This window comes from Maylandia zebra, linkage group LG1 (assembly GCF_041146795.1).
Source record: "Maylandia zebra isolate NMK-2024a linkage group LG1, Mzebra_GT3a, whole genome shotgun sequence".
NCBI lineage: Eukaryota > Metazoa > Chordata > Actinopteri > Cichliformes > Cichlidae > Maylandia > Maylandia zebra.
The window spans coordinates 22,490,317-22,562,405 of NC_135167.1; the positions used below are offsets into that span (position 1 = coordinate 22,490,317).

The window sequence follows — 72,089 nt, forward strand, 5'->3', positions numbered from 1 at the left end:
GATGCCAGTGTCCAAGATGCCTTCCGTTTGACCTGTCAACCTCAATCGATACGCAGTGCTCCACCCTCTGCTGTGCTTGATGTGTCTCTGTCAACTGATGACGTGTCTTCTCTCATGTCTTCGCTCTGTGAGTGGGAGTCTGCTTCTCGCCAGCGTGCAACATCCCTCGCTGGTCACCTAACCTCCATCAGTCCACCTGACTGTGATGTTACTCATGCGCTGTCCCATGCTGATCTCCTGTCTCATCAAACAGGGGATCCTGTGATCTCCAGAGTAGCCCGCTATGTTGAGCGTAAGCGCAGACCCTCCAGACGTGAGCGCTGTCATGAGAACCAACATACGTTGCGGCTCCTGAAACAATGGGATAAGCTCACATTCCTCAATGGTGTCCTCTACAGAGTCGTGAGGGACCCACTGACCAAACACAAGAGATTCCAGTTTGTGGTACCTGACTCCCTAAAACAAGTGGTGCTGTCTGGCATACACGACAATGCTGGTCATCAAGGTCAACCTCGCACACTCTCCTTGGCTCGTCAGCGTTTTTTCTGGTATGATATGGAGAAGGATGTGCGCGGTCATGTGAGAAATTGCCGCAGGTGTGTTCTCAGCAAGACCCCAGAGCCAGCAGCTAGGGCCCCGTTGGAAAGCATTAAGACCTGTGCTCCACTGGAACTTGTGTGCATTGACTTCTGGTCAGCTGAGGACAGCAACAACAAGTCTGTGGATGTCCTTGTGATTACTGACCACTTCACAAAATTAGCACATGCATTCCAATGCCAGGATCAGACAGCTAAGAGAGTCGCTAAAAAGCTCTGGGATGGATTCTTCTGTGTGTATGGCTTCCCTCAGCGCATTCACTCTGACCAGGGAGCTAGTTTTGAGAGTGAGCTGCTTGCAGAGCTTCTGGTTTTGGGTGGCGTTGCCAAATCCCACACTTCACCATACCACCCCATGGGTAATGGTACCACAGAGAGATTTAATCGCACCCTTGGAAACATGTTACGGTCCCTCCCCCCCAGATGTAAGCAGAAATGGCCGCAGATGATACAGTCCATGACGTTTGTGTATAACTGTACGGCACACGAGACCACCGGCTTTGCGCCATTCTACCTGATGTTTGGGAGGGTGCCAAGGTTGCCAGTTGACCTCATGTTTCGGGATGTCCTTCATGATGACACCATTTGTGACTATGATACCTATGTCAAGTCACTGATGGATGACCTGCGCTCTGCCATGCTCCGAGCCCAGGAACACAGCACAATGGAGCAGAGACACCAGTCTGACCAGTACAACAGAAAAGTGAAGGGTCTGCCTCTTTCACTAGGGGACCAGGTGTTGTTGGCAAACAAGGGAGTCAGAGGAAAAAGGAAGCTCTCTGACAAATGGGAACCTGTTGTGTACACGGTAGTTGACTTGGATCCTGCTCTTCACATCTGCCGTATCAGAGACAAAGAAGGTCATGAGCGTGTGGTGCATCGCAACCTGCTCCTTCAAGTTAACTTTTTGCCCTTGGACACAACACTGAATGACGATGCTGCACATCCTGCTGTGAGCGTTGTCAGTGGCCCCGCTGAGTCTGACCTGGATGGGTCTGTGACATCTTTTGGGGGCACAGGAGCTGTACCTCCTGCCACCTGGACTGTGGATTCCGTCTCCAGCATTGGCGAGTGTGATGACCGCACACTATCATGGATCCATCAGCAATCTGCCGCTGACCCGGTCGAAGATGGCGTTCATGGGACCCCTCCCATAATGGGTGTTTCTGATCTTGGTGGGCTGGCTGGTGATGGAGCCTCCCCAGGCTCCCCTGCTGCTTTCCCGTCCCACACTTTTCATTCTCTTGAACCCAAAAATGTGGACGTGGATCAAGGACTTACCACACGTTTTGGTAGAATCATTAAACCAGTTCGTCGCTTGATTGAATCAATGGCTCAACTTGAAACACTCCTTGGTGTTGAACCTGTTCAAGCAGCGGTTATTGATGTGTGAATTTGCTTATTTCTGTATGTTTTTCATTGCTATTGTTTTTGGAAAAGAATAATACAGGCACAGAGTTCATTGTATTTTGTCAGTCTGTGCAGTCTGATAGTGACGCCCATAGATATTATGGCCTGTTTTGTGTGGTGTAAATGGCACCTCATTTTGTCTATAGAAAGTCCTGGGATCTTGCTAGGCGCCGAGCAGGTCTCAGGTCTCTTATCCTCCTTGGAGGAAGCTATGTTGCTGATCTAATTCATTGTATATGCGATGTGAATTTGTTTGAGGCCACTGTATCTGTTATTGTGGGTTTATATTTTTTTTTTGGTGTACCCTTTAGGATTTTGTGTAATTCTTGGGGGGTGAATGTAACAGAGTCATAAATAACATTGTTATAATTACACAAAATGTGTTCTAAACCCCCAAACTTCTCCTTTTATACCTGACTTTTAGGACCTCCAAGCCTGTAGTTGTGTTCATTATCAGTTAGAGCCCCTCCTCATTCTTTTCTTCTTCTTTGGTGCAATACTATAAATACAGTGTACCCCTTTTGCCTCTCCCCTTTTTCTACAATTCCCCTGTGGGAGAGACACAACGCAGAATCACACCGGTTACACCAGCATTATGGACCATTCTGGGCATCCTCTGCATCCTCTGCACACGGCCATAAACAACCAGAGGAGCCTGTTCAGTGAGAGATTGCTTCTCCCAAAGTCAAGGACCACCAGACTTAAAAAGTCCTTTGTCCCACACGCCATTAAACTGTTTAACTCCAGCCAGGAGTTAAACAGGGAGAGGGAGAGGGAGGGGAAACGGGGACAAAGGAGGGGGGAACAAGTAAGCTGTAGTGCCTTTTCACTGTGGAATAGTTTTTGTTAATATCCAACGGTGTAATAGACTCACAATACTAGAAATGTGCGGTTCCCTTGTATTCTTATTCCTATTTATCCCTTTTGTATACTCTGTATTTATATATGTGTATATATGGTACACTTCTGTCGGTGCTGTGCTACTGGAAACCCACCCGAGGGATAAATAAAGTTTCATCTAATATAATGTAATCTATAGGGCAGTACAGGGCTTTGTATCTACCACTCCACTGTGATATAACGAGCGGTCACAGTCACGTGGCTTTCCGTTGCCCTGGAGGTCCACCCATTTGTAGTTAGGGCAACAGAAGATGCCTGGGACAGTTCACCCATAACTTTAAACTTTTCCTGCTCATACATGCTTGGAACGATCTTGTCACACTGAAGTGGACACGCAACGAGATATCATAGCGTGGCTCATGCACGTTTATCACAGTTTAAACCCCTTGTTTTGCACAACGGAGTACGGCCTCCCGTCTGCAGCTAAACACCCCAGTAGCTTTTGTAATAGCTTTAGCCCGGTCGGATTGGGCAGCAAAGGGCTGCTTAAATGCCGCAAATTCCTCTGCTCCGCCACTTGGATCGCAAGCGCTGACCATAACTATCGCTTGACAGACCCACCACGCGCACCACACACATACTTTTTTTTTCTCTTTCAAATCTTCGGATCACGTGCGTGCTGAACCGTGGAGTGGGATCGGTTCGGATTTCGGATCAACCGTGATCCGTTGCACCACTAGTGACCACAGTGCACACGTCTAATGTTGCTCACAGTGGTTCAAGGGACCGCTCAGGGAGTTTGTGTGTTTGCTCAGACACATGAAAAATTAGAGGGAACATTGACCGTATGTATTTATATATAAACATATATAAATAAAACCACCGTTTTTTTACATTAGTAATTCCTTTTGTGCATAATTTTATATTGTTGTTGATAATAAATTAATTAAAGCAAGAAAACAACCTGAAGAGCCGGTTGAGGGCCGGTTAGGAGCTGAAAGAGCCGGCTCTTTTTAGTGAGCCGAGCCGAAAGAGCCGGTTCTCTAAAAAGAGCCCGAATTCCCATCACTACTCACCATGCTGATGGTATTTTATGGCTGTCAAATGCTATTGTATGGTTTTTGGTAAATTCAGCTAAAGAAATGGAAGGAAAGTATTTGTTTTTGCAACTGGCTTCTAGTAACAAAGTAAAATTGCTTCTTTGGTAATATTCTTGTTATGTGCACATATCACGAGAAAGTCTGGCTCCTTGGAAGAAAAATATAAAAAAAATGAAAGGTGGCTCAGACTTGTGCTGTACACATCTTTATTCATCTATTTCTGGGTTTTAATTTTTTTAAAAAACCTAAGTCCTGTTGATATACAAACCATTCAAAAGTACAAAAGGTGGACATTGTGATACCATGATATCTGAATGAAAGCATGAATTTATCAGCTAATGTTAGCTAACTTAGTTAGCAAGCTGCTTTCCTAACTAGGTGTAAGATGCAATGCAAAAACACACATATAAGCTAAGTAGTGCTATTTAATGACTAATAAAACACTACAATTTCACTTACCAAATCCAAAGCGTAAAGTTCTTGAATTGTGAAATTTTCTTAGTGCAAAAGAAGATGCAAATATGTCTACAGTGTTGGGAAGGTTACTTTTAAAGTGTATTCCACTACAGATTACAGAATACAAAATGGCCCAAAATGTAGTTTGTAACGTATTCCATCACGTTACTCAATGTGACTAACGTATTCTGATTACTTTGGATTACTTGATATATTGTCATGCTTTTTACAACTACATGAATGTACTATTGCTGTGTGATTTATTACTATTAATGAAGGCTAGTCGCTACCAATCTAACATTGTTAGCTGGCGTTAGTTGAGGTTAGTTCATAGACTGCAGACTGTTAGACTTGATAGATAGCATTAACAACCTGCTAGCTGCAAATAATCATGTGCAGTTCTGAAAGCAATACCAACTAGATTTTTAAATCTTAATATAAAATGAGTAAGATTAGGGTGGACATTAGATAAGGCTGCACTTTTTGCAGCAATCTCTTATATAAAACTATTTCTGTATCAGTAATGTTTTTTTTCTGTCTGCTTTCAGAAACTGCACATGATTATTTGTAGCTAGTAGGTTGTAATGTAGCCTTCATTAATAGTAATAAAACAAACAGCAATAGTTCATCGAAGATACTGTAGTGGCACACAACCCAGATAGCTACCACAACTAAAACAAGGTAGTTGCAGTAGGCGAACTTTAGTTTTTAAAAAAGAACTTACTTCCAGATGTTTCTTTAGGTTGGAGGTGGAGTCTTTTGATGCTGAGAGCAGCTTGGTTGCTGGCAAACAGAGTTTACATTGCACATCAGATTTCACCCATCCCATTCTTCTTTAAATGTGAAGTGGTGTCAGAATTTCCAAGTAAGAAATGCATTCCTGCCCGTGCACTGCTGGCTCTGTTGTGCTGGCTCCGGGTCCATTGTGTAACTGACACCACCAATATTAACAGGATGCTTACATTAGCGCTTCTTATTCCGTGTTTTGTTTGGGTTTCCGGCAATGTGTGGAATTACCAAAATAGAGAAGGGATAGCCTAACATATGAAACAGGAAGAGACCACCCTGGAATCCATTTATTTCAACAAAGTAACTGTATTCTAATTATCACCTACTTAAGCGGTTACAATTACTCATATTTTGTATTTTAAATACGTAATGCCATTACTCCCCAACACTGTATGTCTTTAACATACAGTTTTGTTTTGTTTTTTTTGGTTTTTTTTTCTGCTCATTCTGTTGGTTTTTGTCTTTTGCCCTTCTCCCCCGTCCCTCTTCTCAGCTGTTTCTCTTTCCCTCTTTCTTTCTCCCCTTCTTTCCCCCAGTCAAGTCTGTCCCGTATTCAGTAAGTGAAAATAAAATAAACAACAAAAGGTGAATCAAATGGACCATTACGGCAAGGCTGGGACGGTCAATTTGGTAAAGTAAATCCATTGGGCATCTTTCTTTGCCTTTAGACAACAATTCTGATGGCAAAAGAGCCAAACGGGACAGGCAAAGAAAAAACAACAAAAAAAACCAAACAAACAAAAAAAAACAAAAAAACAAAGTAACTGTATTCTAATTATCACCTACTTAAGTGGTTACAGTTACTCATATTTTGTATTTTAAATACGTAATGCCGGTACATGTATTCCATTACTCCCCAACACTGTATGTCTTTAACAACAAACAGTTGATTGCTTGCAGAGTGATTGCATAGGCAAAAACTTTACCCTCATATGCCAGTCAGAGGTATTCTTTACGCCCCTTGGTATCACCTCCATGAAACTACTAAGATATTTTTATCTTATTAGTATCTAAGTATCATTGAGATTTTATGTTCCCTGGTTGCTCCATTGCTGCTAGTTGTGTTTGGATGCCTAATAAGAATAAATAATTTAATTAATTAATCTTTAATTAGTTAGCCAATGAACATACATGATCCTTTTCTGAAACACAGCATGACCAAAATTTACAAAATTACACATTTTTGTTGTGAATATGACCAAAAATGAGTGACTGAGTCCATAAAGTCAACAGGAAAGTATTTTCTGAGATGAGAAGACTTATCCATGGACTTATGGAAGCCTTTTTGCAAACACAGGGGACATTAAAAACACTACAGATTCAAGTCACTTCCTCACATGGCTCCACATTTAACATACCTGGAAGATACATCCATATTTTATACTGTAGGGGTGCCTAAAACTAGGACAGCTAACCATTTAGCTAACTTGCATCAGACCAGTCATAAGCAAACGTAAGACTGTCCTCAAACTACAGAGCAGTCTGTAATCTCCACTCAAGACATTTTTTAAAATTCCTTAATTTCACTGATTGTTTTAAGCATCCATATCTGCAAGCACACATAATTAAAACTAATAGAGAAAACAAAACTCCAAACTCTGAGGCATTGAAAGAACCATCTAAATGTAGATGGCAACTTCATGATTCCTTACCCATAGTGTCATTTTTTAAAAAGTTTTTGTTATATTAAAACACTGCAAACAGTCATGCAAACTAGATTTTTTTTAAAGGATCTTTGTTTTAAACATTTTTAATATTCAGTAGCTATTCGACTGTAATTGTAAATGTGTTGCTATGGGAACCAAGTTTACTTTCTATTAACAGCAGGAGAAGGAGAAAAATGTAATTTAATTAAGATATCCTGTTTAAATATATTTATTTAAATATGGAGGGGGGAAAAAATCCCCGACAAAAACGAGGGAACAACAGATATGTATTTCCTTCTTTTCTCCCACGGTCTAACCTGTCTTCAGCGGTTGTAAGCTGACACCACAAACTTGCAGGCATTTAAAAGTGACGGCCCCCTTTACATACTTTAGTGTACTCACATGTGGTGGACCTGAGGGCGCTGAACATCTGGTCGTGAGTGATGTGTGTACCAGACGAAAAACACGTAAGAAGAAGACTGTGAATAAGAGACATCTGTGGAAGAATCCTACAGTTACTGTGAGCGTTTTGTAAGTATATTTTATATTTATGTGGAATTATTATTATTATTATTATTATTGTTATTATTATTATTATCATTATTATTATTATCATAGCTGTGGTCATAACAATTTATTTCAAGAAATAGAAAATGGATCAAAATTTACTATTTCAGAGTTGCTTGTGTATTTTACAACAACTACCACTACATGTAGTTAACCATAACTAACCATAACTTACCTTTTTTCTGTCAGAAGAAAACGTGTCTTTAAATGTCAGCTTTGGAAACTTATTTTCACATAAGCACTCACAGAAGTTACTAAATGAAGAAACTGTTCTGAGGAGCTCATTGTTTGAACCAGTGGAAGATTGAAAAATGTATATCTTGGTACCAGAATTTGATTTGATAGGGTTTTACTGGAGCAAGAGCGTGTTTTATCGAAGGAGCATAAAGAGGTGCAGCAGGCGATAGACCTTCTCATCCTGTGTTGATATGGAGTTTATTTAGTCTAGAAGCATCGTAGGGTAGGTCGTGGAGTGAGAGCTGAAGCCTCTTCTTCATTCAGTAGTTTTACATTACCTCTTCTACTTTCCAACAAGTCAAATGAGACGGACTCAAAACTGATGGAGTAAGATGCTGCCAGCAGCGCTACTGCCGTCCAATATTTTATTGATAGTAATTTCAAATAGTTGCCACACAGAAAGCATCAGATTTTGTTGGAAGCTGAAGAAATGATTTCTACTTGTTTTAACCCCAAAGTAAACACCAAAGCTGTGCCTGCCATGTAGGAAAGGAATGTAGTTGTTTACCAGATGCTGCCAGGCTTTGATTTCATTTACTAGCAGAGCTGAGCCGAGGGTTGCAAGAATCCCATTCATAAATAACATCTTGTCTTACTTAGACACATTTAAATGAATGCTTTGGCTCAGGTCCGTAATAATTCAGGTAGTCAGGTGTGTAACTTTGCTAGTTTTCCTCTAATAGCTCATTTAGAAGTGAAGATTTAGGCTTTTATTTTGAAAACACATTAAAGGGTGTGAGATAACAGTGAAGCACATCTCTCTTTGGAAGCATTAAAGTTTGGGCAAAGTAAACAAGGTGTGAATCAGAGCTGCATGCACGGACCTGTGTGTTTGTTTATTCGGCATTGATGTGTGTGTCTTACAGCCTTTACACGCAGCTCTGCAGGAAGATAAAGGCTGCTAGTGTCTGAGAGCTGGGCCAGTGGTTGACCTCTGCCTTCCCTTCCCAGCAGAGCTCTCCTGTAGCAGAGGTGTGAATATTGCACCTGGATGTTTTCTTAGAGACAGAGGCTCCCGTCTGTCAATCTGTAATCCAGCATCAGACTAGGCAGCCTGTGCCCTCCACATATAGCTTGCCTCCGTCCCACATCTGCATGAAATGTTTAAAAATGATATTTTACACTGTGTCTAGTCAGAGTGGTATTTTTACAAGTTTCCCACATTCATCTCACACAACCCAAGGCCAGAATTCAGTGCAGCTTTGCCCGACATCTTTTGTGAACATGCTACAAAGAGGTTTGCTGCCAAGAGAAGTCAGCTTTACAGCAAACTACACCTGAACTTGTAGTGCTTATCTGCAACGAGGAGCTACATGTACTTTGATAGATAAAACACAGGTGGTATCAAAAAGCCAGCTGCGATCCTGCTGATCTGGGTCCCTAACATCTATCTTCAGGTGTGCATTTACTTCACTATTCTACTAAAGGTAATAAATATTGGGAGTGGGATTTCCCAGAAACAGGATTTTTATCAGTTATGTTAGAAGCACAGCTCAAAGGACGCCAATATCATTTTGTTTTTGTCTGGTGTGAAACAAGAGTAAAATATTATTATTATTATTAAAAATCTGACACGTTGTCTAAGCAACACACCAATTTCCCTTGTTGGATGGCTACCACAGCATTTATGAGGGTCTCAGGATCACATACTGTATATAATAGATTGACATGGCCAATGTGACGTTACCTACCTACTAGTTGACTGGTTTTGAACTCTGCATTTTGAAGCTTCAATAGTACTGAAGCATAAATGTGTGAACAAGCGGATGGTTTGGTAAATTCTTAAAATGCCAGCAATCTTTGTCATCAAGCTCAAACCATTTAGGTGCAACACACAGAAATACATATTTGTCTAATATTGGCAGATAGCTGAATAATAAAATCCTAGCTTCAGTCATCATAAGCATGAGTACAAACTTCTTGAATGGGCTGCAACACACAGCAGGCATATTTGTAAGGTAACAATGGGAACCAATCTCTCATTTGGCTCCTGTGTGACTGGTTTTAGTGGAAGTGAAAACTAGCAGACAGCAATCAACTACAGCTCTAGGTAAAGTCTTGATGGTTGAGTCAGTCAAAATCACCCGCCCTACACTGGTTATGAAGAGCCACCGGGAGCAAAACAATTTTTTTGTCAGGCTTTTAATCCTGTAAAACTGTCTACCTTTAATATACAGGCCTACTGTTAGCCTCAGATGGCCACCACATGAGCAGCAGTTTTTGGTATTTCGGCGTTGGCTTAATTTTGTTGCTGCTGTGTCGTGACTTGTAGACTACGCTCAGAGAACGCACACATAAGCATCAATGAGGCTTGTTTCCTGGTGCAGCTGAGGTTGCTGTAGGAATGTGTAGTAAAAAAGATTAAACTTGTCTCTGCTTTTAATTAATGGCAATATATCAGGTTCTGCATTGGGTCAAAGAACTACAAGAAGCATATCCTTATTCCAACTGTAATATTTCCACCCTCTGTGAAGTGTTTTGCCATTTGACAAGCCTTAAAATTAATTGATTTTTTTGCCTATGCTGGACTGCTCAGATCTTATTTTACATCTCACCGGTAGCTTAGAAAAACACCCCCAACATCCAGAATGTTTTCTTGCCTTGTTACTTTATAGTAACACATTAAAGTCAGTCAACTGGCTCGAAGTAATCATATCTCTACTATATATCAGTCAGCACACCCACTGACCCACTGTACATGTTGTCATCTTAATTCTAGCTGATTAGAGAGAGCAAGCCTTTGCATGGTGCTGAGCTTTACGATCGTGACTGCTCTGGGAACAGGACAAATGAGCCATGCAGCAGCACCAGGAGACTGGCTCGGGGCTGTGGCTGTACATCTTATTAAACACAAGCTGCCTGCAGTCAGTTTAATCCCTTTGATTAATGATTGTGTGGATTGTTTGGTTGTGAAAACAGGGTTTGCACATGAAAACCAGTGCTGCAGCTTTGGGAGAAGGTTTCAACATGTTTTGTTGTTTTTGTACATTCACTTTAAAGGACTTACAAATATTACCCTTGAAAAACCATTATATTTTAAATTATGTATTTGGCTTTAGATGTATTATAATCTAATTAGATGTAGATGCACCTTTACAACATTTAGCATATAGGTATATGAGTTATTTTAACTGCTATTCATAGTTTGAATATGTCTGATCTATTTTAACTTTCTTCATGGGTAACAGATATAAAATTAAGGCCCACAGTTATAGGAGGGATAGTGTACATATAGGACAAAGGATGGTGAATATGACAGGAGGGAAAGAGAAAGAATAAGATTCATTGATGTAGTGAAGGAGGACATGCAGAGGGTTGGTGTGACAGAAGAGGAGTGAGATGGAACTCATCCGTAAAGGGAGCAGAGGAAGTCAGGAGGTCAGCTGTGTGAATGTCATACCCTAATTTGAGACAACACTACTCTGCACATTACTGATGAAGAGCAGGTGTGCTTGAAATTACTTACTATTGAGATGCAATAAATGAATAAAAATTGGAGGACCGGAGTCATGTGCGGTCTTAAATGGTCTTCTTTTTAAATCCAGTTTCTCTGGACTAGTGGGATTCATCAAAGATCATTTGGTGCTGAAACATGGACAGTGAAGTTGGAGCAACGAAAGCCACTCTTGGCAGTCCCATCACCCCGAGGCAGTTGACTGGATTGGGGATGAATGGCTGTCTCTCACTAAGGTACAGACACTCTGGACCAGGCCTGGCCTGTCCCCAGGAGTACCACCAGTGGCTCCCCTACCGCCATGACTCCAGCCTTCTGCCCATGAAAGAAGACCTGGCCTTCTGGCTCAACACCATGATGGGTGAGACAACTTTTTATTTTGTAATAAACTGTATTGAATAATACTGTTTTTCGCCAATGATGATCAGATCTTGCGGACCTTAGAGGCCTACTAGGTTTTTATCCATTAAACACCTAAGTTATATATTTAGGACCAAAGCTATTAAACAATTTCTAAACAATAACCAATACTTTTTATTCTGTATTTGATTGGAAGCCAAAACAAGTAGCTGAGGATTAGAGTAATATGCTCGTTTTCCCTGTTTCTTGCAGCAGAATTCTTAACTAACTGTAATAAAAAGCATTGCAAAAAAATATTGCAGTATTGCACTGCAGTACTCAACTGGATGATCCATAGATAACCTTTAGATTTTGCTGGGACTCAGTCTAGCTATAATACTATACTTTCAAAACAAAACATGGCTACAAAATCTTGAATTTAGTTTGGATTTTTTTTCTAATCCACACAGTCACACGCCCAATAAATGTTAAATGCAAGTTGCGCCTCAATCAGCCATCAACAAGCTTCTGGCTTAATTCTGGTTCAATATTTGATATTTGGTCGATATTACACAAATTTTCAATAAGACTGAGGTCTATTGATTTGAGGTGAAGTTGAAGAATTTGGAAGTCATCCTCCAGTCCTTGACAGCTGGTACAGTGTTCCAGAAGGTATTTGGCTTATCCAAATGTCAGACAAGCTTCAGTTCTGAGCAGATGCTTCTTTCTTGGTCTTTGCTCTCTTAGTCCATTTCAGTGTAAAACTTGCTTCACTGTGGAAAATAATTCTGGTGTTCCTGCAGTTCCCAGTTCATTGCAGGGTTGAACCTTGGTGTTCCTGAACATCCAAACCAATTTCCTTTCATCTGAAAGTGACAGTTTTGGCAGAGTGGTGACACATCTGAATAAATTTTACTTAAATGCATTGAAATGCAGTAGTTTAGAAATGTCTCCAAGAGACCTTCCTATTATGTGTAAATCCATAATCCTTTTAGCTCTTCGCTGAGTTTCTTGGACTTTCCAATTGCTCTGAGTCAATCCAATAAGTGCTGTCAAACAAATCCTTTTATGCTGACAACAAGAAACTGACGGTTGTAGTCAATCATGATAGCAAGGTGTTACTAGATCTTTGTGTTGCCAACTTAAAAGAAATGTGTGGATTAGAGAAAACTCAATCTGAATTCAAAGTATTAAAAGATATTATTAACACTATTTACAATGTGTGAATATATGAGTCATTATGTTTGGAATCAAACATAATGACTGAAAAAAATTGATGTAATCATGTCATTATTATTTCAAACTTTGGTTCACCCATGTTCACTTTCACTCAGCTACAGTATAATCCAGAATTACTGGTTTCATATTGGATTATTCTGAGTGCATCTGATTGTTAAAGAATCCTTCTTATGAAAGCAAATGGATAAGATCCTCTTGGAAAAACCAATAGAGGAACATATTTGATCGACTTCTAAGATCTTTTTTTGAGTAAAGCAAAATGCAAAAAGCAAACAATCCTGAGTTACAGTTGTGACATTTCTGTGTGTCATGTGTGAATTCTGCCCAGGAGTGGACCTCACAGCAGATAATCTGATGGAGAGTTTGGATAATGGCGTTCTGCTCTGTGAGCTGGCTCAGCTGCTGCAGGACAAGATGATACACAACAACAATGGCAAGGTGATGTGACAACACAAAGTAATGTGCACAATTATTTGCACACCAAACGGAAAAGAAGATAAGGCTAATGTAAAAACACGTAATGTGAGTCATTTTAATAACAACAAAATAAAAACAAAACAAATGAAATCTAACTTAAGAACAGTCAGAGTTCAGGTAGAAACTAGGTCAGGTCCGACGTTGGCAGTGATAATGTCTGGCATTTCATTCAGTGCTTGTCTATGTCTTTTATGTCTATTCATGTTTTCTTTCAGTAAGCCTCTCCTTACTACAGTCGTGTTTTGTAAAGATCTTACCCCTGATATGCCCTCCTTGCACACCAAATGCTGGCATAATGCAATTGGAGAGGAAGTTGTCTCTTCCACTCAGTGTGTTTATGCTCAAACTCACTAAAGAAGGCTTTTCTATTGTTGATCATTGGACAGGATCCATTGTGTACCCTGAAACACTGATCCGGGATAAAGCCAGTCAGTGTGCTTCTTAGAAATGAGAGCTTATGTTTCCACTGCTTCTCTGTGAATGTGCTTGTTGAAAACAATCAATCACAGGTCTTCACAAGAAGAGTGATCCACTGGCGAGCTGATGCAACTTCTGGATCATTTTTCGCCAGGGACAACACGGCCAACTTCCTCTACTGGTGTCGAAAGATTGGTGTTGATGAGGCTTACCTTTTCGAGTCTGAGGATTTGGGTGAGTTAAGACCTAATGAAGCAGAGAAATTCAGACCTTTGTTTCTTTTAACAATACAAGGCTCAAGTGAATCATGCCTCACAGCACTTACAGCACATTACTGATTAACATGAACATGTTGTATCTCAGCATGGTGCGCAGTGTGTCCTTAAAGAAACTGGACAATTGGAGAACAAAAGAAGAAGCGGTAGGCCTAAAAAAACAAAACTGTACAGCAGATGAACAGTATCTGAAAGTCATGTCCTGACCTTGATCTGACACAGGACCTAAGAGATACATCTGGACCTTTAGTTCCATCTACTGTTCACTGAAGTCATTCTTAAGAAAGGGAAACAGAAGGAAAAGGCTGATGCATGCCAAATTACACAAGAACGGGACTGAAAATCAAGTATAACAGGTCCTACGGAATAACAAATCCAAATTTGAAATATTTAGCATTTGAGAGAGAGTTACGACACTGAGACATGATGGAGGCCCAGTGATACTTTGAGGCTTCATTTTAGCCAGCCATGTCAGAGATCTTGTCAAAATTGATAGAATTATAACCACAAAAAAGTCAAATCATCCATCCACTATGCACTGAAAAGGTGTCTGACTGGCAATGGCTTCATTTTTCGGTAGTGATCCAAAACACACTGCCAGTGCAGTAAAAGCATACCTCAATACAGGTGCACACAGTGGAACACTGTCAGCCATGGACTGGCCTCCTCAGAGCCCAGACGTCAACATTATTGAAGCAGCGTTTGATCAGCTTGACAGAGAACTGAACAAAAAGCTTCTATCATCCAAAGAAGAGCTTTGAATTTCCTTCAAGAAGCCAGGAGAACTATTCATGAAGACGACCTAAAGAAATTACAAAAAAGCTTGCTTGAGAGAGTTCAGGCTGTATTGAAGTGGTCATACCAAATATTGACTTTCAAACAAGTCCAAATCCTTTTTTGTCCTTATATACTGTGTTGCCGTGTATGTTTTCCCATGATAGGTGACTATAAACATTTGCACAATACTATAGTAACAGTTGCAAAACTACTACCAATTGTTTCAAATAAAACATTAACAGTCCAGTGAGTCGGTGATACAATGTTTGTGACTCAGAAAAAGTGAAGTATACATATCTCACATCTCACCCCAGTCAAGTCCAATTGAAGTACCGGTTTTAATCAAGTTAAATGCAGTAAGTAAGTCTAAGAAAGAACATTTTGCACTTCTTAGATGGGCATGTCTCTGCAAGGTGGCAGATGCGTAGGAATGATAATGTACAGGCTAATCCCCACCAGCAACAATGAGTCTCCCCTGCAGGCAAAGTTACCCACTTCACTTGATTAATTGAAGGAAGTGGGAAAATACAGTTACCACAATTTGACAGACTTAAGTTTACTTCATCAGTGACACAAAGGGGGGATGATATAAACTTCTTTCTTTTGTCAAAACAGATGAGTCAATAGAAACGCAGCTGTTTGCTGATTGTATAACTTTTTTTTTTTTTTGCCATAAGTGAATGCTGTGGCTAATGTGATGTCTTTGGACTCAAACGTTTGTCATCTTGACAAATAACAAATTAATAATAATGTTTTCTGACACAAACTGAGTTATTTTTATTTCATAAACCATAATGGACTGAAGTGGCTTACTTGTTGATGACTTCATGCCTTCATGCCATCAGCAGCACATCCAGGGCCCTGAGGAATTCCTGGTTCAAAGAGAGAGATGCACAATAGAGACAGAATACCTCCTGAAACATATCCTCTATGTTCAGGCTGCAGGCCCCGCTTTTTTTTTTTCTTTTTTCTTTTTTTTACAAAAACAGAAGCTTATCTCTGGAAAGATCTTTCCTTTCAGATAAGTGACCTTTTTTTATTTGTACCCCTGTATCCTCTTTGTCTGTACGTCACGCATGTGCTGCCTGAAGTCCTCCACAAGCAGCCTCGGGAGGTGTGCCTGTGCCTGATGGAGCTGGGACGGATTGCAGCCAGGTAACTAGGAATAACCAACTGTCCATCCACAGAGCAGCTCCAAAAATAAAACTGTGATTGCATTACACTTAAATGAAATGTATTCTTTTTATATCATTGTTTTCATTCTACTGCCAATAGCTGCATGTTTTCCTGTTTAATTTTCTTTTCTATATTTAATTTTCTTGTCATCTCATTTTCTGTTTATCCTTCATGATGATTTTCACTGCTATAGCAACTCATTCATTACTTTTCACCTCTTAAGTTTTCATTTCTAGCTGCATTAGGTGCTCACTTTAAAAAAAAAACTAAGTGATAAATGCTGAAGTATCTCCAAGAGTTTAAGCACCTTGATGTGAAAATCACTATGTTCTCTCTCCTGTGTTGATTTGTTTGTGCAAATGCAAATTTTTTTGTTAAATTTCACTTTCAGGTACGGCGTGGAGCCACCGGGGTTGGTTAAGTTGGAGAGCGAGATGCAGAGGGAGGAGGCAGGGAGCTTATCTCCATCATCCCCTATTTTCATTTTTCCTCCTCTCTCATTGTATTCACCATCCCAGCCATCCCTACCACCTGCCCCTTCTCCCCCTCTCCCTGCACCCGCTCCCCTCACTCCAAGGGCAACCAGTCCATCTGAACCCCTCGCTGCTTCGCTTGCCTCTGATCTTCCATCAGCCACAACAAACCCAGTAACTATGTTTTCATCCCCTCCTCAGTCCCCCCTCTCATCCTGTACTCCTTATACAACCACAGTCTCGACACAAACACCTTTGTTCCCTTCATCCTGCACCACTAACACATCTGCCTCAACTCCGCTGTCAGCGCCTTCACCAGGCCAAACCCTGGAATCCACCACCAAAGTCTGCCTTACCGCAATAAACGCCCGCCGTGCGACAGCTACACCTCCCACTAATTCCCCACCTGCAGCCTTGACTCCTCGCTCATCAAACAGGTCAACCATCAGGAGGAGCTCCTGCACCAGCATTTTGGATGACTTTGTGCGTATTTTGTTTCCAGTGAAATTAATCTCAGTGGTACACTGTTTAAAATACACTCTTTTTGAGTTTGTTTTCTCTGTGGAATCTGTAATAGGTAAGAAACATTATTGAAAATCCACCCTGCAGTTGTCCCATCACCTTCCTGGTTGAGAAACAACCAAAGGGCTGTTACCGTGTTGGGGACAAAGTTCTTTATATACGAGTAAGTATGTTGCCGTTATCCCTTTCTCCTAAAAATTACTTGTATTTTGCAGTAACTTTGAGATCCTCCATACAACTCTTTAGATAATTTAGCCAACATAATAGAAGCAGTAAATACACTCTCTGACCCTTTGTTATGTACACTTTGCCAGTACTGAGTTGGACCCCCTTTAGCCTCCACAGTTATATTAATTATTCATGATATAGCTTTAACAAGGTGCTGGAAACATTCCTGAAAAATTGTGGTCCAAATTGACGCGATAGCTTCATGCAGTTGCTGCAGATTTATCAGATCCATGATATGAATCTCCTGTTCCACGACATCTCAATGGATTGAGATCCAGTGGCTATGGAGGCCATTTGAGGACAGTGGTTTTTGGTGACCTTGTGCAAAATATAGCCGCAATTTCCTGTTCTTGGCTGACCACATAGCAGTGCCGTGGTACCCTATGTAGTTCCACTTCTGTACCTCATCTGCTTCAAGGTTCATTGTGTTGCTTGTTCAGAGATGTTCTTCTGCATACCTTGGTTGTAACAAGTGGCTGTTTGAGTTACTGCTGCATTCCTTTCAGGTCAAAGTCTGGTCATTCTCCTCTGACCTCTAACATTAACAAGACTTCTCTGACTTTCACCCAGAGAACTGCTGGTCTCTGAATATTTTGTCTTCTCTGTAAAGATTGTGTGGGAAAATTCTAGTAAATCAACAGTTCCTGAAACACCCAGAGCACCCAGTCTAGCACCAACAACAACACCACCTTCAAAATCACTTAAATCACCTTTCTATCTCATTCTGCTGCTCAGTGTGAACTCAGTAGGCTGTCTTGACCAAGTCTACATTCCTAAATACACTGAGTTTCTGCCATTTGATTGGCTGATATTAGGTCCATTTGATTAGCTGGACCTAATAAAGTGGCTGGTAAGGGTATAAAAACATAATAAACAAATAAGTAGTATGTAAATATATATTTTTAATAGAAGTTCGGTTTACATTGCATTAGTTTGATGACAATGCTTTTAACTTGTTGTTTTTTTAAATAAAATATTAAAGTATGTTTGCTAATAGGACAGGAGGCTTTGTGATACCAAAAGACAAATAATAAACCACACCTAATGGGAGCATTTGTCACAGATAACACATAATCACATATGAGGTGTGAACGTTTAATCAAGAGTTGAGTCAGCAACAAGTGCAATGTGTCAGAGGGACTGATTTGCATCACTTGGGATGGAGACCCTGATGTCTTTCAGCCTCCCTGAAACATCCTCCATCTGTATGCATGTGTTATGAAGGCTCAAGGATGGGGAGGCAGGGTTGCTTGGCAACCAGTGGTCAGGATACGAATGGGCTCACAATGATTGTATTCAGTACATAGACCTTCAGTGAAGAGTTCAAACCTGGAAGAAAAATAAACATGTTTCTTTCAGGGTGATTCTGCAAAGATATGACCCTGGTGCGCATTTTAAATGGCAGCCCACTCGGGAGTGCATGTATGTGGGTACGGTTTTGAATACAAAGATGTACTTCAGTGTCTTTCATACATCCCTCCATCTATAAAAACTGAAAATGTGACCTTGATGCTTGCTGTATGTTCTGAGTACACGATATATCATTTTAACATAAAAATAATCACTGGGAATCTAAAAGGTGAGATCTTGATAAGGTTTCTCACAGGTTGGATCACAGTGTTTGTTCAGGAGATGAAATTTATTAGATGCATAAGTTCTGTTGCAACAGCTACATTATGACATTAGTGTCAGAATGCATATTTCTTACTTCCTATTTAGAGAATCATATCTGTCATATCATAACAGATATAACATATGTTGGAACACCACTTCTTAGAAAGCTGAGGAAGTACAGATGCATGATAGCCAAATCATGGGCTGGCTAAATGCATATGCATAAGCAAGATTAAAGCTTTTCTATGCTATCAAAACTGCCTTGTGTGCTCACATTCTTTATGCAGTCTTTCAGATATAACGTCTGTCCTTGAACCTGCATCACGTCTTCATCCCTAATTATTAGTTTGTAGATAAATTGCACTGCTTCCTTTTTTCCCGGTTGCTGAAAAGCAGACAAACATGAGCTGTTTGAATAGAGTGATCAGTAAGCCATCCATTACCTTGAAACCCACAGCTGCCTACACGTGAGTGGGGAAACACACCATAAACCGCCATTTCCATATACCGTGATAACCCCCGTGTCGCTCCTAGGGGAGTGTACCCTTCAGTGTGTACAGACCTTTTTAAAGAGCAGATACTATTGATTACAAAGACAAAGTCATTAGCGATGGGTTTAATCAGACAGCTTGTTAATGAGCGGCTGAGCATGACCGCCCCTCCTCACGTGTAAACTTTCTACCCTGCCTCTCTCTCCCCTTCTCTCTCTATTCCCTTTGGACTCTATTCAATCACGCTGGCCCTGGAGTGCTTTGCTATTCTTTGGTGTTAAAAAAGAGGAAGGCTTCTCTTTCTTCTCTCTGCCCAATTAGGCTCTCGTTCAGCTTTGTAGCAGAGACCCCGTCTGGCTGTGCTGATGGAAGGAAAAGAGATTTATAGCACCTCACAATATCAAGACACATCATGCTAATATAGTGATGAACCTAATAAGCACTCTTTTTTTTCATGATCACATATAGCTGATTAAAATCGTTTTCATAGAAACACTTCTTCATCTTCCTTTCTCAAGTGCTCTCGAGAAAGACGTTGACTCAACAGAAGCCATGTGGTCTTTGTTCTATAGCCGACCTTTGACATAACAGTGGAACGTGAAGAAATGATGAACAAGGAATGTGTGAAATATTTATGAAACCTGTACTCGGACCAAATCTACTGCCTTTGTTGTCATCGTTTTACCTGTTAGTAAGCTCAGATTTAGTAAACATTACAATGTAGCTGAGGCTTATGTGAGCGACGTTAGCTTTGTAGAGGTAAATTTAAGATTATGCAAATCTTCATCACCACAACTGTCCTCCAAATCATGAACGTGTGTCCAATCTGATGAACATCTTTACTGTAGTGGATTTGGGGATAACTAAAGTCACTAAGCTTTATCTTCTGGCGAATGAGGAGTTATTTTTAGCAAGATATCTCAATTTGACCTTTTAGTGCCATTCAGAATCTGCAATGGTCTAATCAATGTGCTGTCTTATAGGGTTTCTGTTATGCTGTCTGCACCTAGACATACACCCTGTATTCAATAAGGAGGTCTCGCTGATGTGAGATCTCTAGTAAAGGGGAAACCGAGTACAACAGGCGAAACAGATTAATGGCATTAGAACCGGTATGGCTCATCAATTTGTGTGTTTGCTGTCAAATTTAAGAACTGAGCGCGCTCACAGCATCAAAATCAGCGCTTGTGGCTAAAGCCTGCCTCCTACTGGCATGTGTATAGAGGACTCCTTTTCCCTGAGTACACTAATGCATCTTTCAGGAGGAGAGGGGGAGAGAGGGAATCGATGGAGGACACAAGGGAATCCAGACGTTAGTTTATGGGCTGCAGACATAGCAGGGAGGGGGAGGAGGGCGGGGGTTACAGAGACAGAAATAAAGGAGCCTGAAATAACAAAGAGGGCTTTGGTAGATCATCTCCTTCAGAAAGATGCTGACTTGTTTCATTTTTTGTATTTTCTTCTTAGATGATTAAGTTGGTCTCTTATTTGACAACATTAGTCCATGTTTGAAAAATTACACCCAGAAAATAGTAGACTGCAGAAGCTATTTATAGTCTACATCAAATAACAAATCTAAGTTTATCTTTCACTTTATTTAATACGTTTAAGCTTAGACAGTCCATTGTTAAGAATCTGGACTGAAACACGAGGTTTGCCAGTGACAGTAAATGAAGACAAAGAAAAAAACAACTGTGTTTAGACAGGTTTTTTTTTAAATTTGTATTGTGACTGATGTTTTGAGAATGATAACCAGTCACACTGATATTTCCTGGAAGTGTGACAGGAGAGTGGTTTATTCAGGATGTCAGACTTGACCCCTGTCAACCTCAACAGTTTAATCTGCAGGATAACAGCTGAGACGCACCACGTCTGGAGTTTCCTCTAAAGCCGCCCGTGTCTCCCGCCTGCGTGTGTGCGTGTGTCTGTGCTTGTACCATTGATTTCTTTTTCATCCCATACACGTGACACACACACACTTCCATACATAAAGCGAGGAGATATGCTTGTATTATCGCATTTTTAATGGCCCTGTAATGAAGGCTTTATTGCTGATAAGGCAGGGGGTGGGTGGGGGGGTTGCTGGCGCTGACAGAACAACGGATGGCTTTGCAGGGCCTCTTGGGAATGTTAATGTCTGCTGGGAGTTGAGGGACTGAGCTGAACTCATCTCAATTTCTCCTTCCATTGCTTTTTTTTCTCCAAGGCTCTATATTGTGGCATTAGTTGCCATGGCAGCAGTTGGTTTTCAGCTGTAAGGACGGCTGTCTGTGTACGATTTGTTGATTCAGACACGACTGACCTCACTGTAACTACTGTTAACAGACAGACTGGTAACGCTGCAATTATTATCATTTAAAATAGTTCTGCTAGGTGGCTTGTGCTTCAGATCTGTGCGGGTGCGCCACGGTGTGTGTGTGTGTGTGTGTGTGTGTGTGTGTGTGTGTGTGTGTGTGTGTGTGTGTGTGCGTGCTCAGCTGGTTCCACGAGGAGCTGTTTCATTTGGCTTAATGAGATTTTGACAAAGCTTTCCAAGACATCATTTGCCTTTCATAGCCAGTGCTACACACACTCACGTGTATGTGATTATGTGTGTGTGTGTGTGTGTGTGTGTGAAGCACTGCTTAACATATATTTGAGAGTTCAAAAACATCCTGGAAATGCATCAGCCAGAAACTATATGGAAAGTTTATTACCCAGCATTCCCTCCCATGTCACCTTTGCAGATGCTGAATGAGCGTCACGTGATGGTACGAGTGGGTGGAGGATGGGAGACCTTTATGAGTTACCTGAAGAAACATGACCCCTGCAGAGGAGGAGAAGGAGGAGCAGTGCTGGCAGGTAAATCTGAGGTCAGGCTCTGTAAGGACAAACCAAAGCCACCCAACTTGAACATCTCACCTGACAGTTACATGGTGGTCGGAGCCCATTATCGTGGCAAGAAGTAACTGCCTCCGGCTTCAGGTGGCAGCGGGAACTCTCACCTAATCAGAGCAAAGTGTTCAAGGTCAGTGATTCAACACAGCTGACGTCCATTTTACCTCAAGTTAAAATACAATCCAACCTTTTCTCCTTATACACAGATGTGACTGTTCTTATAGCTGTGTGAAGTACGCAACTGACTGTGATTACAAGCTTACTTAACTCTGCGTATGCCACAGTGCGTTAGGAGGCAAATAAATGGCAACAATTTTATCAATTCACTCGCTTTCACCGCTTCCTGCTGCTGCAATTTGTGCTTCAGCAGCTTTATTTTGAGCTGTAAGAAATTGCAGCGCAGATATTTTTGTCAGCGCACCATCTTTTGGATGTACATCATTACTTCCATATATACTTCATTGTGAAACACTCTTTCAGGAAAAGGTTTTTTTTGGTACTCTGCAATAATGTGTCTGGTGTAAAGTCATGTTTAGATTTGTGCAGTTTCTCAAGCTCACAATGTGTTTATGTTTGTTTGAACTTTTTTTATTTTAGACATCCACATTCCTTAATCATCTGTGTATTTGAGTTTCATTGGATGTTTGCCTGTAATTAAACCTTTTTTCTAAAAAAAATATGTGTTTAAAATAATTGTAACTTTTAAAAAAAATATAGACTTGATTGCTATTGCAAGAACTAAATAAAAGATTTCTTAATGCTGCTTAATGTTTTGGGCCTTTTAACACAGATTTACTCATCCAAGTCTCTTTTTAAAAAAAAAAAAAAAGCAAAAAGCAAAGACACAAAATGTTAAGTTCTCCCTCTAGGTGGCACCATGTCCTCAGTGACAAAAGGCCAACTGCCGCCGTGGTGATTAGTTGGGGAAGTAATGTGTCAACACTGGCGCTATGATGGTGTCCTACCTTCCTGGACATTCATCTCTTAGCTGGACCGTCTGTTTTCAGTTCAGCTCCAGAAAGCACCTCTACCCTACAGATTTAACAGTACAAAACATCTTGCTGCCTCAGACAGACGAGGATCGTCACATATTAAAACTTTCAAGATAAAGGTGCTTTTTTTGTCTTGTTTTTTTTTTTTAAACAGAGTGATTCACATATAGCTCTGCAACTTTGGAGGGCAGAACTGCAGAGTCCCGGCACAAACACAAAGACAGAAAGCAACAACATGTTAATAATTACATGTTTTATTTCAGTAAAATAAACTAATTAAAAATGGACACACTTTTTCATATATTGAAAGAAACTAACTGTAATGAGATCATGCAAGGCTGTAATGTCTGGCTTTTGTTTTTTGTTTTTTTTTTTATCCCCACGTAACATCTGCAGTGGATGGAACCAGTATAAATGTAGAAAATAATAGCTGTGCTACTGAAATGAGAGCCACTCTTAATGGTGGCATTTTCATGGGTCATCTCTCATTGCACAGAGTACTTCTCTAAGTTTCTCATGAAAGTTGGATTATACAACAATTTCCAGTATCTTGTTACACGGTGCTCATCCGTCCTCTAACGTTCGTTGTTTTTTGTTTTTTTGTAATGCTTTGTAAATCTTGCTACTGTGTGCTACTGTTCTTTTGTTTTGAGTTGATGACAAAACTTCAGCTTTAAAACACAGACACTGCTTTGTGTTGGTGTTCATTGAAATTTACTATTTGAGACATGGGGGGCTGGGGGCTGGGGGGTAGCTGTGTGCTTTCAAAATGGATCATGTGTTATGTTTTGACTGCACACATGCAGTGGTGGCAAAAGTCTAATTCCTTCCCCACCCCCATAATACGCAAAAAAGAGTTGTGTGCAGTTGTGCTTCAGTCAGAACAACACATTGTACTTTCACCATGTACATATACATTACACTTCACTGCTTACAGTATATTACTGTGTTTCAGTTTAAGTGCAAACTTAAAACTTCATTAAAACACCACACAGCGTCGCATTCTGTCAGTTAGCAGTGTAGCGAGCATAGATATAAAAAATTTCCATATTTATAGTATGCCCTACTTTCAGGTGGAAACATTTCCACATTAAGAGCCTCGGCCGATTGACCCTGACCTCACAACACTGTATAAACGCGGACTCACAACAGGGTGCTTGTTACATGCTCTGATCATCTTTTGCTCCCTTGTGTGACCTTGCAAACAAATATAGTGCCACCAGCTTAAGACTTCAGGTTCACTAAATCATGAAACGCAGCAAAGTGCAAAGATTCAACAAGACACTGGCGATACAGTTTTCTATCATGCCTCAGTTCATTTCCTCATTGATGGTGATGGTGAAATGACCAAACGTCACACACAGTGTTGTTAAGACACTATAACACCTTTTTTTTTCTAAGAGAGTTAATTGACATAGCTGATAGAATATCTCATGATTCATCTCAGGCAATCAACACTTATAAAAACATCATGGCTGTAATATTCTTGTATCATGTAGTCATGGATCGTGGAGGTGGTGAGTTTTGTCCTTTTAAAATATATTACCTCTAGTGACTCGGGAACAAAAAATTACAGTGTTACAAAAAAACAAAACAAAAACCAAATGGCTTTTGTGGGTTATTCTCGCCCAGTAGTGTTAACAGGGTGATAGTTTTTCCTTTTATATTTAACAGCTTTAAGTCCTACACTTTATTTTCAGACATTTTTACATTGTCCAAACCATGTTGCACACTATGGAATATGTCATTTTCCAACTTAATACAGAAAACCTGGTGTATTTCAAATCAAAAATAAGTTTCCAAGAACGCATTCATTAAATTTGACTTATTATGGATACTTGTCATTTCAAGTTTTCTCAGTCTAGTTATTTTCGATGTGTAAATTAAATAATTCAAACTGAATGTGTATTTGCAGTACAGCTCGAGACACATGTCTAGGCATATGTTGCTGTAGGTGCTTTGTTTCGACCTCGGATTTGGAGGTGTAAGACAAAAATGAAGAATTCCTCTGTTCCTCTCACACACAACAATGTGTAGTGTACTGTTTTGTTAGCTAGTACACAGTACATTTGCATTTTACTGGTACAAAATATATTTTTACTAAAATGATCAGTCATTGTGTGAATTCCAAGCATCACAGCCTTCAACAGGATTTTTTCTACTTATAATTTTGTTCTTGTTGTTGTTTTCTAAAGATTAACATCCATATAAAAAAAATTGTAAACAACTCTTAAATTCACAATATGCATTTGATTGCTGGACAATGAGGTCCATCACAGAAATGATCTTTTATTGTGCTCCTTTCCTTATATTAAAACTAACATTGCAGGATATTAAATGATGATAGTTTGGCCTTCCACTAATGTTTGATATAGTCTGTTATTGTACTTAGTACAGATGAGAATTCTGTGTGCAGATTGTGCTTGTATTTTTAGTGGCATCACTGAAGTTGCATTTCTTTCTCTTCTAAAATTGCTTAATTCGCTTCTATTCAGAGAAAAGAAGGACTGGCCAATATGAGGTTAAACAGCGGAGCAATCAAATACCTCCTCCATAGTTTGGTTTAATTTTTCTTGCTGTCAGGTTATGATTCAGCCTTCAGCAAACACACCGGTCTGTCAGATCCATGACAGTGCAGCAGATGCTGTGTTTCTTTTACTCAGATTTACCTGCTTACTTGCATTACTTTCACTTGGTAATCGACTGAACTCTGCCGGCCATCACTGCCTCTGAGCAAACAGAAAACAAATATTCAAAATCTACTTTACACAAACAATGATCTGGATCTACACTGAGATGCATTTGTACATATATAATTGTCAAAGAAGCGTCAAACAATTTGCTCTGGAAGGCAAAAATTTTACTTCTGTGTATTTTATCATACTGACCGCACTGCTAGACCCAGTATAGGCTGTAGACGTGTGCCCTGGGGCTCATGTTTGATATCAGTTAGTGTGCTATACTAAAGATAGGCAATGGGCAGTCAGTGCCAAATTTTTTTCTTCTTCTTTTTTTTTTCCATTACGAACAGTAACACAGCACACTTCACTCGACTGACAGAGGAATGCTGACAGGATGTTCTGGCCTGATGTTTGTTCCTTTTGCTGGATATCTCTCATGATTCATCCATAGTAATTGAGCATGTGTGGAAAGGCTGGTGTGTGTCTGTGTTTGTGTGTGTGTGTGTGTATGTGTGTGTTTGTGTGTAAATGTGTCTCTTGTGTGGGATTGTGTGTGGCTTTATGTATTTAAGAGAGCACCATTTTATGACAATTTCTCTTCAGAGAAAACAGTCACCATTAGATCATCATAAAGTCAGCATTTCAAAAATCAAAACCAAAAGAAAAAAAGTCTTATTTGTGCTATTAGAGCCATGTCCCAGTCAAACATTGCTGTGGGTGTCACTCTTGGCCTTTACGGAGGTCCCTCGGGGATTTTCAAGATTAGGTGTGTGAAATTTGCCGTTACTTTGTTCCTTCTGTCACAACTCAGGCACACTGAACACTGAAGGGGGATGGCGATGCTGAGGGTGTTGTGAGATGGTGATCAGACAAAAACTGTTTCAGAGTTAAACATCAAGGTTGGAAGGGTGTGTTTGTGCGTTCGGTGGTTCAATCGCTTCACAACGCCCCTGTCACACGGTTCCGTTCTCCTGCCTCGGCTTGTGGATGGTTGTGCGAGTGGCAGGCGTACTCAGGGATGGAGCCAAGGTGCAGAGGAAGCCAGCCAGCAATGTGAGACCGAGGCCCCCCCAGGCACAAAACATGGACCAGCCATAGCCATGGCTAATGTCTTCAGGGAGGCCATACATGTAGCGAGGATAGCGGGATAACTCGAAGTTGATTCCTGCCACACATGTGCACAATGAGATGATGCAGCATGTTCCTGTGTGAGTGGAAGAGAACAGGACTGGTTTACATGGTTTTCAATCGATTATTGAATTTTTACATGTACTCTGCATCTTACTGCAGGATGAGAATCATGTTACTGCGGGACATTGAACTGTTATCTCATGTTAACACAAAGGTGCTCTCAGCTGTCATCAAATAAATAAATAAAGTGAATAAAATTGGATTTTGCATGCATGCATTCGTGCGTGTGGATGTGGGCATATGTGCTCTCACAGTACCTCCCATGAGAAAGAGTAGCCCAGCTACATATTGCATGAGGTCATGCTGCTGGCAGCATCCCAGCACTCCAATGATCCACCCGAAAAGAATGATGGACACAGCCATGCCCACAAAGCCAGCTGTCATTCTTCTTAGATCTGCAAGCAGAAACGAAAACTTCACCGAGGGAATCGTAACTTACAGACACTGAATACTAAAGCTAAAGGCTAAAGTATTATTATTACTATTATTGAATTCCTTATGTAAACACATTGCATCACTGAGAACAAGATCTCTTTTTCATGACACACCTGTGTGCAATAACATAAGTGTAGACAGACTGCTAGACAGGCAGAAACCTAATACAAAGAGACATTATACATGGTCATAAATTATGAAAAGTACTTCCCAGGGTAGATATAGACATGTAATGTTTTAAAATCATCCAATTAAATAAAAAAAACAACAACATTGCTTTAATTGTTTGGTTGTTGTTGATGGGGTTTTCCCTTTTTTAGTCTTTCAGTTTTTCCAAACTGTGTGAACAGGAAGTACAGCTAATATTAAAATGTCATCAGACATCGTGCAGTAGAGCCTTGTAAATAAACTTTATACATTGCTGCTCTATTTGCGAGGCAGGAAAATCGCACTGTGTTTCACAGTTAGAACAAAGATACAAGAAACACAGGAGAGTAGGACAGTAACAACTACTCTGTGATAATAGTTAAGATAAGCATGAGTCAAGAGGCAGGCATAGAAACAATATCACCATGATAGTGTAGACAAAACTATAGATTGTACAATGATGTTACTGGGAATACAAAAGTCAAATCCCTGGAGTTCCACAGCAGCCTTAAAAGTGAGGCTAGCACCTATCCAATCAACAATTTCATGTAAACTAGGCTACATGCTAACTTAGAAATAAAGTTACCAATGAATGTTTACTTCTAATTGTATTATCAATAGCAAAGTTGTGACGGAACCAACTGGCTGTCCAGTTTCGTCTTTCAGAGGAACTAATATTGTAGTATGCTATGATATACTTACTCGTGTGTCAAGGATTTAACTAATGCCAATAAAACAACTTAATATAGATCAATATAATATTCAAAAATCAGAAATCAGTGAATTCAAAGCTCTAACTGAACTTTATTTCGTGCTAAACTATCTGCTTTTAGACAGCTTTTTCTGCTTTTTCGTGTTGAAACAACCTGCTGTGTTAGAAGAGGAAGTGTTTTAAGACATCATTACGTAGTTTCAATACACAGTTCTTTCTAGGAAATAGTCTTATTTTCCTCATCTTCTAGATAGATCCACACAGTGAAATCAAATGAGGATCCCACTGTATACACAAATAAAACTAATTCAATCTGTTAGTAAAAATAATTACATATATAATTAAACAATTCAAAAAAACTGTAATGCATTAAAATGATATCACTTTTACAGAAAACCTTTTTAAGCCAGAACCATGAAACAGTTGCCAGAAAATTCTAAACTTTGATAAATGAAGTGTTCAGTGAGCCTTCTAATAGCTAATGTAAAAATGTAGTACTTGTGCAACAAAATACAACGAGAATAAAAATGGAAAAATATAGCAAGAACACAAATAACAAGAATAAATGCAAGGATGTATTTTTAACTCATCTTAAAGTAGTGGAACATGATACTGGAAATCACTACTGATGGAATCTAAGGTCTGGCAACTCACTATCTCATATTAACCTAAAGGTGCTCTCGGCTGTCATGAAGAACAGAAACTGAATAAAATTGTATTTTGTCTGCAGACTCATGTGAGGATGTGCTTTTCACAGTACCGTGATACAAGGATGCCAAGAAGTACAGGTCTACTCAAGGGTTTAAAGGGGAGGTTTAAGAAAAGAAGCCCCTGTGTTAATAACCCTGATAACCGTGAGGTCAGTATAAGGTCAGCAACACATTTACTATTGATAGGCAGCTATGTGTTAAAAGTGGTAAATATAGGTATTTTAATTATTCAGAAATGGATAAGTATCCACTGCGACGAAGCGAGCGTCTTGCTAAGGCTTATAGGTTTATAAAAGACTGCAGGGAATGACAGCACAAGGAGATTATTTCACATAAACGTTTCCAGCAAGACTGAAAAAAGACGTGGCTTTTGCAAATGCATTTGAAATAGTGAGGGGAGAAAAAGACAAAAAAAACATATTTATGTTTAATATTTCCACACTTATATCATCATATCTGTACTGTAAGGCAGCGGTCCCCAACCCCTGGGCCTCGGACCGGTACCGGTCCGTGAGTCGTTTGGTACCGGGCCGCGAGAGTTGAGGCTCAGGTGTGAAATGTATGGTTTTCAGGGTTTTTATTGGTTTTCAGCGTTATTTTGTTATCGTTTTTATCGTTAACTCGGTTTTCCTTGGTCTTTTCACGTGTTATGAATAAATCTTCTTTTTTTCGGTACCGGTACTAGTTTTATTTTGTTGTATTTATCCGCAACACCTTAAAGGCCAGTCTGTGAAAATATTGTCGGGCATAAACCGGTCCGTGGCGCAAAAAAGGTTGAGGACCGCTGCTGTAAGGTATAAGAACAGTATTTTGATTTTGGTGTTATACGCAGTTGTACATTTTTGCCATTATTTAAATTGCATTTATACAGTATGGGTACTTGTATGTATAGTTGTATCTTTTAATATTTGATGACATCTAGAAGGCAAATAAAAATCACAATAAAATGTATTGACAGAAACAAAAATGTCTATTTGAATTTGTTGTTGAATGTGTTTTCACATAATTTTTTAATAAAAAATCAGCAATCCATCCATCCATGCGCTTCCGCTTATCCTTTTCAGTGTCACGGGGGGCGCTGGAGTCTATTAAAATCAGCAATGATTTAATAAAAGTTTATAAATAAAATTCACATTAGCCTCTGGAAGTGCTCAAGTTACCTTCATTTGCTAAAACTAATTAATTTTGTCACTGCCTCTCACATGAAAATAGTTTCGGACATGTTTGAGGCTGACAAGAACTGACAGGATGAAAACACTGTTATGTGAACATGGCATCTTTCATCTAGTGCATAGGTGTCAAACTCTGGCCCGCGGGCCAAATTTGGCCCGCAGCCTAATTACATTTGGCCCGCGAAGCCATACCAAATTACTATTAGAGCTGGCCTACTGGTATTATACAGCTAATGTATATATTGTTTAGTATTAAGCTTTGCTTGTTCCATATTCAGTTTTTCAGCAAAACGTGTTTGAGTCAATAAGAAAAGATTCATTCTTATATCTGAAGGAATAAATATATTTCAATAAATATATTTCAATAAATATTAACGTTAGCCCGCGACTTTGTTCCAGTTTTGAATTTTGGCCCACTGTGTATTTGAGTTTGACACCCCTGATCTAGTGGATCAATTTTAGTTTAACAAGCAGAGCTAATGGTAGTTACAGTAAAACTGTCTGTCGGTACAAAGAATAAATAAGAGCACAATACAAAATGTGTTTGTCTGTGTCCACCTGCCAAACTTATGTTCAACTTTTACTTCTGGTTTGGGTCTCCTCCACCTCCAGAGGGAAATATCTAGCTGATAAGCTGCTATATGTTCCACTGCCTGTTCCTATTTTTGTCTGCTATTCAGTGCTGTGCAAGCAAGTCTAAAGTGAGTTCCTTTTTCTCTGAAAACAGTGACACTAAATAAGAGAAGAAATGTGTGTTGATTCAAGTAGCAAAACAACGACTAAAACAGGGATAACTTTCATAACTAGCGTGGGTTAGTGGTAGCAGGTGTGCTGCTGTTTCTCTTTTTTTGATTAAATGTGCAAACATCCTTTACTTTCTCATGCAGCTCTGATTTTTCATTGGTGTTTCACAGGTCAACAGTTTCAGGACTTAGTAATAAATATTGCATGCTTGAGCTGTTTTTATGGATTGTATGATTAAGAGCCTGTATGTGATAGTTATGTAGATGCTAAGAGCAGTATGATAAATCCAGAGCACTAATAGTAAGACTAAAGCAATCCTGTTGTACAAACAATAAAAAAAAACACCACTTTCCCTTCGACTACACATCATGTTGAGTATTGATATTCATTAAACAGAAGCAAATGTGATTTAATGTGAGAAAAAAAGTGAGAAAGACTTCCAGCAGTTCTTTAGCTGGCAACATGGTGTTATTTTGATTTGGTAATAATAGAGACATTTGTTTGACGAAAAAAAGACATAGGACCCAACACAGTGCCTTGGTGCACACCAATGTCACTCAAAAACAAAGCCCATTACTAAAAAAAGATTGTTATTTAATTTTCTCTTTTTATTTTTTAAATTATCATTAAGCTAGTCTAGTAATGCTATGATCACACTAGGAAAAACAGTGGCTGGAAACTGTGTGAAATAAACTTCTAATCTTCATGCTTCAAAGATGTAGATTACATGAGCAAACCACTTGCAGTCACTTGCTGTGTGACTTTGACTTTGAACAGCAGTACGATGGAATTAGCCTGCTATCAGATTGTGATTGAATGGGTTCAAACTGGCAACGACATGCAATCTGTTTGTGATAATGCAGCAAATAATTGTGATAAATCAGTTAAAATAACAAATCTGTTCGCATCTACATAAACAGAAATCCACATTAACTTCAGAGTCCAGCCAGAACCTCAGAGATTTAAAACAGAAATTTAGATTCCCTCCAAATAGTGAAATTGTTGCTGTAGATCAGCAATTTCAAGATAATATCAAGAATGCCACCAAATGACAACCAGCTGAGTCGAGTATCCAATACAAAAAGAAACGTCACAGATGAGATGCACTTATCGGACTTGCTGAGTTAGACTGTAATGTTTTGGCAATCAGTCTGCTTGTATTGATCAGACAGCAATTATTTACAATGCCAAACCCTTTCGAGTCTGACCGAAATTCTTTGTAGAAAAAATACATGTGTATTAATGAATAACTCCAAAAACCAGATAGTCAATCACCAAACACAAACACAGCCAACACCAGCTCCATAAAGACAAAAACTTTAATACTTACGGAGTGCATGCCACTCATCCTGCCGTATAGTCTTTGTGATGTTGATGGGTAAATTTCGCGGTAAGATGGACGAAGAATAGTGATACTTGACTGGGATACATCTCTGAATTATGCCTGGCAGAAGAAAATGGAAACAGTTGTAACTGGAGGACAAATTCCTTTAATTCAAGTAAGTAAGAGGGTAACAAGCAAGGAAATTAAGTAAGAATTGCATTCTGAACCTTCGCCCTACTTCTGGGATTGTAAGATAATGTGTGTATGCAAACATGGTAGAAAAGCTTCTTATTTATTTTCCACCCTCACTGGGTTTTAATTTTCTGAGCTGGCCTTATTAACCTTGTTTTCCCAACCACTCCTACATTGTTATTAAGGGAGGGGATTAGGGAAACAATATGGAATATGGATTATTCCACCGACAGCCACAACTGTTAACTGTTCTGCCTTTAAAGTGAATCTATTTTGATTTTTGCATTTGGTTTTGGGAACCAAAGTCTATAATCCAGATCCTGCTTTTCATATCAGATCTCATATTAAGGAAAATTGTGGATACTTGGCAAGCCATTAAATGTCCCACACACCTATTGAAGATTAACATAAATTAATTTAGCTTCATGACTGGAGCTGTGATCAGTGAACCGACTGACGCCTCCCTGAGTCTCCTTTTTGCTTTGTTGTGAGTTCAAATGGGACAAATCAGACATTTATCACAGCTACGGTACAATGAGTTTGATTATTACTCGTAAGCATATCGGTGCCCGGCTTTAATCTGATAACGCAAGTGAAGGAATCTTTGAAGGTGTCACATATTGTGAAAGTCTAAGTCCAAACATCTATAGGGGTAAACTCTGTTCCACATATGCTGAAAAACTATGTGAACAAATTAAGATTTTGAACTCCTAATACTCTGTATAGATCTGGAAATGCATTCAGAAATGTTTGCATTAATTAAGAAAATAATCTCCCAGATGAGACACAATCAACTATTAAAATGCTTTGCAGCTTTGACCTTTCTTTTCATCTGATTCCGAGTGCAGTTCTGTAAACTGTCTCACTTAAAATTTGTGTTATTATCATTTATTGTTTGCCTTCAAGCAGGATGACAGAGTTTAATTAAGGTCACTTTAAATCTGACAGACTGGTTGACGTCTGATTGCACAGTAATCACATTTTGGCTGCTTGAGCAGGAAGTAACAACGTTAGCACAATTCTGATGTTCAATTACATACATTCGTGAGATCTAAATGTAATAACAGCGGACGAATCTGCGTAATGCTTCTGGTGTATATTCATTGTCACTGTAGTGAACATGCCAATGGCAAAGCAGAGCTACTGCAGCGAAGAAAGATATAGTTTGGTTTACATGTTATTATTCTCCACATAATGCTGGTGCTTTATAGCCAGTGACCATTATAAATAATCAGTTTTCTTCTATGCCATCTGTACCACTCTTTGCACAAAACATGATAAATGAATGTGAAGCTATAAAACCTGAAGTTAAAGATGATCCTAAGACTCAGGCAGGGCTATCTAAATCGAGTAATAAAATCTATTTACTTAGACTGCATACAGTATTTACTTCTGCAGGCACTTATAGTAAATACTGTAAGTTCTATTATGCTTGAAATTGAGCCAATTCTAATCTGCACCTCCGTTCTTGCTGATAAGAGCTCAGTATGGTAAATATCCCAAAGGCATGGAGGCTAGTAGCAGCAAGAACTTTTAACATAAGTTAAATGTGTTGTAGTCTGTCAACACGCATAGTGCAAGATGTGGACATGGTCTCATGAACACAGCTTATAACCAACATAGTAGTGCTCGTTTAAAACTCAAATGTTTTAAAAAGAAACGCAGTCCAGTTAAATAATAATACAAAGTACAGCCTGAAATAACCAGAACACTGAATCACAACCATTCAGAGACAAAATCTGAATAAGCTTCATCAGAGTTACTTGCTGCTGCAAAAACTACATCACACTAATGTGTTTATGCCATAAAGTCAGCCTTTACAGGACAATGGGGCAATCAGTGAAACATTAACAGAACACTGAAATGATATAAGTGCACTGCTCTTACAATATGATGATTTTTGAGAGCAGAAAAGAAAATGCACTGTAAATTATTCATTGGAGAGCCTGAAATCTTGTGTTATTCGTGCAATTAAATGGTTTTTAATTGTAAAATGAGTGGCAGTAGTTATAGTAGTTGGGGGGGAGGAAAGTGGGAAGTATTATGTAACAGAATTACTGCAAGGTATCTAAAAGGCTGCTAGATTTGGTGTGAATTGGTTTCAGTACAGCATGCTGTGGCTAAATGAATGTTATTTACTGGTCTGTTTTAGCCATGCTGATCTACTTTTATTGTGACACTAACCAACAACAACAACAACAACAAGGACCACAAAAAGTCCCCCAGTTTCAGGACCTTACTCTTTTCCAGGTATGACATCAGGCCTGATACAAAGGTTTTCATTGTTGTTCACTGAAGGATGGCTGTGCACTGAGTTGTCTCTACTGTAGCCTAATATTTAAAGCACTTGCATTAAAGATTCAGCTTCTGGTGCACACTGAAATTGTTTTATTTATCATATTGACTATTACTAGACCGCTTAGGCTCTTATAGACAAGACTATCCTCTTGTTATAATAATATAGAGAGAGAGAACGAGAGAGACTTAGCACCATGGACAGCGAAATTACCCGCTAAATTAAAAGACACAATAGATTCCAAAAGGCCATCCTCATGTTTTATAAAATGTCAAAGCAGAGACATGCTGATGTGAGAGGCCTCTGGATGAGTGTGTGTGTGTGTGTGTGTGTGTGTGTGTGTGTGTGTGTGTGTGTGTGTGTGTGTGTGTGTGTGTGTGTGTGTGTGTGTGTGTCAGGCTAGGTGAGCTCATCGCTGAGCATCACGGCCTGGTGGTGCACACAAGAAAAGCCAGGCTCCAGACTGCTCGTGTTTACCTTTGTAAATGAGGTCCTCGGTCTCCGGGTCGAATCCTTCCCGGTGACATTTCCTCCAGAGACCAGAGATGGTGGAGTTAAACTGCCGGCTACAGTGAGACTCCATGGCAGACGCCCCGGCCAGAAAGTGCCGCTTCCTCCTGAAGACAGGAGCAGCATCTGGGCCGTTACCTTCCCTCTCCAGGCTCTTTGGAGGCATCTGGAGGGGGAGGTTGTGGCTCGAAATGTAGATGTAACCCGGGTCGTTTCGCTTACTGGCATAGTTTTTACACCTCTCTCGATGTCTCCTCGCGTCCGTCTCGTACCAATAATCGGTGCAAATCGCCATGGCGAGCAGCCCCAGCGCGCAGAGAGCCAAGAAGAGCCCCGTGCCCGTTAATATTTTCATAGCGGCCATCTTCCCCACTCGACGGAGAGCCCAAACAGTCGCAAGAAGGTTCCTCCGTGGCCGTGGTGATACCGCGTGAAATAAATCACGACGGCACTCACAACCTCGCGCAGTCCCGCGCTGGGAGCATGGTGCTGAAAGGCCAGTGATGTCCGGACTAGATGCTGCGGTCTATTGTTGTGGTACCCGGTGAATGCAATGTTGTTCCCACCATCTGTTATGGTACAGGAGGAGAGGGGATGGATGGCGACCAACGCTGTGAGGAGGAGGCAGGGGCAGTGATGTAGTTGCGCTCTCTCTCCTCCAGGTTGTTGCGGGATGGGGGAGCAGACAGAAAGCAGCTCTGTTGTGGGGGAGTGCTGGTTTTTAATGCTCGGATAGTCACCTTTTGCACTAAACGTGTAAAAGACAGGTGCTGTGGAGTCACAGCTGAGCAGTGTGCAACCGATCCTTCAGATTAAGAATCATCTACTTTTTTTTTTTTTATGTGTGTATTTATTGTTATTTATCTCCCACAACTGCGTTCCTGCACAGCAGCAGAAACGATGCACAGTGTAGAAATGATGTGACATGCTTTAAGTGATAATTGTTCTATACTGGGCTTCATAACTCAGCCATCCAGGCAATGTTCATGAGATGGCTGCCAGCTGATACACAATCACATGTGTTTCAGAAGCGAGTTCCAACACAATTACATTTGTTTCAATAAAGGTACAAATAGAGCTATATATATTCGTGTGTCTGTGTATATATATATATATATATACTTGTGTGTATTGCACGTATGTATTAGATAAAGGTCCAGCAAGAGTAAATCTGTTAAAGATTCATTTACTCTATATTGGGCCTCTGCTTTGTTACAGAATAGTTTACAATCCCAAAACATTACTTTCCAGGACAAGCACATATTTTAATCTGGGCACCCCAGGAGAAAACATGTCTTGATGACATGATGACTTTAGTAGATTGAACATAGACTGAATTCCCTTAAGGCCTTTATGAATTAATATATATAATTTAAGTTGTAAGGCTCATTTTTTTTCCCCGTAAGCAGAAACGTCACTTTACATTTTACTACCCAACTACCTATAATGTCGCATGTGCATGCCTCTTTTCCCTTCAGAATTCTCTTAATACTTCATGACATAGATTCAGCAAGATGTTGGATGCATACCTCAGAAAGTTTGGCCCACATCAACATGATAGTATGACCCAGTTGCTGCACATCCACGGGGCGAATCTCCAGTTCCACCAGGAGGCCATTTGAGTAAAGTCATTGTGTTCAAGAAGCTAGTTTGAGATGATTTGAGCTTTGTGACATGTGACTGGAAGCAACCATCAGAAGATGGATGTGGTCATAAAGGCATGGACATGATCAGCAACAGTATTCAAGTAGGCTGTGGAGTTACTCAGTTGGTACCAAGGGGCCGAAAGCGCGCCATGAAATTATCCCCGACACCATTACATCCCCAACGACCTGAACTAGGCAGGATGGATTAGTGCTTCCACGTTGTTTACACTAAATTAAATTCTAAACCTGATTTCTAAATGTCACAGCACAGAAATTGGGACTTACCATCATCACCATCAACATTGTCCAATTTGGCGAACCTGTGTGAACTTCCTGTTCTTAGCTGACAGGTGTGGAATCTGCAATGGGTTTCTGCTGCTCTAGCTCATCTGCCTCAAGGTTTGATGTGCATTCACAGATGCTCTCACACATGAAACCCTTGGTTCACTGGTTATTTCAGTTACTGCTGCCTTCCCATCACTTCGAGGAAGCCTTGACCATTCTCATCTGACCTCTGACATCAACAAGGCATTTTCACACAGAGAAACTGCTGCTCACTGGATATTTTCTCTTTTTCAGAGATGTCCCCAGAGACGTTCATGTGGGAAAATTCAAGCAGATCAGCAGTTTATGAAACACTCGGACCAGCCCCTCTGTCACTACCAAACATGCCAAGTTCAAAGTCACTTCATTCATTCCTCTGATGCTCATCTTGAACTTAAGCAGGGCATCCTGACCATGTCTTTTCCTAAATTCTTTGAGTTGCTGCCATGTGACTGTCTAACTGGATACTGCATTAACAAGTAGAACAAAGTGGCGGGTGAGTGGATGCAGAAAAAAAAATTTCAGTGTAAAGTTATGAAACACAAAAGCTTTTGCAAAGCTTCATGTTTTGATTTGTTTTTTGTTGTTGTTTTTTTAACACTAAACAGTTAAATCCACTCTGAAAAGTGAAGTTATTAAGAGGACGGTGTAAACATCATCAAAATATTATGATTAACATCCATCTGTCACATATTCCAACCCCCCGACTCCAGGAAATAAACTCTTGGGCTAAACTACGCAAGGATGAGAATAAGAATGAAAGATTTGTTTGTACCATTTGCCAGTGAAACCTCTTCCACTACAGAGTAAATAGTGGTTGCTGGTTGTCCTTCTGTGCTGTGACTTAGGAAGGCTCCCACAGACAATAAGCTGCTCACAGGCTGATGACTAAGGAAGGCAACCCGTGGAGGAGTCGTTATGGCAACAGAAGCTTGCCAAATAGACTGTGTTGAAATTGGACAAGTGTGAACACACAATCAATACCCCCCCACACTGCCATATGACATTTTAGGCAAAGGACCTTTTGCAGTAAAATTATGCTCACGGTGGACAACAAGGTCAGCTGAACACGTCGCACTGTCTCAGCACCCGCGCACAACTCTATCAGTCAAAATATCCCCAAATCCACTGAATCATGTGTCCCAGTGCTTCCTCTTGTCTGCTAAAGCATGGTGCTTAAAGTTAAAAATAAAATGGCTTCTTTAAACAGAGATGCTGGAAATTTACTGGTGATTTTATTCAGTGGTGGAAACTTTATATTAACAACATGACATGAACATCTGCATGGTTAACTTTCTAAAAATGTGTCTTAAGCATTACAAAACTGTTAGTGAAAACTAAATATGAAACCATACCAATCATCTTCTTCCTCGTGAACTAATTTCAACTTTGTCAGAGTCAAGTATACGGCGCCGGCACAGCTTTGTAACGAGCCCCGACTTCTGCTCGACAAAAGGTGCAGCCTGTGTTATGTTAGGGAGATAAAAGCATATCGAGTGTACTTTGGTGAGGAGCCGACTCTAAAGCGTTAAACCGTCCTGATTTCTTGGCACTTATTTCTGAACAAGGCAAAATGACAATGTGGTGCACGTCTGATGAATCCGTTTTCTCGTTTTCAATAAATACGCAGCAGCTACATGAGAAACAGAAGATGGGCAGCAGTAACAACACACAAAAGATTTAAACAATGTAGCTCTGAATACACTATAAAGAGGGAGGTCCTTGTACAGGGCCGGTAATACTTGTTCTGACCAGGTACGTCAGGCGTACCCGTGTAAAGATACATGTGCAAAACATCATGATTATCTGTTCAACAAAAGACAACTTGGTAACAGAACTCCAAACGATCCAAGTTTGGCACATTTTGAAGTGTCCACATCATTTGTTCCGTCGACAGTCGTCCATCCGTAAGGTGCCAATGCTCTGTCAGACGTTTTTTTAAGCATCACACAAAAGTTTCTATGAACATATATGACGGGTAAAAGATATGAGGAGAACAGGATGTTGCTCCGCTATTAAGTTTTAGTTTTTGGTAAGGCAAAAAGGGTGTTTCCGCCATTAGCAGTCGAGAATGGCAGAGAGCAGAGCCATGACAGCCACGCCACAGAAAATGAGCAGTACCTGCATCAGGGAGTGTCTGGAAAAGCAAACAAAAAGATAATAAAACTTTAGACATTGAGACTAATTTGAGCACATTAAAGGAAACCATCTGCCCTTTTTGAAACCACAGAGCCAGTTTTCCATTCCTTGCTAAGTTTTATTCTACTAAACGATCGGTCACAAACTACACACTGGCTCTTTCAGCCATCTCCAATGTCTCCCCCTGTGGCCTCGAGCAAAAACTAGATTAATATGGAGCATGGGAATAAAAAAATGGCCATTTGTTTTAAGGGTGTGCAACCAAAGGACTGATAAGCTCATGCCATGGCAAGGAGTCCATTACCCATCATAAGAATGACTACCACTCCTACAATCCTCTATTCTGATTCCTTTGCACAAACACAGGTAGGACTGAAACTGTCCTGCAGAGCTTTAAATAGCTGCTTTGTTACAAAGCTAGCCTAACCCCCCTCCCATAAAAAGGCTAATATATGCTTTCCTTTTACTTCACACTTATAAAAAAAATAAAGTAATTTGTTATTTCAGTTCTATAATTTCATACACGCATCAAAATCAAGATGTTGCTATAATAAAATGCTACTGCAACTAAAAGCAGTTAGGTGTGTCAAAAGATTTCAATATTTAAACCTATTTGTGATGTTGATAGGCTTCTTTATATTAGGCTGAAGCATGTTTTCCATGCAGATTTATTTTAGGTTAAACAACAAATAAACAAACAAAACCCCACTCTGGCTGTTTTGATAGTAAATGCTGGTGTCCCATGTATTAATCCATCTTGGCTCACATTATTGCCAAAGAACACATAAAGATGTGTATAAATATACATGTGGTGTGAGTCAAAGCCGGACGTTCGGTTTCCGGCAATACCAATCACAGATGAACATCTGTTTGTGAAAACATGCAAATTATTAAAACAGATAAAAACAAACAAACAAACATGTGATTTAAAATAATTCTTCTTGTTTGAAATCCATTCGACATGCTGGTTAGACCCCGAGAATAATGCTGTTGATTTCCTCAGTAGCAGTAAAAGCACTTTAATAAAGGACTTCTTTAATAAACATCCATCATACCTGAAACTGGATTCCTCGAGAAGGTCGGGCACTACATTCACCAGGGCTATATAGAGGAAGCCTCCAGAAGTGAAAGGCAATATCCAGCTACTGGCATTTTCTAGGCACAATATGAAAGTCTTCTTACTGAACATGGCGACTGTAAAATGCACTCCAGTTATTAATAATGTGTTTGCTTGTGTGTTGTGTATTGGCCCCATCCTACCTGTGCCTTTTGGTGACTGAGCGCACAGAGCGAAGAAAGCTCCGAGGACCCCAACCAGTGCTGTAGACAGCTGCATGCGAGCAGCACTCCATCTGTCAAACCCGGCCCTCAGCAGAATGGCAAAGTCCCCCACCTGCAGATGATGATGTTACCCACATAAAAAAAATGGGTAAACATTCAGCGTGTTTACAAACACTAGAGCACTTCCATTCTTCCGATACGCCTTAAGCAAAGTAAACTGTACAATTTAGCAGCAACTCTGATCCTCACCTCGTGTGGGATTTCATGGAGCAGGATTGCGAAGGTGGTGAGGAACCCAACCTGCAAGAAATGTATCATTAGTGCTGCTTTGTCCTACACAAAGAGCCTAAAGAAAACCACAACTGAGTCAGGTATGCGTCAATTATTTCTTGTTTTGTTTTTAGCATGAATTAGGGAAGACAAAATCTCAGCAGATCACTATAAGTGAGCTTAAATTTTTTTAGCCACAGTCAAGGAAAAATGAAAATCTCATGAAACAAAAAATGTAGTTCATACATCAGTAAGGTCAAGTGACAGTGAAGGTAACTTAAGCTGGTTTAGGCTTTAAAAAGCTAGAGTAATAGCAGCAATGACCACCTGCTTTTGAAACAAGACCTCATTGATCTGAGGGAAGTTGACAAATTTATAAAGTCCTGATTATTTCATTCTCAAAATAAATATGTTGAAAGCACGATCATAGACCAGTGTGAATGAAAAAAATTGCTAATTTTACACTGTGCTAAATGCACAACGAGTAAACAGAAGACACTGGTGAGATGTCTTGTATGTGCATGTTTGAGACATTGAGTTAACTTCCTCTCTGGCACACGGATCCATAGTTCACGCTGCTTGCCTTATGTCTCTCCAGCTGGACTCCCATCCCACTGCTACAAATATACAATAACTTACTGAAGCGATACAAATTCATGTTACTGCAGTTTGGAGTGCAGATTTTTTCAATAAGACCGTAATGCACCAACTCAAAGGCTGCTCCCACAAGCCGAGGCCGTATATTTCTTCAATTTCAGACACTGTTTCGTCGTTTGGAATAATTATTATTGTATTTTGTATTAAAGTATTTATTATTCAACCTTTTGAAGTGCAAACAACCAACTTTGTATTCACACTTACCCACACTCAGTGGACATTATGTTACTGAGTCTGATGTTTCCTCCTCTGAGGTTCCAATAACAAACCACTGACATGTATTTATAACGCTGTGAAAAAGTATTTGCCCCTTTCTGACTTCTTTTTTTTGGTGCATTTTTGTCACACTTACACGTTTGACATCAGATAACCTGAGTAAAAACAAAACACTTTTTAGACGATGATTTTATTTATGCAAGTGGGGGAAAAAGCTACGAGGTGGTTGAATTATTTGTGATTAACCACTCAGTTTCACTTGCCATACCTGCAAAGTGAAGCAGGTTAAAAGATCACCAAAAGTAACATATCATACCTCAATCATGTAAGTGTGACAAATTAAAAAATCGTGAAGGGGAAAATATTTCGGTGCATTGCATAGTTTGTATAGTATACATTATACTTGTATAGTGTAAAACATAAGGCCCGAGGGCCAGAATCAGCCCAACAAAGGCTCCAATCTGGCCCACTGGAAGGAGTGAATAGACTATGATGTTTAAGCTTTCCCCCCCTACTTATATTAAAATCACTCAGGAATTAAATGTTTAGTTAAATGTTTTTACACTGACAGAAACGGCACTTTCACTTGTCAGGGCCAGTTCGATGAAAACAGAGTAAAATGTGTGTCTTCAGACAAATATTGCTTCTTGTTCAAGAAACAGAATTTGAGGGGCTGCTACTCGACAGTCAACATTCAAATACAGTATCTGAAAAGCTTCCATTATAATTATAAAAGAGTCCAGCATCAGCTACTGCACTGTATTTACAGTAACCAACTGTCAGTATGTGACTGCAACTTCAGGGAACATCGGCAATTATATTGTAAAACCAGGAGTTCTTTCATGAATATGCATGCAGGAGACTAATTGTGAATAATCACATTCTCACAAAACTACTTTGCTGAATCAGTGTGGTTTTGAATTTGCATATTTTCAGCACAAAACTATCCAGATAAACTAAAACAAGGCGCCGCCACTGTTTTAAAGCACACTTTCGAGACTGTCACAGCTCTGTTGCCATATTGGTTAGCTGGCATAAAGCACACATAGAGCTTGAGTTATTGCTGGACCCAAAATAATAACTGCATCTGAAACCAAGAGCAAAATAAAGAGCAAGCACCTGAGCTTGAAAAAGCAAAGCTGCTAATATTACATGCAGAGTACTTTAGATGTAGGACAAGCTGTTGGCTTTTGTGTGTAAACTACAAAAGAGGTGTCACCTTATCTTACCTTTTTGCTAACCAGGAAGCTCCCAGATACTGCCAGCCCATGGGTGAAGTTGTCAATGCAATTGGCGAGTAGGTTTAGGTATCCACTCATCTGTGACACAGAACACATGACACATATGTCACTGTTAGTCACATTACTGCATATTAGTCAGAACTGAGAAAACAGCAGGAATGGATCACTTCTGTTACAGCACAGCCTCGGCAGAACTCCACCGCAACATTACATCCATGACGTAAAGTGTAGATGTTTACAAAGTTTACTTTGTGGACCACATACAACTAAAAAAAAACTATTCTGGAAAATAAAAATAGTTTCTAGTTGACTAAATGCTCGAGACATCTAGAAAATAATTAGCGCAATTTCAGTGTCTTTAGTGTCTCAGTGTTTTTCCACATTTAGTCAGTCTAATCTCACCATAAACAAACACATGAACAGGCCTTGGGTTATGTCCAGATGTCTCCAAATTTGACTTTGGTGAAATTTTTCCATGATGTGACTTATTCTTGCAACACATTTTTTTAATGGTGCAATAAAGCAGATTTTTTTTGTTTTTTAAATTTCTTCTCTGGAGCTCTGGCCGACCAAAGTTCAGTCTTATCTAACACATGTTTGACACCCACGCCACTGCGAACGAAGAAACTAAACATAATAACACATAAAAAGATTTTGGTGATTAACTCTTGACTTTCTCTGCCAACTTTCTTGTTACCGTCTCCAAAAATAAATTGTTTATTATGCTGTCACTAAACACTCCCTGGTTCAAAAAACTCAGTGCTCCAAGCATGATATGTGGGGAAAGTGAAACAGCTTTGTTTTTCAGTAAGCTCCTGCTTTGTCTTTTCAAGGATCCCAGTATTTATTTGCACATACACAAATTGCATGTAAATGCAAAAGCAATGTGGTCCAATTCCCGGCTTGTATACCGCCACCAAACAAACTTTATACACAAAATGGAAAACAAAATTTAAAAAAAAATTAGTTACAAAAAGTTATGACTTTATACTTTTAGCTCAGTTGTGATCTACCCATTTTCACAAATCAAGGTAGGTTAAATATACACACAAAAACACATAAAGACAGACAGACACCTCCCCAGTGTATTCATCAGACTGGTCATATACTGGTGGAAACCCTTATGTATGGGATCACATTTGATCAGATATTAAATTGGTATCACTAACCTTTAAAATCTTTAATACATACGCTATATGTGTAAACAGCAGCACAATCTGTTTGGTGCAAGTATACAAGCTGCGAATGGCACCCCATTGCTTTTGCATTTACGCACGTGTGCAAATAAATATTTACATACTTGAAAAAGGTAAAGAAGAAGCTTATTGAAAAGGGAAAGAAAAAAAAGAAAACTGGTCCACTTTCACTACATATCATTCTTGTTGCAGTCAGTTTTTAAACGACAGAATTGGATAGGGCGCACCATGTCCAATACAGGGTTGTGACTGAGGGTGAAGTCATATCCCAGCTGTCACAGGATAGGGCAAGGTACACTCTAGGTACACATAGGTCACCTGTCTATCACAAAGCTAACAAAGAAAGACTGACAACCTTGCACACTCCACCTACAGCCAATTTAGAATCATCACCTGGCTGAATATTAGTAGTTATACCTAAATTATTACAATTAGCAAATTAATAAGAAAACACAGCCCAAGCCATCCTAAGAATTCCTCTATAGACACCTCGTGAGGTGAGGACAACCATGTAATTTAAGACACTTTCACTGCTATTTCAATAGGTGTTACAAGGGGCCATAACACCCCCTTAAAAGGGTTTATTTAGGAGAAAAATACATTTTGTAATAATTATACCTGTTATAATAGTTGCTGCTGGTGCATTACTGAGGACCAGCTTTGAGGCAACTATGAATGCTATAGCCATGAGCAGGGATATGGTCCACTCAGCAAACCCCAGCTGGGAAACCCACCCAAAACTAACTTGTATTAGCTACACTTCATTGCCCCCTTCTTAAATAAGGATCTGAAACCTAAATAACCAAGTCCCATCATACTTCACACACCTCAAAGTAGGGCAGGGCAATATGGCCAAAAATATTTATCACAATATATATTTGAAAATTTGCAATAATGATATAACTGATGTGAGACAAAATACTTCACAACTCCACAACTTTATAAGTGCAAAAAATCCCCATCACTTTATTTTCACTTAAACAAACAGCTGTTTTTAACAGTGCAAATGCAAATTTTTCGCTGACAGCTTAACCAAAAGGCACTTTTGGTTAAACATGCAAGCGGACCGGAAATAACTACGGTCTGCTTGCATGTTCTACAAAAAAAAGAAAAAAAATTGCTTTGGTTGCCATCTGACAGACAAAAACGAAACCAGTTCCACATCACTGAAGTGCACGTTTTTAAAAAACAATTCTGGTTAATCTGTTTCATTCAACGATCCGCTTTTGCCCTTCTCATTCTCCTTCGCCGCTATGCTTTTTCCGCCATGTGTGTATGAAAACAAAGGCACTGCGCAGATAAGACTGTGAACTTTCCTTTGTGTCCTCTCTCACCCTTAGAATGACCCTCACTCAGCCTGGCTCTGGCTGAGATCTCAAAAAAGGAGTTCTTCATCCCCACTGTCGCCATGTGTTTTGCTCATAAGGAATCGTTGTACGCTTGAGGTTGTGCATCTTTACAATCCATTGCACGATGAGATAACTATTGTTGTGAACGGGCACTATATGAACATTTTTATATTGAATTAACCCATTATTTATGTTACCAACCAGCTTATGAGACATTTTAAAATGTAGCTTATACCCTAAAAAATAAAATTGTTAGAGAAAAAGGCATTGCAAAGGACCCACAACAGAGTCGTTCTACAGCAGAACTGATTATGCAAGTCTCTCTTCCTGGTTTCACTGAACCAACTACGTTGCTATTTATTACTCAGTTGGAGAAAGTAAATTTTTTTTTCTTTAAATGTATTTCTTACATAAGCAAACCATGTCAAATTCTTACCCCAAGTGATGCCCCCATCTTTCATCATTTTCTGTCTTTTTGTTAACCGGGATATGTTTTGGTTGTCAGCCTTACCTTGATTTTCTCTGATCCTTCCTGCAAACTCTGCTTGGAGGATTTCCATGACTCAGCATGGTGCCTGTTACTGAGTGATACCACTGCTTTTCCACTGAAAACTGAATTAGGCTGTGTCTGTGGAGGAAAAAAACGGAAGGGGGGGAGAAGGCACAAATGAACACATCTTCTCAACAAGAACTTAAAAAAAAAACAAAAAAAAAAAAACCTCATTTAAAATACAGTTATGGTCAAAACAGTAAGGAAATGGTAATGCCTGAATCCCACAGTGCAGTAAACAGTCATGTTACTGCTGCTCCTGCCGTGTGTCAAACAGTTCACCCACAGGCAGCTTAACAGCTGGTAAAACATTCTCATTATATTTTGACCTTCTTACATTTGCGCTAATAAGCAGTCGTTTGTACTTTTCATTTGTTTTCTCAGAAACAACGAAATCTCCTTTAAATTCGACTGCCGCTCCATCATGTTTACATTTTCATATTATAAACAAAACAGAACGAGAGAGCGAGAACCATTCATCTTAGGCTATAGGGTTTGTTTTCCGAGAACAGCCAGCTTCCTTGTCCCATTATTCAGAAACCACTTACGCTGCCATTTAAACTGATAGTCAAATTAAATGAGAGGGAAATAGGCTGCTGACTGCTGGTCGCCGAAAGGAAATTTTTGCTCCATGTGTACGATTGAAGCATGAGGAAGTAATAAAGCGTGATGAATTTTGGGGGGTTATCAATCTCCTCCAACAGATTGGAGCTAAACTGTCGGTGCCAAATAGTCTGAGTTTTGCCTAATGAGAAATTCAAAATGACCTAAGAAGCCAGAAAGTGATAAAAATCCTATCTTGACATTTTCCATTTGACTCTGAGGCTCTCCACGCGTTTGTTCGTTCTTCTTAAACACTGACCCAATTAGAGTAAAGAAATTTAGTTCAGCTTGTTATACTTTTTGCTTTCTATGGAAAGATTTGCCACACAATATTATCAGAGAAAACACCTATAACCACCTTCTCGTTCTCTCATTTCCCGTCTCTTGCTGCCTGTGTCTATAAGTTGAGTATTATCCTTTGGACACTCAAATGGCTAAAGCAGCTGCTACACCCCAGCGCTATAAATAGACACCAGTGGAGGAGCTGAGCCATGGACTCCAATCTTCTCCCTCAATAGCAATAGAAAGATAAGAAAGGGAATGAGGCTGCCTTTACAAACGTACTGCTATCAGCCAGTGTGTTTGTCACTTTATATTATCTCCATCAACCCCTAAACAATAAACTTAAACAACTAAGAATGCTACAGTATTTAAAGTTAATAGTTCATTTATAGATATTTAAATAATAACTATAAATAGTTGTTTTTTAAACCAGTGCACATAAATGCCACGTCTCATGTAGGTGAGGTTGTTCATGAGTAAACATATATGTTTACCTACAGGGGATGGTAAAGGCAGAATTCAGATGAATACACATATAAGGTGTTGTGAAAATGTGTTTGCCTCCTTCCTGATTTCCTATTTTGTTGTATATTTGTCACACTTAAATGTTTTAGATCATCAAAAAAATGTAAATATTAGACAAAGATAACACAAGTAAACACAAAGTGCAGTTTCTAAATAATGTTGTTTACTATAAAAGGGGAAAAAAATCCAAAGCTACCTTTTCCCCCCACAAAGACAGAGCAGACACTCACTTTGCTTTCATGCACATATGCCCAAATTTATCACCCCAGATACATCGGTATCTGTATTGTCTGATTTCTGCAAATGATTTCTGATTTCTGATGAGATGACTCAGGAGGGGTGGGTTATTTTTATCCTCCCATGAGGCTCTGTGGAATCACCAACGGCCAACAGTGTTGTGGAAAAAGTATTTGCCCCTTCCTCATTTCTTGTTTTTGCACATTTGTCATGCTTACATATTTAAGATCATTACATTACAATAATGCGGTTTTAAAATTACTATTTCATTTATTAGGGGAAAAAGCTATCCAAACCTGATCTCCCTTGTTAAATTATTAATTCTGACTAACCACATTTTGTGGAAAATTGATTTCAACTCCACTAGGCCCCACCCAGCCCAGATTAATGCCAGAACTGTTGAATCACTTGTATAGATGCTGTGTGACAAAATAGCTCAGAAAGCAGCTTAGAAAGAAAATCATTGACATCTTTCAGTCTGGAAAGAGTTACAAAGCCACAATAACTAGAGAACTGCAGTTAAGATCAGAGGTCATGACTGAACAATAAGAAAGAGACTGAGCAAAAATGGCATCCACAGGAAAGTTCTAAGCCAAAAAAAACCCTGCTGGGCAAAAAGAACACAAAGGCTCGTGTCACATTTGAAGCTGGAATAACTTTGGAATAACCTGGATGACTTGTCATAAATGCTGGAACCATGAATTCTGCTCTCCACCTGAACATCCTGAAGGAGACTCTCCGAACATCAGTTCATCCCCTGAAGCTCAAGCACTTGGGTTATGCTGCAGTACAATGATCTGAAACACACTAGCAAGTTTACCTCTGTATAGTTAAAAAAAAGTGACCTAGTCAAAATCTTGGACTTAAATCCAATTGAGATGCTTTGGTGTGACCTTAAAAATGCCGTTCATGGTCGAATACCCTCCAGTGTGGCTGAAATAAAACAATTCTGTAGAGTGAGCTACAATTCCTCATTGCTATTTACCACAAACACTTGATTGCAGTTCTTGTTGCCAAGGGTGGCACAACCAGTTATCAGGAGCACATACTTTTTCACAGCACTGTTTGGCATTGCAGCCAGACACCAGAGGAACGTATCATTATAGTAGTGCTATCCAACCTCTGAAAAAATGTGCGGCCCAGACGTGCAAATAAAGAAGTGCACGGATGAAAAAGGGACGCACACACAACGGGAGTTTATTTCTCACGTCCAGCGTGAAGAAATGTTTGCACACTGATATAAGCTGAGGGATTTACCCAACCATAATAATAAATGCTAATTAGTGAACATAAGTAGCTGGATATCAGATAAAGAGCTACAACGTTGAGTCACGATATTTTTCGGCTCTTTAATTAGGGGTCCAGATACACAAGTGTATGTGCAAGTACAACCTTATGCTCTAATTTTAAAATCAGTCCAAAAGTCAGTTTTATCCTCCTGTTGTCTCTCATTTGATGATAGGTATGAGGGATCAGTGTAGCTGCACCACATACACACCAATTTCAAAGTGCGCAGAAGTCCAGACCCAGTCACATCTGCTGGGAGCGTCACTTACATGTAAAAGTGCAGCACGAAAGCATAGCTTGGCAGATTAAATTGATCATGAATCTCAGAATAATCACAATATTAATATGAAGCATCAATTTGGAAATGAGATAAAAATTGACCTGACTATCAAGCTACCCCAAATCACTTTGATCATCATAACCCTATTACTCAGCTGTACGACACGTAGCTGTCCTCCCCTCTGTGCTGATAGTAGTGCGGACATGAGCAGTGTTTGTGTAATTTGTTAGCCTGTTAAATACAACGCTGGAAAACTGGCAACAATGACCCTGTCCAATATACAAATCCTTACAAATGAGCAAATTAAAGAGAAGACATAAAAATCCATCTCTGACAGCACAGTGATGCTGTTAGCATCGTTAGCTTTCTGTGTGGACTTTGCTTGCTCTTTCTGTGCCTATTGGGGTTCTTCCCAGATCCTCCAGGGTGAACTGATGCTTCTAAATTGGCTATAGATGTGAATTTGAATTCTGTCCAGTATCTGTCCCCGATTTGGTCAAATAGCTCACAAAATGGATAGATGGCTATTTCTCTCTCACTGAACAAGAATGCCGATGTGCATATTTCCCAAAATCTCAAGCTGTTGGTGAAAGCGTCATGTGATGTTTCAGTCATAGAAAAAAACTGGCAGAATTATGCTGACTGAACACAAATGCATTCTGCACCAAGCATACCAATGAAAAGATAAATATGTGAAGGCTTGTATTGACATGTGTGTGCGCAGCACTGAGCATATTCTTCTGAAAACGCAGCATTTCAGCAGAAATACTTACAGTCGAGTTAAAATTCAGGTCAGAAACTGAAGTGGAGTTCTTGGGGCTGTCTTGGTCTGGGAACATTTTCTCCAGGAGCAGGAAGGCCAGCAGACCGATGATTACCCACAAGCCTTGTGTCATGTAGTGGTTTTGTTTACCAGCTGGAAGGGTAGCAAACAGACTGCAAATAAGGCTGAGAGAGCAAATACACTTCATAAGATGCTTCAGGAGAAGCAGACTGTTAACAGTGAAAGCAAGCTGGTGTCTAAATATTACAATGATAGTAAACATTATTAGCAATTATAGAAGAATAGGTCAAATTGAATAGAGGTGGTGAAGGCACTGGTGGAAAGGAGACCCACCTGAAGAGCCAGAGAGCTCCCAAGCCTCGGGAAGTAGGTGGAGGAATACATCACCCAGGAGACCACCAATAGCAAAGCTCAAGAGCTGTTTCAGCTTATGGCATCCAGCTGACAAAACACACACACACACAAAATATCAAGGTAACAATTATTTTGCAGAGTAAAAGTTATAAATAATTTTATACAATTTTCATGTTTTTGGTTTACAATTACAAGCACAAACTGATTCCACTTTCCACTCATCAACTAATCATTTTGTCACAAGAGACATTAATACACAAGAGAATCTCTGGCTCACCTTACTAATATTAACCATGCTTACTCACGCGCCCTGTTTTTATTCCTGAGGAGTTTCCTTGGTAATGACTAATGTCTCACAGCCTAAAATACACATTTGGCCTGCCACGTTCTTTAGGGTGGGGCACCTGAAAGAGGCCTCAGACTGACCTACAATAACATGTCTAGTTACTGAAGCTCAACAGTAAAAACCTCTCTCACTCTTCAACCATATGTTAACTGGTTAAAATTACAGGCAGGTATTGTAAGGGTACATTACTGCCTGCCAGGGATGGGTACTAATGCCTGGTACTAAACAGGCAATGGGGTGAAATGTTAAATAATGAATAAGCTCTGACGTAATTGGTTCTGCTCTCAGGACTGGGGGAGGATGTAATGCATTTTCACCATTTCCAATCTAGAAACTTCTCTTGTAGACTGCGTGCGAGGCCCACTGGCACAATGCTGCACATGTATCGAGACCCTTCGTTTAATAACAACCACAAACGAGAATGCAACATACAAAAATGTGTCTAGAATTCAACACCACTCACTGCCACAAGCGCTGCAAGTCTTTTCTTGTCAGGGCAGAAATGACTAATATCTTGAAATATCTAGCGGACATCACTTACTGATAATGTCGTTTTCCACTGCCATGTCCAAAACAAGGAAAATACTGCATGTGACTGCACAACTCAGTATTTCTCATTGAAAATCCACTGCACAAGTAGTGCCAGATCTATTAGTCTCAGATGTACAAAATTTTGGTTCCAATTAGAAAATGTCGGTACGTGAATAAGTTACGACTAAGGTGCTAAACATCACAGTGCCTCAGTGCAGCCTCACAGAGCTGTTGGTCCGGCTTCCATTTTCCCGCCTATCGGGCATTTCTCCTTTCATTTTTATTTGGTGTGGACCTGGGTGACCTTTAGACTGACAGTTTGAGAGTCTTTCTGTTCAGTATGGTATTTTAATGCCTCGTGGCAGGGGGGTGGAATCATTATCATGAGGTCACCACAGGAGACGATCTGTTTACCAGGAAGCAGCAGTTTTCCAAAAGGTTTGAGTACCCTTCACATTAAACCATGAGGAATGTGCAGCTGGGTTTAGGAGAGGCTGACCAGAACTACTTGTTGATCATACCGGGATTTATTATTCAACAGCTGGAAATCTGGAGATTTTAGCTATATCGTTGTAAGAAGCTTTGAGAATCAGCGATGCCAGGTCAGACTTCTGTAACTGTAACATACTTCCTTGATTCACTACAAGCATTTGAAGTCTGAACTCTTGTCCTTTAAAACACTGCCATCTCGGTTTATGTTGACTATTGACTATACTATTGTCAAATGTATTTTTGAGCAAGTAAAAAGGATTATAAATCTAAAAGTTTTGGCCAATTGGTGACAACTAGGGACAAATAACCCTCTAGGGAATGCCCAGACTGGTCGGCGAACTTTTATGAGAATACACATATTTTTGGTTGGCAGATGGTCACCAAGCAGTCTCTACACCCATGTGACTGAGGTCTTCCATATTTACATCACCAAGTAACAATGCAATGCCATAAAGCCCCGCAGAGCAATTATTTAGTGTGCCCTCAAAGAAAGAATGATAAAACGAAATGTTCTCTTGTTGGCTGCAAGACCAAACACAAGACTGCTCATGCATTCCTCGACATCAGAGCAACTGAAGACTCAGTGGGCGACCTTTACTGTAATAGCTATGTTAGCTCAAGAGAAATCTTTTTATGTTTAAGGTTAACAACATCCAGCGTGACAAGGGTTACCATCTGTTGTCTTCATTCTGTGTGCATGTTGATTATATTTAATACAATTACAGTCCCGCCAACTGTGTTATTGTTTACATGTGTGTTTTGTTTGTTTTCACTGTCAGATGCATGAACATGAAACAGTGACACAAACGCAGCCCATTAAAACAGGTGCACCCTAGCTTTTGTTATGCCAAATGACCCTCACAGCATTGTCTATTGTTTCACCTACACAAATATGTGTGATCGGCTTCTCTTGCATAGCGTCACATATGGTAAATGTCTATGCAGGTTTATCATTGCAGTTATAAAATACATGTTATAATATAAATAATGCACAGGCATACTGATGTTGCACATCGTCTCTCTCACCTTCTGTTTTGAGGGCTGCTCCAGCTTCAATGGGAATGACAAGAAGGGGGAAAATCCCACTGAGGCCTACAGCAACAGAGCCCACGAGAGACAGGAGCCAAATATGAGCACGCTCACTGGCTAAGAAGTCTGCTACTGCCTGGAGGCCTGGGAGGTCATCTGTCAGGCTGGGGCCTGGTCCTGCAGCTGTGGCCATCGCATGAGCCATAACTGTTTGTGTCATCTTCTGGTTGCTCGATGCCCCCCTGGAGGTCAGCATCAGCAGGGCAACCGGGATAAACAGAGCCGCTACAGCCCAGCTGGGCCTCCAGTAACGTCCACCTTTCATCCGTTCCAAGGTCCGAAAAATACTTGCAACCAGTAATTCTGTAAAGGAAGGAAACTATAACAAAAACAGGTCTTCTCTGTAGCTTATAAATGTACTTTTAAAAAAACAACAACAAAAAAAACATATAATTAAACTGAAAACTTCTAAAACCTTTCAAAACGGTTAATCTTTGCAGCTGAGTAGATGGAATTGGTGTTTCTGCTGCAGTTTTTTTTAATTTTTATAATAAAATAAAATGAAAAATGAACAGAAAGATTGAAACACAATCTACAAACATCCTTCTGAAGAACAGCGATTATTTCCATGGAACAATTTCTTAAAAGTTATAAATCACACACAGTACTGTGAAAAAAATCTTGAGTCACCCCTCATTTCTTTTTATTTCGCTCAAAGGAAGCCAGGCTCTCTCAAGCTATTTCAAAATGTGTCCACTCATTTTTTCAGCCCAGTTCTTGACCCTTAACATTTTCATAGGACTTTTTTTTTGGAGCCAATTAACACTGACCTATGAAGCATAAAAAGAGATTAACAAGTGTTCTGTTTACACATATCGGACAACTTTTAACCAGAAGTAATTTCAAATTATGTCTTTAGTCAGTTCCAAAAAAACAAAATTTTATTCCAGTTTCTTTAACAGAATCTAAAAACAACAAAGATTTCACAGTTTGCCAAGCATAAAAAGTTTGTTTGGTTTTTTTTGCACTAGGAAGGTGATTCCCACAGACCTAATACCGTAAAACTTCACATATGTCAGTATGGTATGAAGAGAATCCTTAACAATTTGAGAAAACTGGACAAGTGGAGGACAAAAGAAGAAGTGGGAGGCCTAAAAACTGTCTATAACGGATGGAACAGTATCTAAAAATCATGTCCTCAAAAAGAAAGAAAGAAAGAAAGAAAGAAAGAAAGAAAGAAAGAAAGAAAGAAAGAAAGAAAGAAAGAAAGAAAGAAAGAAATTATTCCCAAAGAGTAATGTCTTTAAGACATATATAAAAAAAAGAAAGAAAAAAAAACACACACACCAAAGACCTGACACAGGACCTAAGATGATCCCGGTACTGTTCACTGAAGGCTCACCAGAAATGACCTCAGTGTAAAGGAAACGGAAAAGCTGAAGTATGTAATTACACATTAACTGGCTGGACAAGTAGTGACAGTAAAATATAGCGATGAATCCAGATATTTAAGTTTTGGTTCAAATCCTCATCAGAACAGAGTGTGACACTAAACAGAGAGTGTCTATATCCAGCTGTAAAACACTGTCATGGTTTGGAACTGCGTTTCAGTGGTGTTGGGAGTCAAAATTGATGGGATTATGAACGCAGAGAAGTACCATCTGATTTTGATCCATCACGCAATGTAGGGCTGCTCGATTATGGCAAAAATGATAATCACGATTATTTTCACTGAAATTGAGATCTCGATTATTTGACGATATTTATTTAACCCTTTAAGACCTACCATAGAACCAAGTCCGCCAGAGCTTATATTATTATTTTACATGTTGTAGTGCCATTTGTGGGAGCATTTCAAGTTGCTATACAACTATTATAGCCCATATTTTAATAATATGTATGCATTAAGTCCATAGTAACTACATTAATTGCAAAAAAGTGCAATAAACTACAAAAAAAATTGAAAATCATTTTTGTTTTTTTTACATATATTTCTACTTGGAGAAATTTAAGAGGCTTATCCCTCAAAACTTTAAATACAAAAAAGTTGCAAAAAATAGTTTACAACAACAGGAAATTTATTTTGAGTGTCTTCATAGTTTTATTTTGGAGATACACCAATTTTTATATACTGCAGGAAAAACGAAAAAACAATCCTATGATGCAAATTTGCAAAGAAAACAGCAGGTGCATCAAAATAAACTATTTCCAGCAGTGCAATTTGAGTTCTAAGCATCCCAGAAACTATTCAGAAAAGTCACACATGACCAGTATAGGTTTTTAAGGCCTACAAGTAAAAAACTACAATTTCCGCGAAAATGACGTCACTTCCGGTTTCGGCCAGGAAATGGCGGACATGCGACAGTTATATTATACTGAATATTATACTGCAAATTTGCAAAAAAGCAGCATATGCATCAAAATAAACTATTTCCAGCAGTGCAATATGAGTCCTAAGCATCCCAGAAACGACACAGAAAGTCATAAAGTCAAAGATAACTTTTAAAAAGACGAGTATAGGCCCTGAGGCCCTGATAGTAAAAAAGACTACATTTTATGTATGTATGTATGGCAAACTACATACACAAAAGACTACAAATGCAAAAGTTCGCGCTGACGTCTATTCCAACGTAGGAAGTGTTATGAACAGCTGATCGGATCGGTAAAGCGTGTTTCTGGAATATTATGTTTTTGTTCCTGCAAGCGCTTTTTATGCAGTTTTTGCAAAGCTATATGTGGAAGGAAACCGTGACCGAGGACAAGCTGATGACATCAGATGTAAGTACAACTCCTCCGGTTTCATATGCAAAACAAATTATTGCGCTAGCTTACGCGGTTCAGGTTCTACAGGGATTTAAAAATAGTTACACAAAACGGAGCGTGCTGCTCTGACCGGCTTTAAAGGGTTAACAATGACTTTAAAAAATAATATAAAATAGTGTGCAACACCACTGAAGTTTTTTTAAACTCTCTTTTCAACCAACGGCAGTCACTCTCCAAATAACTTCTGCTTAGCTTTCTGGGCTTCCCTCGGGTCCTCTTAATCAGCGGTCTCCAACCTTTTTTGCGCCACGGACGGTTTATGCCCGACAATATTTTCACGGACCGGCCTTTAAGGGGTCGCGGATAAATGAGGGAGGGGCTAATAATCGGCTCAGTCATTTTTAATGATCGTTGAAAGCCCAGATCGTAATCGTGATTAAAATTCGATTAATTGAGCCGCCCTAACGCAATGCCACCTGGAAAGTGTCTGTTTTGCAACACCTTCCATTTCTTTCAGCATGACAATGATGTCAAACACACTGCCAATGAAGTAACAGCATACCTGGATAGAAAAAAAGCACACAAACACAAACAGAACAAATAGCAGCAACATTCAAAGAAGAGCTTTGAATGTCTTTCAGGAAGCCTGGAGAACTATTCCTATATTTCCATTTGTGTTAGTATTTAAGTGGAAAAATATTTAGAAATGAAAGGTAACTTTAGACATTTGCCCAGCACTGTAAACCAGGACCAGTATACACTATATACTGTGTATGTAAGTACTGGGGGATGACACAGTTTTATTACTGGCGCTGTACGCCACCACAAGAGATCTGAAATTAGACATGTCAAGACGAAACTCAAGTGCAGGTTTTCAGAGTTAAATCCACGGTTTCATGAAAACTATCATACTAACTATAGATATTAAGATATTACTGCCATTTTTTATTGCCTCAAAAAAAAAACTTAAATAAAATCATTCTAAATAATACAAGCTGCTTTTACCTCTTGTTGTTGGTTTACTAGAACTGGGAGCACTGATCCAAATATCAATAGTATCAATAGCAATGGTGGTTAACACCTCAAACATGCACTATGAAAAATGTCTGAAACTTTTTGTGTTGACTGCCACGGCCATTGTATTTATAACCTATTGAACTTTTAAACACAAGAAGCTGACCTGCTTTAGAGCATTTACAAAAAAACTCCACTTTTAATATGCATGAAAAGATGAAAGGTGTGTTTTGTTACCAAATTATTGTGAAAAGTGAGAAAAAAAATCAAGTGCTTCAATTTGCTATGATGATACTTAACTCATAAGTCATAACACACTGAGGTCCACTCCATAAGCTGCCTTGTAGGCTAAAAATATCAGTATTGATATTGATATTTCCAATACCTGCACTGTATTTACTTGATATTTGATTGATACCAAAATTTGCAATCTGGCCGAGCACTACTATTTACAGCATTTACAGCCTGTATCTGTCCACAGCTTTTGTCCACTAACAAAAACGAGACTATAAATTATAGAGCTGTAATTCATAAACCCTTCCTATAATTTGTATATACAAGAATACCCTCAAACATAAGCCAAGAGTATCCCTGTATTTATTAGGATAAACTGTAACTTAAATATGGTGTTAGGTAACAGTAGCACTACACATACTGGTCCCATTAAAACATCTGTGGATTTGATTTTTACTCAACTTCCATCAATAAATAGAAACTTTTTAAACTCTCGGTAAACACTGGAGGCATTAAAAAGACTTTGGCATACATGTGACAAAAGTTCAGCTATGCTGGAGGAAGAAAGTTCCAGAAATAGCAGACAGACTTCCTCCTGGCAGGAGCCTATTGATATTTTTGTACAAGCCTTTTTTTTAACAGTGACTGCGAAAAGTTTAAGTGCCTTTAATTTATTATCGATTAATCACATTTTTGCAAGGGGGAAATGTATAACACGTTTACGTCGCTGTTAAACATCCAGTTTGACACTTCCCTGCTTGGGATTTCCCTGGAATTGCAGATTTAAGCAGCACGGAACATACGCAGTTGCGCTGTGATATTAACCGCAGAGAAGATGCAAGGACGGTGGTGAAAAAAGTCGCAAGCAGTGCGGCAACTTAAAAAAAAGCGGTTAACTCAAAGTTGTGTCAGCCAAGTTTACACTTGGGGTCTGGTTAGCAGGCTAACGTTAGCCCGTAAACGTGCAGACGGGCACAGCTACAGAGATTAGCCTCGCTGACACGCAGCCACTTCACATTAAAGCTAACCCTGCTATAGCTAGCACCAATCTCACAAACTTACAGATGGCGTCAGTGGTCAGGAAACCAAAACAAATAGCAGTCAGCATGTGGCTTTTTTTTTTTAATCTCTAATACCTTGTGATTTCGGCAATCTTTGCACCAGTGTGTCCCTGCCATCCAGGCCGGCTTGATAAAATGCAGGCTGAGTTCCTCCAGACTCCAGCTGCTGCTGCTCCTGCAGACAGGGATCCGTTAGCTGCAGCGCACCAGAGACTGCGGGTCACCGCGGCTTCCCCAGTCTCCGAACCATACGCTGCTCCAGACAGCCACGTATCAGGATCATGGAGGGGAAACATAAACAACAGAGGAGAGGCACAGCATGGATCCCGCCCCACCAAAACGCTCCAGGAAGTAACTTTATTGCCCCCCTCCCTTCTTTCACTCGGGACCCTTAAGCTCTCTAAATCAAGGCCAAATATCAGCATACTTTTCTTGCTCGGGTAATTTTTATTTTTACTTCAGTGAAATGGCGGGATGTAACTAGATACCACTAGCACAAAAAAATCAAATCCTAACCCAAAAGAATTGTATAATTGGTAAGAGTGTTTGAAACAGATTTCAGAATCGACTGATCCGATTAGTCGAACAAAAAAAAGATTATTTGCATCAAACATAAAAAAAACATGCCTCCCATGTTTTTCTTTTTTTAATGAGAGTAAACTGAATAAGCATTTGTTTGTTCTGCAAAGTAAGACAATAACTATTATTGTGCTTTAACAGTTTACACTTTAAGTATATATAATAATAATTTTAATTAGCCTATAACAGAACAGATAATTCATGTTATCTATAAAGAAAAGTTTGGCTACCATCAGTATAGTCCATCACAGGTGTAAAATGTAGAAGAAACAGCTATATACAGTTGTGGTCAAAAATTTACATACACTTGTAAAGAATATAATATAATGGCTCTACCGAGTGTCCCGTTATTTCTAAAACTCTGATTTTTCTCTGATAGAGTGATTGGAACAGATGCTTCGTTGTCACAAAAAACATTCATGAAGTTTGGTTCTTTAATGACTTTATTATGGGTTAACAGAAAAAAGTGATCACATCTGCTGGGTCAGAAATATACATACAGCAGTGCTAATATTTGGTTACATGTCCCTTAGCCATTTTCACTTCAATTAGGCGCTTTTGGTAGCCATCCACAAGCTTCTTGTTGAATCTTTGACCACTCCTCTTGACAGAATTGGTGCAGTTCAGTTAAATTTGATGGCTTTCTGACGTGGACTTGTTTCTTCAGCATTGTCCACATGTTTTCAATGGGGTTTAAGTCAGGACTTTGGGAAGGCCATTCTAAAACCCTTATTCTAGCCTGACTTAGCCATTCCTTTACCACTTTTGATGTGTGTTTGGGGTCATTGTCCTGTTGGAACACCCAACTGCGCCCAAGACCCAACCTTCATGTTGATGATTTTAGGTTATGTTGAAGAATGTGAAGGTAATCCTCCTTCTTCATTGTCCCATTTACTCTCTGTAAAGCACCAGTTCCATTGGCAGCAAAACAGCCCCACAGCATAATACTCCCACCACCATGCTTGATTGTAGGCATGGTATTCTTGGGGTCAAAAGCCTCACCTTTTCTCCTCCAAACATATTGCTGGGCATTCTGGCCAAAAAACTCGATTTTTGTTTTGTCTGACCACAGAACTTTCCTCCAGAAGGTCTTATCTTTGTCCATGTGATCAGCAGCAAACTTCAGTCGAGCCTTAAGGTGCCGCTTTTGGAGCAAGGGCTTCCTTCTTGCACGGCAGCCTCTCAGTCCATGGAGATGCAAAACACGTATGACTGTGGACAATGACACCTGTGTTCCAGCAGCTTCTAATTCTTGGCAGATCTGCTTTTTGGTGATTCTTGGTTGACTCTTCACCCTCCTGACCAATTTTCTCTCAGCAGCAGGTGATAGCTTGCGTTTTCTTCCTGATCTTGGCAGTGACGAAACAGTGCCATGCACTTTATACTTACAAACAATTGTTTGCACTGTTGCTCTTGGGACATGCAGCTGCTTTGCCCCAAGTGACTTTCCTGACTTGTTCAAGTCAATAATTCGCTTTTTCAGATCCATGCTGAGCTCCTTTGACTTTCCCATTGTAGCGTTTGTGGGCGTTTGTATCCAATGAGCCCTATTTAACTGGCCTAAGAGAAGTCACCAGCTGTCGTCACTCATAATCACTCACAAGCAGTTAAGAGGCTATGCTATGAAGCTCAGTTCACTGACAACTTTCTAAGTCACCAAAATTGCTAATTCATGTTGCTGTATGTATATTTTTGACCCAGAAAATGTGATCACCTTTTTCTGTTAACCCATAATAAAGTCATTGAACAACCAAACTCCATGAATGTTTTTTGTGACAAAGAAGTATCTGTTCCAATCACTCTATCAGAGAAAAATCAGAGTTTTAGAAATAACGGGACGCTCGGTAGAGCCATTATATTATATTCTTTACAAGTGTATGTAAACTTTTGACCACAACTGTATATAGTCATTGTGGCTTACGATAATTAGATATATGGATTAATCTTACTGCCTTCATGTGGAATATTTTTAGTATCTGAGGGATTTTTTGGCCTAATATCACTGCAAAACTAAACAAACCAGAGTGTGAAAAACCCCCCCAAAACAAAATAGAATAATGGTCAAAAAGAGAGATGCATACTGTCATTATCATCCTCATCGGTCCCATTATTGTTGCTGTTAGATACAGTATGACTGTAAGTGTCATTACACAATGCAGGTCTTATTGCAGACAGTGTTACTTAATATAAATAAGGAAGAGAGTGTAAACTACAAGCAAGTTACTCCTTTGCTGCTTTCGTTGTATTTATTTACAGGAATCAAAAACACTTAAGTTCTGGCTTGTCTTCATATTTAAAAGCTGGTACAATTTTATCTTTAAATTCAGTTAATAAAAGTTTTAGAAAATGAACGTGGTATACTGTTAACCTTTATGTCCATTATGTGTTTTATTATGAAATCAAAGCTAAGTAGGCAAACAGGTCTTATTATCACTATTACAGGTTCCCTGTGCAGTTTCCTGCTTCTATTAATGCAATAGAGGAACATTTTAATGTGTGGGTTCCTGTTTTGTTTGTTCATGGACACATCTAGGTGGTCATGACTTATCAGCAACTGTGGGTAGGCCTATGTTTTTACTTTTGTCCACTATAATAAGGGAGGAACTAAAGTTTTTAATTGCAGTGGGTCACAAATGAATAAGTTACTTGTTGTTGTTCTGGATATTATTAAAACTTAAAACCAGTTTGAGAAGATTATAAAATATGTTGTTAACAATTAAACCAATGCTTTGCAATTTTCTAGCTTTATGACCTCTTAAAAAATAACTGGTCAAGTTTCAGAAGTTTTGCAGTAGCCAGCAGCTCCTGAAAGACAGAGTTCCCCTATGATGTTTAAATAATATGTGATTCAGTTAACTGTCTGAGAACTAAAGAGGTAAAATTGGGCTTCACAATATCACACACAAAAGGCAAAGATAATAGAAAAGTGAGTGTTTGAAAGAAGACCTGACAGACCTGAGTTTGGGAGACACTGAGCTACATCTCTGTAACGAAATATATATAGTTAAAACTGGATGCAGCTCAATCAGTAGCTAAAACAAAATTCGGCTTAACGAGGTTTGGTGTCTTCTTTATGTTTTTTAGTGTTTCGTTTATTTTAAATGTGCACATTAGAGTTGTTTCTACCATATATGGATCTGTAAGAGGGTCCACTTCCTCATCTTTCCTTCAGTGGAGCTGTTCAAGAAGTGCTCTTTATAAACTGCCTGACCACCAGGTGGTGCATGTGACAGGAGTTTTAAATTACAGTGTGACATTTGCCCTGACAGTCAAGAAAATGGCCATTGTATGCCGACAAGATTTTAACTTAAGACTGGACGCATGTGGAAACTACTTTTAAAAAACTATAAGAAGTCCTCATTCCCCCCCAACTTTAGCATTTTTGCAATGCAGCATCATTGATTCATTCTTAAATCTTTTGATTCTGTAGGATTAGAAAATGTGGAAGAAGCCAGTCTCATGAGTAATGCGTACTATTTATGACAAATCAGTCTTATGAGACATACAATCCATAAAACACCTTGAACATAAACACATGCTTTTCTTTTCCTATTTCTTTTTGTGTGCAATGACTTTACACTTGTTTTTCAAAGGTAAAAACATTTCAGTGGGCCAGCTTATCCACCACTATTTCCCACATTCTTTGTTTCGATCAATTCCTAAAAAAGTAAGACTTTTTTAGTCCTTTAAAAGCAGAATATGGACAAGCTGCAGAATGAGCGCTAATATACGTAAATAAAAGGATTGCGCAAACAGTCTTAGCCCCTCTCAAGGGCATGTTGTTGAAGTCAAATTGACAACATGCTCTGAGGTTGTTTTTAACATTTGAAGTCTAACCAGAGTTTAAGTTCTCAGATTTTTAAAAATAACTGTGGCTCTGACAGGCGGACTTAGCAGAGTGAGATGTGAAGATAACAAAAAAAAAACATGATTAATGTCCGCACTGAGTCATCCTTGTCTGACTTGAGCAATACATTAAGAAAGAGGAACTTGGTTTTTTGGTGGGATAGAGGACCACAACCTTATATGGTTATCTATGGGTTTCTGTGCTTGTATAGCAATGAAGAGTTTCAAAAAGAAGTTAAATTTAAAAGCTGTTAAACTGACCGTGATGATAGATTATTCTTGTTGTGCTAAATAGAAAAAGGGCGAAACAGGGGAAAAAAGTAACTTTCCACTGTGAACGGTTGCGTGTGTTCGTTTGCGTGCATCTGGGTGCGTGTGCGCATGTCCGCTTGCCTTGTGATTCACCCTTGTCTAATAATACCCACAGCCAAGTCTAATAGCTGATGCTTGTGGAGTCCAGAGAAAATGAGGAATCAGGAATAAGAAGTGAGAGGGCTGGATGTCCCCTTACACGCTTGTCAAGCGACCGTTCCATGTCATTGTGAAACACATGATGGCCACTGAAACCTCTGGGGACTGTCAGCCAGGAAATGTAGGCCTTCGTTGTGGAGTGTCCACCCACAGAACTGAAATATTCTGTGTGTGTTTTTCCACAATTCTTGAGAAAATTGCAAGTGAAACAGAATGCATTTTGTCCAAAACCCACCCGCTGACACGAATCACAAACCGGAGGGCCCAGTTTTCTGTAGGCTAATACAACCCTTGCACATAAATGCTGGATTGCTTGCCACTCAGTGATGATGTTTTGTCGGGTGTGGGCTCAGATCACATTGTGCAAAACTGCATTGCACGACAAAGTGACAGTATCTGATCGTAAATTGTGGCTGTAATTAGCCCTGCAAGAGTGTCAGTATACAAAAAAAATGTCTCACGCGTATATTTCTATTCTTGTAAATAAATATACTTTGCTGTTTTTGCAGATAGCAGGCCATGATGCATGTGCATACACGATAGATCTTTACACGTTGTCACACCATTAATCGAATTTTGCCAAATTTAACATGCATGCAACAAACACACTTCAGTGTTTAAAAAGTTGCTTTGTCTTGTTTACATGGTGACTTCTTCATTGCAATTTGTTTTATGTTAGACATGTGAAATAATGTGTTTAGCCCTTGGTATAACCTGGCAACAGCCTGGTAACAGATGCTTTAAATGCTTCTTGCAATCATTCTGTGAGAACAAGTACAAATCAAAATGCATCTATCTAACTTCACGCTGTCTTTTTTCCTCCTGCCACCCTGCTTTGCCACTGATTTAATTCAAAGGGGAAGCATCTATTGTTTTAGCCATGCCGATTACCATTCAGTTCATATTGTCACAACACTTCTGTTTAAGCTGTTTTTGTGCTTACATGTATTGCAACCCTTGTCACAGAAGTGTAGTGGATAAAATAGACTAAGCTTAAAGCAAAATTGCTTAAAACGCCAATCAAAGGTCACTTCTCTTGTGCCACCTTTCTTTCATTCTTTGCAACAAATGCGCATCAAACTGATAAGAAATAATAATAAGAGGTTTGAAACTAGACTGCTGATGTGGCCGAATGAGTTGAACTCATCAACATTAGGAGTTCGCGCTGGATTCACAGCTGTAACAACTTGTCTTGTAGGAAGTTTGTCACCTTCTTGTTTTAATAGGGAAGAAGAAGAAGGAGAAGAAGAAGAAGCCTTATGGTACCAACCTAAATTGGTAGATTTAAGGAAGTTTTTAGTTCCCCTGCTAATTCAGAGATATATAGAAAGCCTGCATTTTTCAGCCACCTTTGGCAATTTGCTTCCAGTAGTTCAGCAACTCCCGTGTAGAGAATTTACAGCTGGATGCTGTACATCAAGTGATGGTAAGACCCAAGCAGTATTTTTTTTTTTTTTTTGTTCTCTCTGAGCGAGAATGTGGGCGTTTCTTAACTGATACGAGTTCGCTGTTAGTAATACTTTGTGTTTTTGTACAGGTTTTTAAAAGTGCAGTTTAGAACCAAATATATTCAAGCATTTAACCAACATAGTTCACATCTTTTATTTCAGTAATTTGGTTTTCTTTATTTGGATGTGTTTAATTTTCAGAAGATTTTAATTTGTTTTGTTAACATTAAATATAAGTGCAGATAGATATTCGTCTGTTTTACTGTTTGCCTTTTTGCATGTAACGTCACTGTATTTACTCAGAATGCACAATTTTGTGCAAGAAATGCATGTGACTGAGTTTGCTTATTTATTTTTATTTATTTTCTTTTTTTTGTAAGTTGGTTAGTGTTAGAGTGTTAATCTTTAATAAAAGCCCGCAGAATATGTTTATATACAAATATTTGTGCTTTACTTTCATAGCTTTAATATTTTCTGCTGCACAGAGTTAACCAAAGTTTATATCTACAAGCATCTGCTGTGAAGAAAGTGTAGTCTGCCTGGGGACTTTCTTTTAAGGGTGGGGGTTATAACCTTTTTTTTTAACTGAATTACTCAACTCTCTCAGAGAAATGGTGAGCGAAGACGATTACGAAATTCGAATACTGCCACAGGAGTTACAGAGTGTGGACATCAACCTGCAGTCATTCTGGTCAAACTGATGTTCTGTGCAGGGGGAGTGCAACACTTCCTGTTGCGACGTACCCTGTATCCTGTTTTCCACAGTCAGTGGTCATGCATGTCATTCCCCTCAGCAAGGCTGTGTGGGCACAACCTCGTGACCATGCGTTGTGAATTTTCTGAGACTGAATCAAGGGAGACTCCACATGTCTGAGAAAAACTCTAAATGTCAGCAGAAAAAAAAATCTGCAGGCCTACGACGGCACGAAGAATTTATGCACGTCTGTTAAGAAAAGACTAAAAGTCTAAAATGTGTTTGACTTCAGTGAAGGACTGTATAATCCCTGTGTTTTGCAGTGTTAAGTAAGCTGTAACAGTACCATTTGATAAGCAGCAGATTACTTCCCTCAAAATATTAGTAATACCTTAAAATAAGCACATACAGGCAGTGATGAGAACACTAACACCTCCACACTGCTGGCCTTGACAAGACATGAGGGGCCACGCTACGCGACCGTGAATTAAGAGGTGGCAATTTAACTGTTTGCCTACATGTGTGGACTTGCAGATATGTATCTTGTGACTGTATTCAGACTGAAAACTGTGAAGTGCTCAGTTACACCCTGTATTGCGGCCAAACCAGAATGCAGTCCTTGGTCTGAGCTGCTGCAGGTCACAAGTATGTAATTTCACAGTGTGTCACTTACACTTACACTTAAATTTATCAACGCTGAGAGCCTTATTTTATATCTCACTGGACCTGTTTGCCTTAGAATAAGCAGCCTCTATTTAGGTACAAGACATCTCATGCTGCATGCCCTGTTACTGGGTGTACATTTTTAATGTGCAGCAGCAGGGACAGTGCAGGTATGTTAGCAGATGTCCTGCTGTTGTGTATGTTGGTTAACGACTGTGGCTTATTGGGGCATGTTATGGAAGTTAATATCTATGGAACTTATTCAATCCACCTCCACTTTTTACTCTTTGATGTTATTGTTGATGAAATCGGGCAGCTAAAGATTTGCAGTTGGTTTGCTGCCATTGGTTATTCTTATTAATAATAAAATATTATTATTGTTAGCTGACTCAACGCCCAGGAAATCAACGAACAAAAGAAAAGTAGGTCAAGTCCCTAGAAAACATGGACACTCCCAACAAAGGTGGTTCTGTTGACAAAATCTTTTACCGCGAGCTTTTCCTTTTTTTTGGATTGAATTGTACAAGAAAATAAAGCAGAAACTCATTGTGCTATGCTAACCATCCACTGACTGCAGCTTTCAATTTACCCTAATTAAGGAAATAATATTGATTTGTGTAATTCTCGTTGAACAAGTGGTAGTAAAACACCCAGAAGTAAAACAGGATTTAAAAGTATTCAAGCAGTGATATGGGACTTTTTAACAAAGCCACTAAAGGAAGAAGGACTATTAGGAATGAAATTGCCATGAATGGACCAGCCTCTTTAATATTTACATTCAAAAAGGAGGTTCATTTGCATTCAGCATTAGTAAAATATACAAATGAATTAATGATATTGAAACTTAGGCAGCTGCCTTGTATTTTGATGCTGAGTCGAGGTTAATGCCTTGCTCAGTAACCCTTAAATGTCATTAAGAGTGGGTACAAAATGTACAAACACGTACATTGCAGCAGATGGAAGATTAAATATGGAGCCCTCTGAGTACCTTTAATTTATACTATTCCAGTCTGCTTAGATTTTTTCATGGTCATTATTTTTTTTCACATCTGCAATGTGGGAGTATCTCTGCCAACGGAGATAAGTACAAACAACTTTGGCACAGCGATCACGCTGAAACTGGACATTAGGAGCACCTGTTTTAAGAGCAGCTGTGCTGAGCCTCGTCATGTTTTAGCAAAATGTCTGCCAGTGGTATAACAGAGCCCTAAGAAATAAACGCATGCACACAGTGTTAAGTAAAGGGATACTTTTCCAAAGGTTGCAAAGAAGTTTTTAGATTGTATTACAGTTCACAGATGTACCTAATAAAGTGACCTCTGACTGTATTTCAGCAAGAGGTTAGTCAAAGTCACTGTAAAATCATACACACATGACAAATGGAAGGCTTTCAGAGAAACACTGTGTTGCATGTGATGTGTTGTGGCAATGGTTTTTATGTTGTGTTTTTGATGTTGCAACCTATCTGTATGATGTTGGAGTAAAAATAAAAATAAAGGTTTTACTGAACACTGAATAAGTTGTCAGTATTTCTTTCTTAAAGCAATATGACTACTGAGTTTGTGACTGTACTTGCAATAAGTTTCAAAGCTGTGTGGAAACTAGTTTGTTTTCAGCCATCTGTTTACTGCAGATGTTTCTGTTACTGCAGTTTCTGTTATGTTGCACAATGCGAATTACGTGTCAACGGTCAGCTTTGTTTTGTTATTTACGCCGGCATTGCCACTCTTTTAATAATACCTTTATATGCCTGATGCCTGTCTGTTTATAAACTGCATAGAAGGGCCTCATCTGGAGCTGGCCTGCATTAAACCTGCTGAACCGACCAGAAAATAGCACGCAAATTAAAATAAAAATGCAGCAGAGAGGTGACCCGCTCTTATCGAGACCTGGACAATCCGGACTGTATGACACGTAAAAGGATTCATTTAAAGTCAGCCTTCAAGGAACTGAATCTGAAACAAGAGTTCCCAGTTCCTCATTTAATAGTATAATACTGCTGTTGTGCATGTAATGTACTTCATCACTCAGGCCACAAGGAAAACAAACTAACACTATAAAACCAAAAAGAAGAGACGATTAAAACACTGACGTCGAGTGCAGTTTTAAAAACTTTGACTGTATGCTCATGTATAAAAACATTAAATGTTAATCTGTTTTTTCTGTCTTTACCTACTTTGGACACAGTGTTGATGCAATTGTTACGACAGAAATGAAACCACAGACTGAAAATGCAGTTTTATGTTACACTTAAGCAAGTTCAACAGGGATAGTTTGACTTATTTTTTTAGTCAGCATGTTCACACTCACTCGGCACAGTACTGCATTTTATTTACTGCATTACATATATTAGAGTGCTGATAAAATCAGAGACAAGCATGACACATTTTAATTCCTTTTAAGATTCCTAAGTATCAGGTCATTTTATCTGTGAGGATTGTTAGGTTTATTTTAATTGGTCACCAAAACATTTAACATGGCTCTCTGATTCAAGATGGTGTTGCTAAAACAAAACAAAACAACAAAAAAACCCCATAATGTAGTACAATTACTCACAGTATTTGAGTATTTCAATCTTTTGCAATATTGTACTTCTCTGTAGCAGTTCAGAGGAAAATACTGTAAACCTTTATTAAAGCTCAAGTCACTGATTATGCCTGTAGTACAAACTACTACAAATAAACTTGCCTCTTTGCCAGTTACAGCATTAAAATGAAGAACAATTTTGCATTAATAATTATCGTGAAATAATATAATAAATATGATCTAGAAATGTGTTATTGTGCATAATGAGCACTCTTACGATAATAATAATAATAATGGATTGGATTTATATAGCGCTTTTCGGGGCCCTCAAAGCGCTTTACAATGCCACTATTCATTCACTCTCACATTCACACACTGGTGGAGGCAGCTACAGTTGTAGCCACAGCTGCCCTGGGGCAGACTGACAGAGGCGAGGCTGCCATATCGCGCCATTGGCCCCTCTGGCCAACACCAGTAGGCGGCAGGTGAAGCGTCTTGCCCAAGGACACAACGACCGAGACTGTACGAGCCGGGGCTCGAACCGGCGACCTTCCGGTTACAAGACGAACTCCCAACTCTGGAGCCACGATCGCCCAATCCCATCGCCCACGATGGGATTTTTAAATACACATTGATGGTGAATCTACAAATACAACAGTTCTTTGGTATTTGTTCTGTGTACCAAAACTACTTTTACAAAAGTAACACATTAAAGTATTTCTCTCACCTCTGAAAATGATAACACATAACTTCTGTTATGAAATGCTGTATTAATTTTATTATATTTTTTATGATATGGAGCACATAACGGAGTAATCTAAATCGTATCCTATATTTAAATGATCATATTTGAGTTAGCTTAAATGGACGTTGAATGTTATGCCAAAAATGGTCATTATGTTGCTTAGTGAGGGGGGGGAAAAGAACCAAACATTATCTTTTGGCGTCACTGAAAATAGTTGTGATAGAAATAGTTCCGGTCTTGCTGCAGCTCAGTCTGTGTATTAATACTCCTGGAAAATGCTACTGTACATATGGTTGGTTCAGCTCAGGCAGCTGTGATTCAGAGGGGGGCTGGTTTGGGGGTAGGCCTCCGTCTGTGTGTTTTTAACAGCTCCCTAAAGTGAGACAATTATGATCCCTCATCAGTTCAAGGGGAAAGCAGGTCACAAGGATTAAAAGCATTTAAATTTACAAAAGACCCTGAGGTGGCACTATTTCTGTGACGGACTGTAACATGACAGCTTCCATAAAGAGATAAATGCATATGTGCACTCCGTATGACTAATAGTGTGCATTTGCTATGATGTCTATGTGCATGTGTGTCGCATGTGTGTTATTTTAAAATGAAGTTTGACCGACTGATCGATGTATAGCTGAAATCTCTGAATCTGTGTGACCGTGATCTGTGTTCGAAGATAAAGATAAACTCGGTGTTTTGATCCTATGCCGGACTTTATTTTCAGCACAATGCCTTATCACAATACTGCATTCTTCCTCTTAAGCAGGCAGGTCTAACAATATGCACTCAGATTTATGCTACACTGTTACTGTATTATTTATCAGTTATTTCAACATCTGGGAAATACGCATTTATTTTCAGATGTTACAGTTGACATGATATGTTTCGAAACTGGCAACCAATGCAGCTACAACACTCAGCCACAACATTAAAACCACTGATAGGTGAGGTGAATAAAATCATCCTGTTACATCTCAATATTTTTGGGCCCTTGGAATCATGAGGATGAGACTCTGACATGTACCATCCACCTAAAGGTAAAGAAAAGGCAGACCATTGCCATGACAGACCTGGGAGGCAGCGGCGATAAGCCTGCCATACTGCAAAAAACATGCTCTACAACTTCAGAGAATACTCCAGATTGATATCTAGATAGGAATCTGTGGGATGTGCTGGAACAAACCTGATTCACTGAGGACCCACACCTCAATGCTCACGACCGAGAGGATCCACCGTCATCTCACTGCACTCCAAGAGAAGAGGTCAAAGCTGTTCTGTTAGGGTGAAAGCGGGCTAAACATTAATAATCAGGTGTTTTTTAAATATATATATATATATATGTATATATATATATATATATATATATATATATACATACGTACATACATACATATATATATATATATATATGGTCGATCATCTAACATCTAAATTTGATGGCAGCCCGATGTCTTCCTAAACATTGAACATGTTGGCCAAAAGAATTAGTTTAATATATGGCATAACAATGCATTACTGAATTAAAAACAAACAGGTGTTTTCTCAGTTTCATAGACTGTCATTACTGTTTGGCAACAGAGGTACTCACTTCCCCCTCAGGAATTATTCCAACCGTATCTTCTCTGTGTGATAATCACAATCTCCATTTGCCTCGGTGAGGTTACAGCACAGACACTGTACCTTCATCTTATCTCACAGCTGTGCATTGCATGCGTGTGTGTTGTGTGTAGGGGCCACATTTTCCTCAGCAAGCCACTGTTTACATGACCAAAACAAATGTAGTAGTCATTTTGCTACAAAGCACTCCTTCAGTCTCTCGGTTTCAGGTCCGCAGTCAGGATCCAGGCACATGGTTGCCATTTACATACTAAACATAGCAAGGTTGGTAAAATAGCATGGAATTTTTACTTGAGCCCTTGAGACAAAGCAGCTGAGCATTTATAAGCACCATATAGCCATGTAATACATGCTTTATAACATGTTGTTGTCTATTTGTAAACTGCAAGGGATAGTTGACATCATTTCAAGGGTTGATTTTAAAGCTTAAAAACAAAACATGATGTAGCAATTGTGAAAAAAAAAAAGCAATGTTTATTTTAAATCTACATGATTTAAAAATGCATTATAATGTGCAGAAAGAATTTTAAAACATAAATGTTTATATATACTAGTCCATCTGCTTAAATATGACACGTTGTAAAAGCGCAGACATTGACAAAGAGCACAAACAACAACACGTTAAACGCTTGCAAACACTGTTGCCCACATTTATCACCTCACACTTGATGGGGGGAGAAACTGACAGTGAGGAAAGCCCTCGATGATGATTGGCTACCAAGGCATGGGACAGCATAGAGACCCTGATAAATGTGAAGTTTCATGGTCTCCCCTGACAAATCATCAAATGGCCAGGAACCTTTTGCAGACACACTCTATTGCTCCCACCCACACTAAATTTACAGAAGTCAAAAGTTCCTTTTTCATTTTGCAGTTAAACAGTGGGCCTTGTTTATTTAATTTTATCTGATGCAGTTGAAAGGCCTGTTTGAGCAGTAAGTGTTATAAGCTTGTGCTATACAATAAGAGAGGGAGACATTTTTTGGTTTTCGTTGACTGAGAGGAAATTTTGAAACATTGTGCAATGGTGCCGCAAAAGTTTTGAAAGGTTGAGAGAGCATTTTACCAGCAAAGCATCTGAGAGTCGGTCCTGGATAAGAGGTATCCATGTTCCATCCATACAGAATGGAGAGCTATCTCATTCAGCCTGTAAGTATAATTTCTTTTATTACAAATATCTAAACTCCGAGGAGACTTTCTAGACTTTGAAACTTAAACAGAGCTGACAGACTAGTCCTTTTTTACCGCAGGACTAAACAGAGAAACACTCTTAAGAATGGATGACATACATTTTTTTTAAAAATTAGATGAGTTAATGTGGTTTCTACTACAATTTGAATACAGGGCTTACAAACTCTAAGAGTGTATTATACGATGAGGTACATGAAATTGAAACTCAAAAGTTCTGAGAGTTTCAGAACTGTAGGACAAAGAAGAGAAAAGAAATCGTCATTATTGTAGCAACACTTGAAGCTAATTTAAATGTGTATACATTTACAGGCGACTTAAACGGGTGTTTAAAATGTTACAAATAATTTACAAATCCATTGGATAAAATGCAGATAAGGAATATATTTTCTGCATAGTCCACATACACCATTGACTTAACGCTTTTCATTAATGATATATACATTTTGTTGTTGTTGCTTTTGTTGTTCCAGCAGCACACAGATGAAATTTACGACCCTGAGATCTACAGACATCAA

At 39.3% G+C, this 72,089-nt stretch overlaps 4 protein-coding genes across 7 annotated transcripts in view; 2 read left to right on the plus strand and 2 right to left on the minus strand.

Annotated features, from left to right (window-relative positions):
• The first annotated feature begins 7,243 nt into the window (after positions 1-7,243).
• On the plus strand, positions 7,244-22,598 carry gas2b (growth arrest-specific 2b). Its single transcript, XM_076887877.1, has 8 exons — positions 7,244-7,368; positions 11,187-11,456; positions 13,002-13,111; positions 13,660-13,801; positions 15,711-15,774; positions 16,187-16,751; positions 16,846-16,953; positions 21,850-22,598. The coding sequence occupies exons 2-8, from the start codon at positions 11,234-11,236 to the stop codon at positions 22,069-22,071; spliced, it is 1,434 nt and encodes a 477-aa protein (XP_076743992.1). The 5' UTR covers positions 7,244-7,368; positions 11,187-11,233; the 3' UTR covers positions 22,072-22,598.
• Positions 22,599-23,230: 632 nt separating this feature from the next.
• Positions 23,231-35,777, minus strand: tmem276b (transmembrane protein 276b). Its single transcript, XM_004543242.6, has 4 exons — positions 35,074-35,777; positions 32,115-32,228; positions 27,122-27,259; positions 23,231-26,877 (listed from the first exon to the last, which is right to left on the minus strand). Exons 1-4 carry the CDS (start codon positions 35,468-35,470, stop codon positions 26,627-26,629), a joined length of 900 nt encoding a protein of 299 aa, XP_004543299.1. The 5' UTR covers positions 35,471-35,777; the 3' UTR covers positions 23,231-26,626.
• Positions 35,778-38,289: 2,512 nt separating this feature from the next.
• Positions 38,290-58,163, minus strand: slc39a13 (solute carrier family 39 member 13). 2 transcript variants are annotated; one of them, XM_012916928.5, is made up of 10 exons: positions 57,873-58,163; positions 52,723-53,104; positions 50,307-50,414; positions 49,963-50,105; positions 45,937-46,053; positions 42,869-42,958; positions 40,746-40,796; positions 40,476-40,608; positions 40,271-40,370; positions 38,290-39,213 (listed from the first exon to the last, which is right to left on the minus strand). In XM_012916928.5, exons 1-10 carry the CDS (start codon positions 57,912-57,914, stop codon positions 39,135-39,137), a joined length of 1,245 nt encoding a protein of 414 aa, XP_012772382.2. In that variant the 5' UTR covers positions 57,915-58,163; the 3' UTR covers positions 38,290-39,134. The 2 variants fall into 2 exon arrangements, with proteins under 2 accessions (XP_012772382.2, XP_012772383.2); XM_012916929.5 differs by having other exon boundaries at positions 52,723-53,088; positions 57,873-58,160.
• Positions 58,164-71,148: 12,985 nt separating this feature from the next.
• spi1b (Spi-1 proto-oncogene b) overlaps positions 71,149-72,089 on the plus strand; it is a 9,633-nt gene continuing 8,692 nt past the window's right edge. For 2 of the 3 annotated variants that reach the window (XM_004543244.3, XM_023154715.2), the window contains exons 1-2: positions 71,149-71,532; positions 72,045-72,089. The exon at positions 72,045-72,089 is cut by the window's right edge and continues 49 nt beyond it. In XM_004543244.3, the coding sequence (XP_004543301.1) occupies positions 71,491-71,532; positions 72,045-72,089 (87 nt within the window). In that variant the 5' untranslated portion in view covers positions 71,149-71,490. The remainder of the gene's footprint in view (positions 71,533-72,044) is intronic. The other variant, XM_004543245.3, reaches the window with a different exon arrangement.

Excerpts from the sequence above, each read along its gene's own strand:
- gas2b (XM_076887877.1), top strand. The coding sequence starts at position 11,234 with ATGGACAGTGAAGTTGGAGCAACGAAAGCCACTCTTGGCAGTCCCATC. Across the intron at positions 13,112-13,659 it reads TACACAACAACAATGGCAAG|GTCTTCACAAGAAGAGTGAT; the intron begins GTGATGTGACAA and ends AATCAATCACAG. Across the intron at positions 13,802-15,710 it reads TTTCGAGTCTGAGGATTTGG|TCCTCCACAAGCAGCCTCGG; the intron begins GTGAGTTAAGAC and ends TGCTGCCTGAAG.
- tmem276b (XM_004543242.6), bottom strand. The coding sequence starts at position 35,470 with ATGGCCGCTATGAAAATATTAACGGGCACGGGGCTCTTCTTGGCTCTC. Across the intron at positions 27,260-32,114 it reads GGATGAGTGGCATGCACTCC|ATCTAAGAAGAATGACAGCT; the intron begins GTAAGTATTAAA and ends TTCTGCTTGCAG. Across the intron at positions 26,878-27,121 it reads GCTACTCTTTCTCATGGGAG|GAACATGCTGCATCATCTCA; the intron begins GTACTGTGAGAG and ends CCACTCACACAG.
- slc39a13 (XM_012916928.5), bottom strand. The coding sequence starts at position 57,914 with ATGGCAGGGACACACTGGTGCAAAGATTGCCGAAATCACAAG. Across the intron at positions 53,105-57,872 it reads AAGATTGCCGAAATCACAAG|TTTCCTTCCTTTACAGAATT; the intron begins GTATTAGAGATT and ends TTTTTGTTATAG. Across the intron at positions 40,371-40,475 it reads TCAGTCACCAAAAGGCACAG|AAAATGCCAGTAGCTGGATA; the intron begins GTAGGATGGGGC and ends TATTGTGCCTAG.